The 72,089-nt window shown below is 36.9% G+C and overlaps 1 protein-coding gene across 3 annotated transcripts; it reads right to left on the reverse strand.

The window, feature by feature from the left end:
* Positions 1 to 8,959: 8,959 nt before the first annotated feature.
* Positions 8,960 to 28,780, reverse strand: PTGFR (prostaglandin F receptor). 3 transcript variants are annotated; one of them, XM_042819666.1, is made up of 3 exons: positions 28,721 to 28,780; positions 27,143 to 27,669; positions 8,960 to 11,099 (listed from the first exon to the last, which is right to left on the reverse strand). In XM_042819666.1, exons 2-3 carry the CDS (start codon positions 27,608 to 27,610, stop codon positions 10,794 to 10,796), a joined length of 774 nt encoding a protein of 257 aa, XP_042675600.1. In that variant the 5' UTR covers positions 27,611 to 27,669; positions 28,721 to 28,780; the 3' UTR covers positions 8,960 to 10,793. The 3 variants fall into 3 exon arrangements, with proteins under 3 accessions (XP_042675600.1, XP_042675597.1, XP_042675599.1); XM_042819663.1 differs by having other exon boundaries at positions 26,822 to 27,669; XM_042819665.1 differs by lacking the exon at positions 28,721 to 28,780 and adding an exon at positions 28,038 to 28,416 and having other exon boundaries at positions 26,822 to 27,669.
* Between the last annotated feature and the right edge of the window lie 43,309 nt (positions 28,781 to 72,089).

Raw genomic sequence — 72,089 nt, forward strand, 5'->3', positions numbered from 1 at the left:
AGTTGGTAACTGTAGTCTGTGCTTAACACATTAAAAGTAATCAACACTAATTTGGTCTCAGTTAATTAATCTTAGTTATTTTGATAATAAGCTATTTCCAGAACCATCAAAAAAGAGTTTGGATTAAAGTATAATTAAACAAGCTAATTTTTAATTATTTATTTAAGTTCATGATCAAGTAGTGACATCCACTTAATTATAAATACTTTTCAGACATGACTTAGAGACCTACTGACATGAAGACTGTCCAAGCACAACTAATGCTCTTTCCAATTGATTATGCTCTGCTCAAAGCTTGAGATAACTCAGTTTTCCTCCTGGTACAAATAGACTTTGGATGGTAGACAGACTACAGGGATAGGGCTGTGAAAAGCTAGTGTACAACCCAAATGGCACAAAAAAAAAAGAAAACAGAAAATTGCCTGTGCATTCTGAAAACATTTCTTCTTGCAACCCTCGTGTAGCCCATATTGTTTTGGTAAACAGCAGCATGTTGCCCTGCACATGTTGCATCCCCCACAGATTTGCTAGTTCACAGTGAGCAAGTTTTGCATAATCTCAAAGGACTGAGAGTACTCACTCACCTTCCCAAGATAACTAGGAATTTTCTGCATAATCATAGCAGGAATAGAGTCACATCTAGTAAGAATGACCTTTGTTCATCCATGCTGAGCAATTCATGTTAACCTTCTTTTCCACATGATAGCAGAACCTTACCATAATATCTTCAGCACTAAACTAACTTAACTGAGCACCACTGTTTCAACCCTACTCACATCTATTTTTATCTTAGGCTGACTGTTGTGTCCACTGGGGGAACTGGAGCTGGACTATCAGACATTTCTAATAGTCACATTGCACTCCAGAACAATTGCAAAGTGAGCCATTACTTCTAGGTAACAGAAGAATCATTTATTGCAGTAGCACCTAGGTACAGAATCATAGAATCATTAAGTTGGAAAAGACCACTAAGATCATCAAGACCAACTATAACTCCCTACATCAGAACAAGGTATTCTGAACCTTCAGAAGAGTTTATGGTAGTTTGAATGTATTAAGATATTAGAGAATTAGCTTTTAAAGGGTGACCATTATTATTTCTCATTTTTTATGCAAGCAGTACAGAATGCTTGTTAATACTGTAAAGGGTGAAAAACAAAACAAAAAACAAAAACAAAAAAACAAAAATGCAAGCTTAGAATGTAAAAGACAATAAATCAATAGCACAATCTTAGGTTTCTCAGATGTTTTTACTGTTCATTGTGGAGAATGCAGGTAAGAGGCAGCAAAGCTGATCTCATTCTCTTGGCCAAAGAAAAAGAAAGCCTTCCCTGTGAGGCAAGTGATGGAGCAGTTGTTACTCATGTCTCGCCAGCAGAGAGCTAATTCTGTTCAGTATAGCCTTCCAATTGGTGGATGCACCATCTTTAGAGACACTCAAGGTCAGGCTGGACCTAGCTCCAAGCACCTGTTCAAGCTGTTCCTGTTCATTGCAGGGGAATAGGACTAGTTGGCCTTTAAAAGTCCTTTCCAACTCAATGATTCTACGATACCTCAGTTTCTTCAAACACTTTTACCTTTCAACAGCAAATGATGAAGGTCTGGAGGTGAAACAACTGATGAGACTGGGTACTGCTATATTCAAAACTGCTGACCAAACTGCAGTTTTACTGTCCTAAAGTAGCCCAGGGCAAGAAATACCAGCATCTCAAGTAAATGAAGAACTCCTGATCTTTTGAGAGCTTGTTTGAGAGATTTGCCTGTTCTAACTGCTCAGTCAATAGTGCCTGAGCTAAGGGGAAAAATTAGTTATTCCTCTCAGGTGGCCCTAATCTCATTTAGTAATAAGGGTCACAAGAAGCATACCCTATTCTAATTGCCCTCTGGGTAGCATATTCTCATAGAGTTGTGTTTCAGATGAAAAGATTCATTATTAAAATAAAAATTACTACATCACAGAATTTTGTATCCTTCTTTACAATCAGAAGAATTCATATAAAATGCACCACCTCCACTTCAGAGCCACCTTTCAGAGTATAAACAAAAGATTTTGCCTACCTCAGAAATTGTGTAGTTGATCTACTGATGCTGGAGGCTTGCAGGGTTTTCATTTGCTCCATCCAGCCCAGTAGCTCTTCTCCCACTGGGGACAAAGCACTTCATGCATTGGATGGCTGATTAGCTTGACAGTGTCATCCTCTATAGAGCTTCCATAGTCCAGCCACTGGCACTCCCAAAGCATCACATCCTGGCCACAGCAGTGTCCACTAGAGGAATATGAGGAGTGCTGACAAGCAGAACTTGTCTGCGGTCTTTCCAGAGCAATCTGCAGTGTAAAGAAGATGGGGAAGAATTGCTATATTGCCCTGTGTCCTTGTGAGAGCACAATCATGACTGGTGACTCTTGCGGCGGTTGGGATTCTGCTGGCATGTGGATGACAGCTATCATTTAACATACTTCATACATTTTATCTCTAGCCAAGTTTTCTCCTTGTTTGGAGATTTGGATTAAGATATGAGGATAAGCACCAGGCTCATCCATTCAGGCTGTGGTTCTGGACTTTCCCAAAAGCCATTTTGAAATCCAAGAAGACCACAACTGTAACATTATCCATCTGTTCTTTGCATTATTTCCCCAGAGTTAAGTGTACTAGATGACATCACACTCAAGGTTTTTACCTTTTATGAAGTAATGTTGGCTTGGTTTTATCATCCAATATTATTCCATATGGTTCATGACCTCACTTCTTGTTAACTTACCCAGAATCTGAGCTTAGCACTAGCGCTGAGATAATTCAGACACGTACTTACAACAACCTAAGATCACTCTTGATTTTATTTTTGTCTTCCAAGCCTCTCCTATGGAAGGAAATAAAAAATGCATGCAAATAATAATTTTTAATATCATCAGCTGTACCAGCTGATCTCACTGAAATGACTGCTTTATTGTATTTCACTGTTCAACGTAACAGCAAGATGGCTGTAATTCTATATTTCTATGAAATATATGAGTTGCACTGACCCATGTATATTAGTTCTAGTCCCTGCTACTGATTCTATAATTCCAAAGTTAGTTATTTTTCTCATTTTCACAGCTGAGAAAGTGAAAAGATCTAAGCCAGCTGTGGCAGTACATATGACTGCGCAACACTAATTACTGTACTGACAGGAACCACTGCCCCTTCTGCCACAGTTCAGTTACCTTTAACATTTCCACAGCATTACACATAGTCTCTGGAGAATAAAACAAACAAAAAATATAAACAAAAACCAAACCACAAAACAGTCATAACTTATATTTCTGTGTCATAACTTATATTTCTGTGTAATCTTAAAAATACTTTGTCTCAAAACATTATTTTTCTGCAACACCTGAAAATCAGTTCCTTCTGATGAATCACTGATATTTTACCACTACCAGAACTAAGTACAGCACAAGCTGTATAGAGCAAATAGTATATAGATGTAGTAAGTGACTTTTTCATCGTTGTGATGTCAGTCTCACAATATTTGGTGTTCTTGTTTGTTTGTTTCATCAAAATGGCATCCTTCTAAATTAGTTACAGTGACAAGAATAATTCTTAATAAAGAAAAAGTATGCAAGGTAGAAGAATAATTACTGCTTAAAGTGGTAATACAGTAAAAATCTGCTTAAACTTAGTAAAAAATCTGGTTTCTGCTTGATGATCTGAAGTGTCTTAAAAAGGAAAGCAACATTTTTATATATGAATAATGCTAACTTTCACTTGACAGTTGCCTTTTCTTACTTAGAAAACACAAATACTTCAAGATTATGAAAGTTCCTGTGAGAAATCCATTTCTCTTGCGTTGACTGGCAAATCATCACTTGCATTAATTTCAGATCACTGAATGCATATCAACTTTTCTTGGAAAATCAGCTATTTCCCAAGATATTCATGTGAGCAGAAACATTCCAGCCAAACATGGAAATGAGATGAAGCAGTGAGAGATATTTTTGTACATCTACCTGTGACAAGTTGCAAGTTACTTAGTAGAAGGAAGTCATTTAAGAACATATTAATGGTTTTTTAAACACAGAATGATTTACCATAGCTCTGTTGAACTTTCTGGTACTGAAAACTTCCATCAAAAATATTATGAACTCAGCCACTGGACTTGAGAGGAACAAGATTGCAGTTAGCACTCCAAATAAAATGTGTGATTAAACATTACAAACACTTTAAAAATCACTTCACTGTTCCTGTTAAAACAAGCCAATAAAACACTACAGCCTAAAAATGTCAGTGTCTCACTGAAGTGGCTTAATGGTTTCTTGGAAGAGAAGATTACTGAAAGGATATACACAAAGACTAATATTTCTGTTAAAAAAAAAAAAAAGAAAGTATTTCGTGCATGAAATACATACATGAGAATAGTTCACTCAGCTTTGAAGACTAAATAATCTAAACCACTATGCTTTATTCTGGTCATTGCTTCTTACTTATACACAATAGGAAGCTTACCCAAAAAACAGGTGCACAGGCAATGTTGATATGACACAAAAAGCATATCCCTGCAACTATAATTCTTTGATCTTGCAGACTTCAAACAGCAGAAAATAATGAAAAGAGGCCATTTCTTTTAGTTTATTTTAAAATTTCTATTTTAATCTAAATAGTTTTACTTTAACGGTTATTGCATTTTTTTTTCTTGTAGATTTTTGTACAGTGCCCAAGATCTCTTTCCATTTGCACAGTGTGAGGCCTTGCATGATGTTTCTGCAAAAAGTGGAGGCAGAGGATCACTGCAATAGTAAGGTGCTATTTCACAGAATCACAGAATCACAGAATTGTATGGGTTGGAAGGGACCTCCAGAGATCATCGAGTCCAACCCCCCTGCCAAAGCAGGTTTAGACACCTCCAATTTTTTAAATAAAATGCTAGAGGACTATTTTATAAAGATCTCAGTGAGAAGGCAAGTTGCAGTTTTTACCATTGCCTTTCCAAGCACTCCTAGTCTGCTGGTTTATGATTCTATTGACCATAACATAACAGTAGGAATTAAACACATTCACAGAGAAACACATAAAATGTGGGCACATTTGGAAGAGATAAATCTGAAGAAAGTTATTGTACTTTATAACACATAAAATTGCCATCATGTTCTCTTAAAAAATATCCCTCATTTTCTGGAAGATCATAAATGAATTATTCTAGTGGGCTCTGTTATGTTTTAAGAACCTGGATGTGCAATCAAAAAATATATTGGCTTTGAATAATTTAAAACTGATAATAAAAAGGATACCTGCTGGTCTTCCACAGTAGATTATAGGCTGAAAGAATAAGACATCAGATCTTTATGGAGTACACCAACCTTTTTGTCAGAAGTAACAAATCTGTTGACAGAGTAAAACCAGCAACTCCAAATCCTCTTTCATCAGATATATACACAGATGAAAGGACAAGCTGTACTGATGATGGACCTGACATACAGCTGTGAATATGTGCAAAAAACATGAAATAGTATAATTTAGAAGTGAGCCTGGTGGTCAACATGTCCACCTCTCAAATCAGAGCAAGCTTTTAAGCACTTTGTGCTTTTGAAACTTCATGGTACAGCATCCTAGAATTAAACACCATGGCAAAAGAATTCTTGCCCTCCACTGGTAAGAGCTAAGATAGAACAAGCAAGGGTGTCTGGTGTAGAGGAAGAATATTAGAGAGCAAAAGGAGCAAATAAGAAGGTCAAAGCACATGAATGCATAAAGACCTCACGTTCACTAATGGATTTGGTCAACATGAGTTAAGTAACAAATGGATCCTCGGGCTGCACAATTTTCTGTTGAGGGGTGAGCACTCCAGCCATGCATTGCAGAGCCATGGTCCTTCCTTGCTCTGGGCTCAGTCACACTGGTTTTGGCAGATCAGAACATCTTCAATGCAGATATTGGATTGTCATTTTAGGAAGTGGGTGTTGAATCAGTTCAGATCATGGATTAAAGTTCTGCCTTTCTCGTTTTCGCCTCACTGTAGACATGAATGTTTATAATTTCAGGCACTTGGGGAACTTAATGGTTGAAAATTAAGGCACCTTAGAAATTACAAGTCATTGATGTTAGGTACTATAGAAAAGAAAAGAAAATGTACCTTGATATGAAATTTAGACTTTATCACTTGTATAGGTGATTTTACAAAAAAATTACTATAAAATACTGGCTGTTTTGGCATGACAGTTTTCCTGTTGGAGCCATCACTTCTACACAGCTGTCATCAGTGCATCTGAAGGAAAAATACTACTGCAACATGTAATGCAAGGATTTTTTTTCAGATTACAATTATATTAATTTATAGCTGACGACAATGGACCTTAAAAGTATTTTTCTTATGCTGGTTTCAGAAGAAAGTAAAACCACAAATATTTGCTGGGAATTATAGCTATTTGGTAAGGATGCTTTTCTGATAACAAATTTTAGCTTCAAGTATTTTAACTTGTCAAACTACTACTGGCAGTAGATTAGAAAAAAAAAAAAAAGGAAGAAAAAAATAAAGAAAGAAATGGAATTTGCAAACTTCTGTAGCTAGTATTTATTTTGCAACCATGGTGCTGAAATAGCTAGAGAGATACATGTTTATGTTCCTGAGATCACAAGACATTTTTCTTAAAAAAAAAAAAAAAGAAAAAAAAAAAAAAAAAAGACTCCATTGCAGTTTTACTAAGAAGGAAAACCCTGTTTGTATTTGTAACACTCTAGAACTTACCCTAACTACATACATTTTAAAAAAATGCATCTGAAGTTTATTTTTCATATTTAACCATTGTTCCATCACTTCAGACATCACACTGTTTACAGTAGACATTGGAAAAAAAGGAAGAAGCGACGTACATAGATACGTTCTCAAAGTCTCACCATCTGCAGTTGGTGAAACGTCCACCAGGAGTCTTCTTCCCCACAGGAAGGTCACATTTATTCTGACATGCTTGCAAAGCAATTGTAATTGACTAGATGCTTGGTATTTGTGTGTTTTTAATGCTTGTTTGTTTTCTCATTTCTTCTGAACAGACTGTAGTGTGAAAGACTTCATGTTTTAAGCTCTTCAAAATATTCAGGCTCTAAAATCAGGTCCCTGGGTTTCCATCAGGCATATACGGGTATATTCTTCAACTGCACCACCTGTCCCTTCTAAATAGAAATCAGCTCTAAAAAAATTTCAGACTCTGAGTTCAGTAGCTCATATCTCAGAAAGGGAATCCTGCAAGTAAGAGTTTGTATTCATCCATAACATTTAAGTTACTTAAATACAAAAGTGTGGGCCATGAATGTATGTTTATGCTCTGTATAAAAATGGAGCAAAACCTGTACTAGGGATCAGATCAGAAATCTTTTCAATTCAGTAGACACTATTAAAGAGAAAAAAAAATACAGGTTACTACTTACCAAGAAAATGTGGTGCTAGATGGCTCTGCTCTAACATTGCTCTCTCTTGCTCCTCTAAAGGCCAGGGTGAATAAAATATGGTGAAAAAATCTAACAAGTTCATACAAGGACACAGAAATAATGCACCAACTACTGTCATGGCCAAAACTCTCAGCATAAGGGGGATTAATGTGACTTATTATCAGATAACTGTCCAGAGCAGTGAGAAACTAAAATCAAACTGAAATCATCTTTTGGACAATGAGTATTGGAACTCATAATTACCTTTATTCCTTGTAGTCATTCCATATCACAAAGTGGTGGGTTCACAGTTATCTCAAGAAAACAGGATGCAACTACTTACAAAATAGCCCCTCCTTCCTCCATCTTTGTAACAGCAATACATTGTCAGCATTTAGGAGTTCTTAGCAAGTATTAAAATTAACTTATTTCTAACAAGTCAGACTAAAGTAAATATATATTTTTTTAATCTACAAGTGCCTAAAAAAAAAAACAAAACAAAAAACAAAAAACAAAACAAACAAAAAAAAACAACAAACAAACAAACAGAAAAAACAGAAAAAAACCCACACAATAACAGAAAGATGGATCCTTTGTCTCAAGAATTGGATTTTCAAAAAACAATGTTGAGCCTTGTTTTCTTTCTTTGTATAGAGGTAACAAACCAGAGATCATTGCCTAATCCCAGTGATGTGCAACTTGTTACTGAGGCCTTCCTTGCTTCAGCAGGCAGTATCAGACTAGGCTGGGACCTTGTTTTAGGATAATCTGCTTTATTATACAGCCTGTCCTTTCTTAAGCTCCCTATTAGATTATAATATTCTCCCATTCTCCCACCCTGAAGATTTCCTCAGTCATTAATCAGAAACAAGATTCACTTTCAACTCACCAGACTGCCCCTGCCTACTCTGCAGGCACTAATTGCTGCCCAGCAGTGAGCAGGCAGCCAGCCCCTGCAGAGCTCAGAGGCATAGCACAAGGCAGCCTGCCCTGTTCTTCCTGCCTGAGCATGCTTGGATCCTACTGGGAAGGTGTCCTGGTTTTTGTTGTTGTTTTTTTTTTCTATAATCTTATATTCTATGAAACATATAATTTGCAAGTCATACAACACAGCACATCTTCTCTGAGACCAAACACAATGGTAATCAAATCACTTTCAAAGGTAACAGACTCATGGGTGGCTGCATCCTGAGCTGCCAATGGACAAAACAAAATAGTAATAGCAAAATGAACGTATTTTTTTTTCAGGACTTGCAGTGCATGTGAAACTAATCAGTATTTGTGTAACATGTTGGCAGCTATTTGAATACAAACACTTCCACTTGCATTTTCTAAGCATGGATCATCAGAACTTGACCTTGTCTGCCTTAGACCGCTGATTACATAGGGCTCTGAACATTCAGACCTATTATTTGTATCCTCATTGTCCTCCTTACTACCTTCACACTGCTGTCATGGTTCTAAATGGCACTGATCAGTTTGAATTCATTGAGGTTGTAATAAGGCTTACTTTAGCAACTTAGGTTCCCTTCTGTCATACAAAAATATCATAACTCTCAAGACATGGTTTGATAACTTTAATGAAGTTCTGCAATTTACAATAGTTGCAATAGTTCACAAAATATTAGAGATCACATATACATATAAACTTCTCCTGTTTTACAAGTCGACCAGTATGAACTACACAAGCTACATTTACTCACATAACAAAATGAAACATTGATGAGCTTCATTCACTGATCAAACACCTCAACAATTTACAGACCAACATTTTTCTGCAGCTGCTAAAACGAGAACAAATAAGTTATGTCAACAGATACACTGGCACCACATTCTACAAAATGAAAAGGCCAAACTGAGTACTGACTAAATGTTCCCAGATTTCTGTGGAAGTCAGAAGTAGTTACAGTGCTGAGCTTATACCAGCATCAAATATGTACACATTTTGTAGTTTCTGTGATTGGCAGAAAAAATCCTCAGGGTAAATGAAAGCATTTCATTTCATTATAAGCTTATTTAACCCATTAATTTTCTAGCCATTTTAAAACAAAAAATTGAAATATTTAAACTTCTTGAGTTCTTTTATTTTTCAACTCAAACTGTGAGAACATTTTAACATGAATTGGTACTTTGAGAAAAGTTTTGGTTTCTCAGACTGCCTTCCCAGTGAATCAATTTTCAACTATTTAGTCCAAATGTACTAACCTTTCACTCATAATTTGAAGTTAAATAGGTAAAAATAAAATAATTATATTTTAAAATAATCCTTCTGTTACGAAGTCTGATACTCTCATTTTTGCTTCTAAACAAAGTACATTCACAAAAGCCAATGCTTCTTTTAGCAGCAATAGAGGTGAAGGGCCTCCTGTATAAAGTCCTTGAAATTTTCAGACACCTTCAGATATACTGCATGTACTCAGCACTTCAGACATGGATGCTGCCAACATCAAGTATGCAGTTTGTTTTCACAAATAAAAACCACACACACAGTGCATCTCCCTACCCAACTGTTATACGTGAGACCTGTGCAACCTTTTACAAGTTGAGCACAGGTACCTTATGACTGTTTCTGTTTATTAACTAGAAAAACCCTTCAAGGAATTTTCTTCAGTGTGGAAATAAAAAATAAAATAAGCCGTACTCTTTATACAGACTAACCACAACTTTATGTCTGTTCATTTCAATAAAACTTACTGAAAAGACTAACAACTCACCAATAGGTCTAGAATGTAACTGTAAGCAAGCTGAGCTCATTTGCTTCTAACTGCGTTCCCATAGGGAACCTATTTTATCAGAGATTGGAAGGGACATATATGCTGATGAAGTTTGCAGCTCTCCCAAAAATTCATGCAGTAATTAACTGAGAATTCAAGTCAATGAACCAAACAAACTAGATTATTTAGTAAGTTAGCCACAGACAAAACATCTTTTATACATCCAATGGGAAAATGAATTGCCTAGAAGCAAAGAACACCCTCAGGGAAAGGATGGTGGATTTTATCATAGGAAGCAATGACTTTGGAAAAGGCTTTGTAAGTATCATTGATAGATGCAGCTACCCCTTTTAAAGAAACTAGAGATCATTTTCCCACCTGTATGGTTTTTTTTAAGAATCCTGCTTAGGTAAAGGATTTGGAACCCTGTTCTCTTTAGTATTTAGGAGAAATCTACAAAGATTAATCATTCTACAGCCATATTTGGCAGGGATATACACTAAAGTGAATTAAAACATTCAAATGCATCTTCTGGAGTAGCAGTATCAAACTGATAAGCAACAGGAGAAAATCATTCACAATTTAAAACAAATGCCAAGCCACTGAGCCTTAGAATTCATTGTGAAGTATTGCCCGTCTATGAGCATTGCTTCCATCATCTCTTCATACGCTGTGTCTGATTTTATTGCCCTGTTGAGCTGAGCGGCTGTAGATTTATTTGTTTGGAACTTACTGGTGACTCAGATATTGCTGCAACCTTTAAAGAATTCTTGATGGAGCTGAGTTCCCACATGTGTAAGTTTATGATGTGCATGCCACAACATCCCCTTGTGATCTTGTACAGGTTTTTAAGTACGGCTTTCCGGAGAAGAATATACACCCAGGGATCTAAAATCTGATTCCATGTTGCCATTCTGAGAGCGAAAAGTATTGTTTCACAGTTCTCCTTTGAATGACTTGCATTTATCCCAATTCTGGCCATTGACACCTGAAAATTGAACATTTTAAAATTATGCATCAAAAAATACAGCAAGTGAGGATATACATGAGTGAAATTTTCAACAGTATCATTAAGCATTACGTCTTCAAAGCATCAGTGTATCTCCATTACAAAGTTAATATTTTCGTGCATGTAACAGTTATTGTTCTATAAATTCTTTCATGTCTTAAATAGGATGAATACGCATTTCTGCTGAACTACTGCTGAAACTTAAATGGATGACAGTGACCAGACAGAGAAGAGCCTCCAAAAACAGAAATTGACTTGAGCAAGGAGTAAAAAATTAACCAGAACCTAAGCCAACAAGGCATGACAAGACTATTCCAGAGCTGCACTTTTTAAAGGATAGAGGGCATCATTAGAACAAAACACTTTTACAAAGAGTATTTACTTTTTCATACCTTCAAAGTGAAAGTCTGCATAAAGAACACAGCACATTGATTTCATCGCAATGAATGCAACAGAATATGATTTATTTACCCTAGAGATATAAGATAATTAGAGGTTAAGTTTCTAGGAAAATTTAAACCATAGTGACACAGGCCACCAATATCCTTCCTCTTGCCAGCACAGCTGCTGAGGGTCTTCTTTACCTGCAAGGACGAAGGAAATGCTGCACATGGACAGCCACCCACTACCATTTAGTTTCTCAGTCCAGCACAGCAGGATTACTTCTGGCAGAGGACGCTCAATGGGCACACAAGCCCAACACAGCTCAATAAGATGTGGCTGGCCTCCAGCCTTGCAGGGCTGCAGCCTAAGCGTTGAATCACCAGCCCAGCTGAAACATACAGTGTTGGAGTTCCTGCCCTGTAGAGACCTCTGTAGGCTTTCCGCCACTGAGGTTTTGTAACCTGAGTTCCTGTGTGAAGAAAGCCCAACTGTGTAAAGCCAGGAATGTGACAGAGGATAGTAAATTATCTCTCTCTATTATTAATGTTAAAAGCACATGAAGACTTTTTTGGTAGTGGGATGAAACACTGTTCAGCTTTCAGTTCCAAAGCATTTAAAGTGATACAGTTAAGTAACTAAGAAACAAGATATTTTGCAACTGATGCTATGAGTACACTGATTTATTGAGCGATGAGAGGTAGGGTCAGTCTGTACAAGCGCAGAGTCCTATTTTCACAAAGATACATCGTAAACAAACAAAACTTAAAAAAAAAAAAAAAAAAAAGAGAAAAAAGCTACTGGTCAAGATTCTAGCACAGCCATTTTACTTCTTCAAGATAATTCCAAGTACTGCTAGGCCCGGTCTCCATCTTGCAGGTCACCACACCTGGGGATAAATTTCCATGCAAAACAGAGTGAATGCATAAAAGGAGACTGTACTTGATTGAGGCATTTGGTTAAGAGTTTCTGCATGGACAACTGTGGGAGCAGAGAGGAGAGCCCACAGGAACATTCCTAGGGAAGCTGGTAAGACTGGCAGAAGCACAGCTGGGAACCAGTGAGTGGAGGGGGAGGAATGTCTGAGCACCATGCCAACACAAATAACTACAAGTCAGTTTACTGAATCTGCCTTTCACCCCACAACTGTTGGGTGCATTCCTTTCTGACATCAGCAGCCCACCCAAACTTAGACAAGTCCTTTGACTTTTGCACTGGACGTTTTCTCAAGACAGTCCAACATTTTATTTATTAGAGGTCCAGTACAAGCCAAATTCAGATGGAGTACTCCTTATTCATGTAAGTAGAACAGGCAGCAAAGGACAACACAACATAGTTCAGACTAACATTCTTATCTGATATATAGCATGTTTGGCTTAATACAGATATACAGCTTCCTAATTTGCTTCTTGATGTTTCTGTGTGTACTTCACAATTCCATTTGTTCTTCTCTCTTATTCTGCAAAGTTAATAAATGCCAAATCCAAATGAATTCTATCCCCAGAGTAAAAGGCAGCAGAGGTTGTTACTTAAGAAGAGTAGCTGTATCTGCATTTTGAAAAAATATCATTTTCTTACATGTCTAGCAAACCTGAGATTCCTTTCTATTTAGTATTAATAACTTCTAAGTGAATAAACTTATTTGTTGTTCAACTTGCTACCTGAACACTAAGTAATTCTGTCTGGACAATGGCTGTCCTTAAAACACTATCTAACGATCAGGAAACCTGATACATAATTTTACAGATTTTGATATTTGCATAATCTTCATTTGGGACATTTAAGTTATGTCTTATGAACACTGGATGTACATAGAATAATGCATTTGAATACAAGTAGCAAATAGAAGGTACAGCTTGTGCATGTAGACAAATGCTTAAGCAAGTCAGCTGTGAATCCCACTATTGGAAGTATTGAGATAAAATGTTATCTACAGATTGTGTTTCACAAAATAAGAATTTTCTTAAATTATTTAGGAGTATTATTCAAAAATAAGAAACTAATAAGAAACTATCTGGGGGGGGGGGGAAGGGGGGAGAGGAGGGATAACTAACGCCATCATAAAGCGATATACCAATTTTTTGAAGATCTGTGAGGCTGAGAATTCTATATAGGCCTAGAGCAAGATTCCCAGTCCAGCTGAGCATTTTTATCCTAAAACACAGAATAGCAGCAGTGACAGAGATGGCTCCACCATTTCATCTCTGGATATAAACTGAAATAAATCCACTTCTCTAAACAGTCTGCACTGCTCAGGGAGCTCTTTTGTACATAAGACAACAAGTAAGAAGGCTTCAGGCATATGAAACCAATAGCACACCAACAGAGGACAAAGAGAAGAACATAGACTGAGTTCATTATAAATCATTACTACCACACTTTAATATTCATCCTTATTCAATTTTAAATTCAAATCATTTTGAAATCATAAACAGTTAGAAGGCCTCATGCACTACCATCCCTTAAAGTTCTCAGATGAATCAAAACCTCAGTCTGTTTTTGCTACATAGGTATGAGAAAGTCATGTCACAACTGGCAGAAGTCTCCAGAGATTGCTACAGTGATTACTTAGGGGAGCAAGACCTTCTCTGAAGGCACAGAAGTGTCAGTTTTTTTCTTGTTTGGCTAATACTGCTCAATAATTAGGTCCAAGCTGAGAAACCAATTTAAAGAACAATGTGCTTTTTTCTTTTCCTGCAGGACTATCAGGTTAATATGATTAAGGAAGGAATTCTCTTGCCTGTAGCCAGGAAGGAAGAGGGAAATGCAACATGATTGGACTGGATGATCTTGTAGCTCTTTTCCAAACCTTGATGATTCTATGACTGTATCCTATCTGGTTTGACCTATACAACTTATTTTAACAGCCATTCAAATTCAGCAGCATGACTCAAAAAATGAATCCCCAGCTGGTAAATAAGAAATGTAACTCATGACATTTTCTAACATATTTAGTAGTATGAAAATCCAGAAAGTATTTTGCTGAGTTACACAATGCTTATATGGATACAGCTGTAATATGTCTCCCTGGCTTTTGAAAAAATGGAAGTCTTACTTGATATAACCAATACAATTCAAATGTTCTTTAGGAAAATAACTCTAAAAGCATTAGTTAAAAACACTGACTTTTTAAACAAAGTTTCTCTGACTCATGTACTGGTTTGAATTACGACCAAAGAGCTCCCTGTACCCCCAAAATAAATACACACAAGTCCAAACTTGTGTCAAGCACAAACTTGACACAATGCATTAAACTTCTCCATTATTTTTTCCAATTTTAGGTTTCACTACAAACAAAGCTTACTTTTCAAAATCCAAAATGTCACATGAAAAAGTTTTAAAACATTTTCAAATTGTTGACTTCTGCAACTGCATCTTTCATTTAGCATTAGAGAATTGTCATTTTCCTTAGCACAGAGTTCAGTGCAAGAAAATGGAAAGAAAAAAAACAAAACAAAACAAAACAAAAAAAGCAGCTAGCTCCAGAGCTTCACACCACTCTCCAAATATAAACAGCATGTCTTTAATTTCCCTTCCAATTGGATCTCAATTAGATGAGAATAACTAACAAGCTAAATGGCAGTGCTGATCAGTTGCATTCCTGTTAAGCCTGAAGGACAGTCAGTCAAAACAAGAAGCAGACTCTAAAGCTAGTTAGGAAATAAGGCAAACTTTAGTATTACTTTGATGCATTTCAGCTTGTAAACTCTAAAAACAAGTTCTATCCTTATCCTTCAGGAAACCAGATAAAAAGCCCATCACCAAAAGATTGGTATGGAAAGAGCAGACAGGCAAATTCTGTTGTTTGCAAACAAATATCAGAAATTCTCTCCCGCTGCAGGTCAACCTTTAGTCTCCATTTCTTTGTAGGAGCCTCACAGACCTTCTCAAACTTCTTTTTTAGGATTCCATTGAAAGAATTTATGAGAATTTCCATCAAGGTAAGTCCATGCTTTTTCCAGTACTTGCAGAGTTGTTATATTTTGTCACTGTCATGGATGCCTATGTTGAATCCAACATGCAAATCCCCTCCTTCTAAACCACACTGGACACAGGGTAGCATTCCATGCTCTCTATGGATACAAAAAATACATATCTATTTCATTTTTTAAAAACTTCTGGAAGTTTTTGAAACTGCCATTGTTCAAGTGCACTTCAAAGAAGTTGCAGTTTGCTGTAGGTAAGATCTGATTAGAAGACAATAATTTATAATATTCTCTATAATATTCTCTAAAGACAAACTAAGAAAATAAACGCAAAGGAGAGGAAGAGAGAGAGTTGGAAATCAAAATTCCATGTACATTTGATGTACAACTTTGTATCACCTAAAAACAGGAAGAAACATTGACAGCAGATTGCATACACAGTTTCATAAATACTGCAGTATATCAACTGAGTATTTGTTGCAACAAAGCTGTGTATGCTTCATTTTATTTTTGCCTCCATGTGTAAAGTTTTGCAGACTCAGCTCTTCACAAGCAGAAGTTAAATAAGGGATTCTCCTTTTCTGCCATTTATTCTGTAAAAAAAAAATTTGCCATTTTCAATTAATAATGGATCCACTGGCTCACTATTCAGCTCAGGGAAAATCTGTGTCTGCTTCTTGAAATCAAGTTCCAATCTATCACACATAAATCAAGAAAGGTGACAACTACCTGCCATGTTATACATCCTTAACAATTCCTATTTATTTAGTATTCCGTTAAACTCAGTCCAAGACATCTTCCCTGCTAGTGTCACAATCCTCTGTGGGAAAGACAGGACACAACCTGAAAAGATTTGGACCAGAGGTAGCTAAAGTTGCAAAACCATCTGTGGCTGCTTATTTAGCCTCCATGTGCTCCATATATTTACCATCTCCAGCACAGAGCTATGTAAGCCTTTTAGGTATTGTAAAGGAAAATACACTCAGAGCTCAGAACCTGCTTCAGCAGTGGGGGATGGATTAGGTTATCTTCAGAGATCCCTTCCAATCCCTACGATTCTGTCATTCTGCAAAACATAATGCAACATTTTGTATGAAGCCTGTGAACATAATTTCAAATCTTTCTTTCTCAAACTCAGTTGATCCTATATAATCAGGTAATTCTTCAAAAGCCAATGACACTGCCTCATGAATGTGAGCATCTCTTCTTCTCGCAAGATCAAAACCACCCTTGAAAATTGGTAGGTCTGACCTCACCGCAACTAAACACCAAAGGACCGCAGCCTGGCAGCATACAGGCACCACCTGACCTTGCCTGATAACTACTCCTCACTGAGGCCAATCAGCTGTTCTTGGCTTTCTGCTCTCCTCAAGCAGGCTCAGGTCTGCAGAGGACTTACAGTCTATTGCGCTCTATTACTGTGCCACAAGAGCTAGGGGGATATTTTCACCATCTGTGTTTTTACAGCTCCAGGCAAAATATTTATGCATGGCAATATACTTTCTGAACAAACATTTAGAAGCATCATTTGAAATGACATTTTTATGTATGCAAGAATTTATCAAAATTACTGAATAAAATGTAGAGTACCATAACTTTATACTCACCATTTATATCTTTACTGCCTCTGGCATTATCATGCTCTCTGTAAGGCAGAAATGCAATGTTTTTGGTGTGCACATACTAGCAAACACTAGCTAAAACTAAAACCAGAGATTTTATTTTCTGTCAGCTTTCCACTTGAAGAGTACCTACAATAACCTATATTCATCTTGGCCTTGAACAAAACATTCCAGGTTGTTTCTCTTTGTTTCTTCAAAAGAATCCAGATTTTTTCAATTTTAGACTGATGGTCTTTTTTCCCTTCTCTTCTCTCCCTCAAAATTACCCATACTTTTGTTCAGCTAACTGACAATATAATTACTCTAGCAGCTTAATTGATTAACTTACTTGAACTGAAAGAACAATGGATACAGATAGAGAAGAGTTTAGCATTGAAAACAGTAGATGACTCACTTCATACTGAAAATGCATAGACTGTGTTGCTGCCTAACAAGGCATACAGCAAAAATCTTTTGCATGGAAAATTAATTTTAGAGATAAAATGAAAATATTTTTTACCCAATGCTGAAACTTTAAGAACATCTGTGAGATCTCTCAGGACCAGAAAACAATAGAGTATTTATAAGGATCATCCTGAGAAACACAATATAGCAAAGTAAATGTTTAAAGATGTATGAGCTATACATATTCAGGATCCATCCCCTCTTCCAAGAGAGACAGCTGGGAAAACCTTCATAGCCAGGAACTAGTATATCACTTCTTTTGTATTGGATTTGCTTGCATACTTTCACAGTCACTTGGAAAATAATCACATCTTTAATTGATTAAATAAATACTCTCACTGATTTACACAGAAGCAATATAACTTCACTGACTAATACAAATGCCCAAATAAAGAATCACAAGAAACACACAATACTGGGAGGAGTGAAACAACTATGAGAATGAAGAAAAAACAGACTATATACAGACAATCTGGAAGAGGACAAAGGAGCTGCAAAGGTCCATAACTATACAACAAACTCAGCATTTACTGTTATGCAAGAGATCAAATGAATGCCTTAGAAATAGACTGCCTTTCCAATTACCATCACATTCATGCTGCTTCATTACTAAAGTTATCCTTGACTGGATTTACACATATGAGGAAAGATGCAATATAGATTCAGCACCTACTACCAACCAGAGGCAAACCTCTCACTTCTTGAAGAGCAGAAAAATGTGATCCTATAAAAGCTGCAGGAATTGCTTGTCAGGTTGTCATGTTTGTCATTCTCTCAGATTTGATAAATCTAGGCTGAATTCTCCAAGGATTTCTTGCAGTTATCACTCCTTAACTTCAGAGGAATGGCACATATATGCAGGCTTTCAAGGCAGATACAGCTGAAGTAACAGATACCCATACAGAGTAGAAGCAGGAAAAAAAGGGAGAAGAATTCCACTCTGAGTATGTCATGCCACATAGTAGCCTCTTCATCTCTTCTAGAATGCAGATGGCATTGATGTGCAACAGGCCCACAAGGCCTAAAGTAATGACAGATCTAAAAAAAGTGATGAACCTATTATCTATCGAAGGGGTCAGACCTCCTATTTAATGTTCTGAGAAACCATAGCCCTGATTACTTGAGCATAGGAAAAAAAAAAGTTAATTTGTAGTCATATTTTACGTGTGTTTATGTTCATCATACATACAATTATATAGTAAAGAAAAATGAGAACATTTTTAAATATGGAAAATATGGACAGAAATACCAGTTACTTCATGTTATCTGATTTGCTGTATTTACAGATCTGGCTGGAGGAAAAGGAAGGTGTGAAGCATTCCCTTACTAAAGTAACTTATTCTATATATCACGTGGGAGAAGTGTACTCAGAAGCTACGAACTGAACTACCAGAGTTAATAAATTTAAATTACATTTACAAAATTGGAATATTTAATTTAAAATATTTTTATTTCTGAGGTTAGCAAATAAATTAGAGGGGACTGCTATGCAGTTGGATGACCTTTTAGGTAGAGAAGAAACTAAAAATCAGATCTCCACTTAAGACTGATTTATTTCTTAGTGCTTCTGCAAACCCACACTTCTGGTAAACTTAAGTGACTATTACATAGATTCGCTTTTATTTCTAATACACTACCACACTAACACACTGTAGATCATACAACAAATTGCTATCACCTGTATGGACTGTTTTAACACAATTTCATGCAGTCAGGAAGATGGGAGTGCTGGCAGCACACAGGTCTGAGATGGCAAGTTGAAGATCACACATTAACTTCTTGTTCTCCAATGAGAATGTAATTCTTGGTTTCTGGCAGTTTAGTATTGAGGCACTATTCAGCTTCCTATAGGCAATCATGCAGAAACAGTTCCGATGCTGAAACCTGCAGTTTGACACACACAGGTCTTCACACAGCTCATTAAGAGGAGCTCCTAAGAAAAAGCTTATTCTCCACCTCTCTCCTGCTCTGTCTGTAGCAGGTAAGAAGTATCCTTCAGCAAGAGGGGGTGTGCCTACAGCACAACTCAGGTTCTCCTCAGCTATTTAATCTCATCCAATACGAGAATGAATCTGAAAAAAATAAACTGCATTTACCAAAAATTCACCATAACTGTTGTGTAATGTCATTTTGGCAATGTTCTGCTACCTGATCATTATGATTTCTAAGAGCAACATTCACAGATGCCAGTATGGTGATGTGCTCCTGTTCTGCTCCACACTGCACACGCACACAATAAGCAGAACCTCTCCTTCCTGCAGGAGTTTATAACCCAAGCAAACAGCTGTAATTCCTCAATTCCTGATTATTTAAATGTAAAGTTTAAGTCTTAAAAGCAGATGAAACAAGAATGAAAAGAACTGAATTAGAATTGCTCTACTTTAAACAGACTATTTCCCAGAGGTGAAACCAAAGTATTCTCTCAGACACTAACAGATTCTGCACTACTGAGATAAGTAACTTCTGCTAAAAAGTAGTATTTTTCATAGAGATCATAAATAAGAATTAACACCATAATAGCACAGTGATTATCTTACAAAATATATGAACGTGTATTCCACACAGAAGTCTGTCCTGTAAAACCTGGTAAGTTTCTGGAGTTACTCCATGTGGGTGTATTTGTCCGTGAGACTTTTCCATGAGAAGTTTACCATTTAAAGGCTTCTGATAGACAGAAAAAAGATCTTTCCTAAAATAACAATCCAAAAATGGTTATGCAGTGTATGACATTTTCCAAAAACGGTTATGCACTGCACGATATTTTCAAGCAAAAAAGGCCCGAATAAGTGTCATACCTAAGAAACAGGGAGAGTCCACTCCTATCAAGCAAAATTGGAAAGCACCTCTATATCTTTCTGTATCTATCACAGCATGCCAATTGAACAAAGGAGAGGAGGTTAAAGAGTGTAACTTAGTTTAGGTTTTCAGAATACAAATGGTAACTTCAAAACTGAAAAAAAAAATAATCAAAATTTTCTGTGATAGCCACTGACATCTATCTGGAATTAAATATTGTTTCAATTTATAGACTATCATGGCTTAATTTAATAGTTAAAATTCAAATTTAAAAATCAAGTGGCAAGCAATTTTGAAAGAAAAGTGAAGTAGCACATTATTTTGAAAATGCAGTGTTTTCACATGGTTGAAATTCTGCCTCTTAATCTACCCAAAGCAAAGTAAAGTCAATGCATCCTGATGGCACTGCGTTTTCAGAAAAAGGCTTTACATAAGTTTTTCTAAACAGCACACGTAAACATAAATAACTGTAATTATGCTTCTTCCAGTCTTTACTGATAGAGGACAACCTGTCAGCCTCAGATCTTCTTTCCTTCCTGGTTCCCATCCCTACCGCAGGACAACATGTTGACTACTGTTCATTTCTTCTTTACTGTGAAGAACTGCTCAACTGCCTGCCTTCTGTGAGAGGGAGGCAAACATTTACATTTGCATTACAAACAGCCACATTTAATAGAGACTTTCTAAGTAGTCTATGATAAACTAAGTCCTGGCCCACAGTAAAAAACATTTTTAAAAAATGAATCATATTTCTCAGAAAGGCAAAGACATTAAGAGCTCTACAAACTGCAAAAGGTGAAAACATGAACAGAATGATTTTGAACACTAAGAGTGTCTTTGAAATTCAATATTATTTTAGGTGGACTTACTCGTTGGAGCATCAGTGTTCTTTTCAATCTCATTAATCTCTAAAGTCTGCAATTTATTTCAGCCTACAGTGAACGTTAGGAATGGTATAGCAACACTTCAGCAATGCAACCCTGAGTGTCAATTTTGGGTTCCCCATCCCTGGAGGTGCCCAAGACCAGGCTGGATAGGGTACTGGGCAGCCTGATCTTGTGGGGGGCACCCAGCCCACGGCAGGGGGTTGGAGTAGGTCTTTAAGATCCCTTCCAACCTAAGTAATTCCACGATTCTAACATGTCTGTGAAGCAAGCAAGATCATGCAGGCTGCAGCTTTGACGGGCAGTGGCATTAGCAGTGGCTGTGGCCAAGGAGTCACCCAGGAGAGCCCAGAGGCTGCCCTGCATTCAACTACAAGGGCCCCACTGGTGAGATGTGGACTAGCATCCTGGGACTTATGCCAGCTGCATTTTTCAACTATGAAAATCACCAGCCAGAGAGCACAAGAGAAACTTTTAAGTAACTTAAGTTCTTTAGTAGCCAACAAAACTTGAAGGCAAACAAACAGTGCTAAAAAAGCAATGAGCCCATATAAATGATCCCCCTTGCTCCTATAAGCATACATTAGAACAAAGGAAAATCAGACAGCTTATAAAAGAATATGTTGAGACTCTTCAAGTGCAACTTGGGTATAAACTCCTGGCAAAGTGTTGTTGTTCATGTATACATGTGAGTACACATACAGAAACATGAAAATGACATTCACAGAGGATTGCCTGCTACAGAAAAGTGCCTTCTATTATATGCAACAACATGGCCTAGAATTTAGTTACTGTAAACCTGCAATCCACCAACTTCCTTAATCACATACCAACCGTGAGCTTGCCTCAGTACCTGAAATATCCAGTGGAACAACTGGGTCAGAGGCCAGGGTAAGGATATTGCACTAAGAGCCACCCTTCAACACAGCACTTTCCTTTCTCACCTCCTCCAGTAGTGTTTCCACTGGAGGACCATTAAGACTGGAACTCTGATTGGACTGATTCAACAATCTGGAAGCTAAGTGCAGCCCAAGATGCACAAAAAGCAACCACTGAGCCTCTCTGCATTCAGAGGACACCAAGTCAGAGTTCAGGCACAATTAGAATAACAAATTGGAAAGGCAAGGGATGACATGAGAAGTGACTGCTAGAAATTAACTTAGGTAATAAAAATAACAGCTGAACAAAAGTGGATTTAATTATATGAAATAAACAACTCAAATTTTTCCAAAAAAAAAGAAAAAGAGAGAAAGAGAGTGAGAGAGAGTGAGAGAAAGAGAGTGAGAGAAAGAGAGAGAAAGAGAGAGAAAGAGAGAGAAAGAGAGAGAAAGAGAGACAGGATTCGGATAACTGTATGGAAAAAAGATCTTGAGAAGAATAATTTAAACGTAACAGTATTTTTTGCATGCTAAGACGTGTTTCACATATGAAAAGGGTTAGACTTTTCTCCATATCATAATTTGTTCCTGTAGACAAATTCTCTGTGAAATAAACCCCTCCTGTCCATAATTACAGGAAGTTCACTTTGCTTTCACAGAAATAGAATTTAAAATGTGTCTATCCCTTGAGCCACAGAGAACCTGATGTACTGAAGTGAGGATCTGCTCAAATGAACATAGCTCCAAAGCCAAGCTGTTTCACGGCAGGCCAACTTTATAAAACAATTTATGTCATCAGCAGTGCTTGTCACAAAATGCTCCAGCTCAGCTATTTGCTTTGAGAATCCAAGCCCTTGGGACCAAATTTATCCAACAAAATTCACATATCCTAAGACAAGCAAGGATAAAAAACGATGAGTTATTATACATAGAAGTCAATGTTACTATCTTCAGAACATATATTCCTGGAATTACCCATCACAAAACGATTTGGATTGTAAGAATAAATGTGCTTCCGTGAATCACTGACCACACAGATTATTGGAAAACTCATGAATTTCACTTGCTCTTTTTTGTCAGTTTCCTCACCCTTCCAGCTCCTCAAAAGAATATAAATGTTTCCCTACAAAGGAATAAGCAGGTTGTAAACTCCCAGCCAACATAACCCTTGCTGTCTATAATTAACAATTACGGAGAAATTTAATGAATAACAATCCTTAAATGAGAAATTTCTCCTTCCCCTCACTCTCTTATGGAAGGATTCCTACAGAGTTGCAGAGAACTTGAGAGTTGCCCATTTTTGAGAAGCAAACAAGATAAAAGAGAGCTTCACAAAAGAACTCAGAAGAAAGTCCCTGTCCAACAGTCCCAGCCAAACTACAGGCTCTGTTTCTGCAAAATGCTACAGATCTCCAGGAGTCTTAAAAGAGAGGTGGTGACAGATTATAATATTATGTATTTTTTGTATACACACCTGTTTTTTGCAAGCTCATTTCCACACTGGGCACTGAGAAGGGTGATGGGTCTAATGCCATTTAAAGGAGATTTTAAGAAAGTACAGTGACATAACTCCACTTAAAAAACAAACAAACAAACATATACGTGTGTGTGTGTGTATATATATATATATATATGAAAATGCAGCAAAAAGTAAATCTGTTCCAGACTACAATATTGGATAGACTCTTGCAATCCACACATATATGACGACTGACGTAACACCAGACTAGATTGAAAATAGAAGAAAAATAAACAAAATAAACCCCTGTCAGATGGTGAATCACTTTGAATAAATCCCAACCCCAGTATTTGCAAACCACATGTGGCATAAACTATCTCACCTTCCTCTGCCTTCTCTTCAAAATGTTTGTTTGGTTTCTAATTCCTTTGGTTTAGACAGGGGTGAGTCACTCTCAAATAACATTTTATCATATACACCCCGTAGGTCAGAGGGCATAGGCAAAATTCTCAGTTTCAAAGACTAACACTTCTAGATTTCATCTTAAGAAAAAATTAAACAAGCAAATGAATGCAAAACAAACATAATTAGATATTTTGTCAAATAATTTCATTTATGGATGCCTGAATATATTTATTTCAAAATAAACTTTTGTAGGTATACGCTGCTCAAACTGTGGAATCTAAACCATTAATTTAACAAATTAAAGGCCCTGAGAGGTTTCAGATTTGAAGCAACAATTCACCATAAATCATACACCTCAATAAACTCTGGATCTCTTCGTTGCAGCGCTTTAACAGTACATTCTTAGCAAAACTTTACTGCACTCAATCTGCATGCTTCACTGCTGTTCAGTGAAGCTTGCTACATTAACACAGTGCTTACAATTCTCTTGGCGATTTCTGAGCAGAATGCTTTCAAAGCTAAGAGAAAGTTGGTAATTTAGATAATTAATTCTGATGTAGTTTCTGCAATCCCAACAGCTCAGTCTACACCAAGGTCTTGCTGCACTTCCCAAACTCTCTGCCTAACCATTAATTGTTCGCTTCCTTGAAACTTACTTCCAGGAACTAAATCCTCTCTTACACAGAATTTTTAAACTTCTCATTTCTCACATTTATTTGCTCATAGTGCAAAATTCTTTTCCATACTGATGGGCTGACTTTGGTGATAGTTTGGTGCATCTCAGTTCAAGCAATGTAGGAGCAAAACACTGAGAGCTCGCAATGCACAGAAAGCATAAGAGATTTGCACCATGAAAGTTATACAGCACCTGATGAATAGACCAGAATTGCTTGTGCATTACCCTCCTATGCAACACATTCTCAAAAACTACCAAGTAATACCAAATTTAAGGAAGAAATCAGTCACTGTCTATCTCACCAGCTGATGAGACCACCATGCTCTAAAAAGACTATGAAAAAAAATTCCTTCTGGAATAATAATTCACTGTAAACTACAGCCTAGATGACGGTCAATATTTATAAGAAAAGTAGCTCTGTGATTTTATTAAAGATTGTCAACATTTTAAAAAATAGTTTCATAAATGAAAATTGAAAAGCATAAGAAATCACCCAAGCTACCAAGAGCAAGCAGAATAGTTGCAACTCAGTGTTCCTTCAAATGCTGGATAAATGAAACACCTCCTCTTTAAATGAAAAATCCATGGCTCTTTTGACAAGCAAAGTAACTGCAGCCTTTAAGGAAAGTTACTTTGTACAAAAATAAATGTCAGAGAAGGATAAATTATTGTTTACCCATGAAAATTAAAGCCACCCTTTCTGTTGTTTTTCTTGATAACCATTCTTTGTCTTGTCCCAAATGAATTTTTTAAGTGTTGGAAATTACTGGAAGTAAGGTCACTACATGAGCTTGCTGGACTGCTCTGATGACTATTTACGCTGCATATTCAGCAATCAGGACACTGACAAAAGCTAACATGAATTTCAACTATGTTGTAGAGCAAGTCTAGAAAAATCAGTAGAGAAGCAGGGGAAATTCTGTCGTGGTTGAACACAAGTGGCAGTTTTTGTGCTTTTCAGCAAAGCATAGGCATATCCCTGCATTCTCCCTCATGTCTGTGGCAGCAGGTTAATTGGCTGTTATCTGCCAGATATACCTAGCTGCTGCAGCTGTTGGAATCCTATTTAGAAGCAGTTCAGGTACCTCCACACTATACCAAAGCTGGTGAGAACATGAGAGAGATATGGCTGGATCTCAGATTTAGATTTCTATTTTTGTAAACTCTAACCAAATTCACTCCTTGTTCACGTCAGAGAAAAACTATCAGACACTGTATCTGGGATACAAATTAAGCTTCAATATTAATTGTGGTTAACCTTTCTCACCCTAGCTAAAAATTAAAACAGCTTCAGTTGGGTTTACATCATTAAACACCTTCAAAAAGCCATCATAACACAGGAGCCGTCAAATTATTTGCCATATCATAATCCCATTTCCATTGACACCATTCACTGACAGCACACAGTACCCTGAGCACCACCGACTGCTTTGGAAGAGTCACAGCACTTACTAGCACGGAGCCCTGAGTTACAGCCCGCACAGCTAAGAAAGCCCTGAGCACACAGAGCAGCTTTGCTAGAGATCTGTCTGGATTACAAACACAGCTTGATCAGGTCTGAACCAAATTTTTACATTAACCTACTGCCAACTGTTTTTTTTTTTTTTTTTTTTTTTTTTTTAATAAAAAAAAAAACTTAATCATATATAAACTAAATTTTTAAATTAACCAATTCTTTTTTTTTTTTTTTTTTTTTTTTTTTTTTTTTTACATAACTCTAAAGCAAAGCCCTTAATACCCTGCTAATGGAATGGAGAATTTTTATGTTCTTAACTGTTATCTTCTGTAGCATAGTTCACAAGTAGCAGTAAACTGTAATAATAACAAAGAACAGGCTAGCATAAATAAAAACTGACAGGAACCACAGTACAGACTAAATAGAATTGCCACTCCAAGATTTCAGTGAATTTTTGAACGAGGTCAATATTTGTTTTAAATTATTCCATTACCCATCTGCTACCACTGTCTGCTTCACGGCACCGGTATTCACATTCCCTATACATCTTATTTGCTCAGTGTACTTCACTTATGACTAGAGGTAAAGAATAATTAGTAATTTTGATATAGCAGCAAATGTACACACATCACAGGCAACATGCTGTAAAATAAATATATTCAAATATGACTGGAGCTATTGTCGCAGCTAAATCACCTTTAAACCTGGAGATAAAAAATATAAGTTTTATACAGTGACGTGCATTAAAAATTGGCAAACACATTAGGCTCTTACCAGGAATGGACTCCAGCAAATGCAAGAAACACACATTATAGCCAAGAGCTGAATGATCATTTCAAAATGATGCGATCTGCCTTGTCTTTGTTGACTTTTAAATTTGACCCTTAAGAGGGTAATTCCTGTGACAGCATTGCACAAGAATGAAATAGCAAGGGCCAGTAACCCAAGGCAAGAAAAAAGTAAGAGATAAAATCTGTCTTCCCAGTCCTCAACATGTTCTGTTTTATAGAAGCACCAGGTCCTCGATGCTTGAATTTGATAGGCTCTAAACCTAAGAATAGGCAGCAAAGCTATAAGAACAGCAAACAGACATACCATAGTCAACATCATTTTCACATGTTTAGAAGTCATTTTTGTGGAGTGAAATATTGGCTTGGTGACTCCAATGCAACGTTCAACAGCCATCACACTGCCCAGGAAAAGTGGGCACAAACCAAAGAAAACCATGCAGATGCCAAAAACACTGCAAAGAATGTTGGACTGGTTAAACCGAATCCAGTCTTTGTCCGATGCATACACAAACACTGCGATGGCTCCGTTGATGAGGTGGCCAAAGAGATCGGTGATGACCAAGCCACTAGCAAGAAGTAAAAAAGAGGCTTTGGACTTCTGTCTAAATCTCTGATACGCTTTCATGAGAATTGCTATTGCGAGACTGTTGGACAAAATTCCCACTGTCATGAAAATTATTGAAAAGAAAACGGAAATCTTCTTCTCTGTGTGGCAGGTTGTGTTTTTTAAGATTCCAAATGCAGCCAGCCCTGGTGATTTTGAACTGTTCATGGTTGGGGGATGAGAGGCAGTGCTCAACACATTTCAGCAGCCTTGCAAGCAGAAGGCATCTGTAATTTAAAAATAATAAGACATACAGTGTAAAAACAGTGCAAAAAGCATACTATTGTTCAAAAGACATTTGAAGCAGAAATCCCATAATGTTTGTCTGTGGTACAAATCTAATTTTCCTATTCTCTGAGTGCTATGATATGGCATCATATTATAGAGCAGCAGCCACAGGATAAAGTAATTATCTGCATGCATTATTTAATACAGGTATTTTACAGTACCTTGATACTTTCTGCAAGTATAATATATAATATACGTAATGTACACATACATCTGATCAGAGAAATAAGTATATTCTTGCGGTTCAACTACATATTATAAACAAATGTTTTTGTAACATACTCTTAGAATGAAAGTATTCACCAACCTGAACGAAGTCAAAAATGAAATACTGGATTGGGAATGCTCTGAGATGATAATCACACTGTTTTTCTTCCCTCACTTTAAGCACTTATTTTCAAAACAATGTCCCAGCATCTTCCAAGTCATTCTCCTCTCACAAGCCGATATTTTAAAGCTTTAACGCAACCGGCAGTGAAGCCTCCAGAGAATTTGTACCCTTTCTGAACTTGGACTTGAAGCGATCACTTATAGAATAGCCAATTCTGCAAGTTACTCTACACTTTATCTCTCATCTGAGGACATTCCTGATGGCAAAAACTCCTCATGCAGAAAGAACCAGTAGGCTTTAACAGCGCATAACACAAAGAGTGAAGTGGCTCGGTTACTGAAACATCCGATGAAAGCAGCTGAGCCCACGCCAGCGGTACTACAAGCGTTAAGGACCGCCGACGGGGAGTGCAGCCGGCACGAACCCGAACCGAGCACCGTCGTCCGTCCCCCCCACTCCCCACCTCCCTGCCCAGGGCTGCCAGCGCGGCAGCTCCGGCACCGCGCGGCTCCGAGCGCCCGGCACGTGGAGGGCAGCAGTGCCGCGGGGAAGCGCAACCGAGCAGCGCCCTTAAGAGCGCGGCGCCGACGGGGGCGGAGCGCCCCACCACGCCGGGCACAAGTGCCACCGCCGCTCCGCCACCGCCGCCCCCCGCTCACCTCCGTTCCGCCGCGCCGGGAGAGGCGCGGCGGAGCAGCGCGGTCCCCCGCCGGCCTCCGCCACCCGGTCCGCAGCCACCGCCTCCCCCCGGCGACCGCCCGGCGCCGCCCGCCTCCCGTCCGCCTCCGCCTTCTCTCCCGGCCTCCCTCTCCGCCCGTCGCTGCCGGCCCCGGAGAGAACGGTATCGGTGGTGCCGCCGACCGGGCGTGCAGCACCTGCCCCAACCCAGCGTCGCCTTTTCCCAGCCCTCTTCAGCAATTCGGGCCTCGAAGACGCTGAGCATAGGCCCTACCTCCATGGCTCGAGACCGAACCCCCCGACCGGAACAGGGAGAGATGCAGGAGAGCATCCCTCGCACACCAGCCCAGAGCAGGTGCTGCCTTGCTGTGCCTGAGTGCAGATGGTGATCTCTGGTAATGGAAGAGCCACATTGCCTCTTCGCACTACAGCATCAGGCAGCAATATCACTTGGTAGGATGAGCTGCTGCCCACGGCATTGCATCTGCAACTGCACAGCTCTTGTGGCAACTGAGAACCTGCATCTTTTAACTGCCAGATGCCACTTTACTGTTAATCACTTCTGCCCAACCACCCCTTCACAGTGGAGAGGGGGCTCAGGAATGGACAGCCCAGGGAATGCTGCATGGGATGCAGATGTGCACATCGCTAGATGCACCCCTTGCACCTAACAGATCATTCAGTGCTAACAGTGTTGTGTAGGACATTTCCCCACTGGAGCAACAAGACAACAATGTGGCCAGATGAGGGGCTAGTTCTGTGACAAATAAGGCAGAAAGATCAAAATGTTCCTGGCATCCCAACAAATATTCAGGTTGAAGTTACAGATAATTTCTTAGTTCACTTTCATCCACCAGTGTGCAAGACTGAGTGGGAATTTTTATTAAAAAAACTCTTACTACAGAAATATGCCTAAATATAAAATGAAATTGAAATGAAATGTAAAATATTACAGAATTTGTCATAAGGATGATGGAAAACTTGCATTTGCTTACATTGAGAGACAGCATTCATTTATACTACTTGTAGCACTACTTAAAAAGAAAATTTAAAAATTAAAATTCACTAACGTTACAGTTCTGCTTACCTTCATGTTTTGAGTATTGTAGATACAATTCACCTCTCCCTAATTCACCAGTGAGGTAATACGGGCCAGCTAAATCCCTTCATTCAAACAGTACCTGAAGTCATATACTAAAAGAATTGGAAGTTCTCTGCACTGACCTTCTTCTGCTTGTCAGATTTAGGCGTCTTATCGCACAACAAAAAAAAATGACCATTTTTTTCCTGATTGATATCTATAATTTCCCAAAAAGTCTTTTTTTAAAGAACACAGTAAAATATAAAAACATCTCAAAACATATTATTGTCATTAAAGTTCAGAGAAAATTGATTTATGTTTCCTCCTCCAGAAATAAAAGGAGACAGATTTTAACTATAAGCAGCTTGTGCCATGCCTTTCTTTTTTAGCTGGATCTCTTCACCCATCTCCCTCCTGAAATGAGGAGCAGTTCTGCTGGAAACAATGAATTCAAGGCCCTGATCCTGGCAGGCAGGAGTTACTGGGCAGCTCAAGCCAAAGAGAAAAGTCAGAAGAAGTGTCTCAGCATGTGGGTTAGAGTATAGAGGAAAAATGCAGGCTTGTAGAATGCATCCTAAGAAAAGCATCGGTCTGCCAAAAGGAGGCAGCATGAAATTTCAGCATGAAATGGTGGAAAAGGATAAGAATTAGTGTTGGGAAAGTAAGTACATAAAGAACCAAGTCTATTTTTTCAGACAGCAGGCATTGAAGATAGCCCCTGCTTCTGCACACCGTGAGGAGGAGAAACTGCCACAGCACAGATTTGAGCATTTTTGTACTGATGGGGATAAGCTTTCCTCGTTCCTATTACTAATACAACCGAAACAGTGATCCAAAACTGCTCCATCTCAGCCCCTGCCATTGGTCCTGGGGGAGCTCCTGCATCCCTAGGGAGCAGTCCCTGCCCAAGCTGTATTACAGAGCCAAGTTGTAAGGATGGAGAGGAAGGGTCACTGTATTCATAGAATCATACAGGTTGGAAAAGACCACTAGGATCATCCAGTAGAAGCTGTGATATACCTCTTTAAAAATGTGGTCTCGGAATGGTGGGGTTGCTCTGTTTTTGAAGGAAGCAGATAAAATACATGCACTCAGTATCCTAGCACGTTCAAAATACTCGTTCTAAAATATGTTAAAACACTCCATTAAAAAAAAAGAAAAAAGTGTGGCTCATCAGAATGTACTGATCAGCTAAGACATGGCTTTGTCATTCAGTTAAATGCCACTCAGCCTTTTTTTTTTGTTTCACCATTAAGAAGTTGATAACGCAGTCACAAATTATGGCTGAAGTGTTGCCTGAATTGAGACATTGTCCAGTGCAGTTAAAGGAGGAAATTCTTAGGTAGCTAAATATAAATCAACAGTGTTTTGTAACAAGCCCTGTATCGGCCCAGGAGGTTAGAAACAGCAACATCCCAGCAGACAGTCACTATCAGAGTGGAATAAAAACAGAAGGGTCATCAGGAATCATAACAACTGTGCATCCTTCTGCTGAGATTTCCACCCGCTGACATCTAAAAAAGGACTGTTTGCTCTTACTGGAAGTACAACTGTGGATAATGATATTTTCTAAACATTCCTATCAGCAAGGAAGTTCAATTATTTTCTTCTTGATAACAAGACGTGTCTTGTCAACTGCTGAATGAGGTGAGTGTTGCTTTGGACAGAACAAAGAGGAAAATTCTGTTTCTCTTGTAAAGTTTCAAGGGGGTGGCGTGGGGGATAGAGGTTTGCTACAATTTGGAACACTCATATTTGTATTGTGGATCTTTTCACCATGAGCAAAGACAGATTTTCTATCTTCATGTAGATCTTGATCCTGTCACAAGAAGTAGCCAAGAAGTCCATTCAGAGGCACTCCCTTCGCCAAAGAAATTTGGCCTTCAAATGGATGATGAGCCTATTGATAGCAAATAAACAGATTGTTACTGAGATACCAGCAGGCCTGCAAAGCAATTACTTAATGAGGAGACATTACACATGAGCTGACTTTCTGAAAGAGATGAATTCAACCTTACTGTCGCAGCCAGATTGCGTTGACACAGAAGGACAGAGCTCAAGCATCTATCATCCTGCAGTCTAACATGCAGACAAAACTTCAAGTGGAAAAAAATATCTAAACCCTGAAGTTTTCAGCCCAAGCCAGATTATGGAACACAAAATGAATAAATAAATAATTGATTATTTCCAGTCTTACTCACATTTGTTCTTAGTAACAATTGCATAAACATAGAAATGAAGATGTTAGTTACTGATCAAATGATTCACTAACAGATCATGTCAGCCAATGCAAAATACTATGCAATTTAAATACAATGCAAAATTGGCTACTGAAATTCATTTCACCAATTTATTGATCTACATTCTTTCCTACTTAGAGACGGATTTTCATCTTAATCACATACTGACAGCCTAAAATTATTTGATTACTACAGACAGGACCTAACTTGCTTATAACTGGACGAACCAAGGGATATAATTCTCTTTCATTTGCACAGCTTGTGTATCTGGTACTTTCTTGACACCTTTTCTATTATATCATTGCATACATGCATCCTACTGTATATAGTTCTTCCATATAGGTTTATGTATTATTTTATATAAGGCTTGCCCTTAGAAATGAGGCAAGAAGAACAAAATAACAGCAAGGTGATAATAGAGCATGTGTGCCACTGAAACATCTTTTAACTACTTTTTAAAAATTGGCTACAGAAATAATCTGAGAGTGTTGTTCCTAAAAGTCAATGAATTTTATATCATTCCATTCAAGAATATCTTGGAAGCTGGTGTGCATTTGGCTTGCTTTAATCAATAGTAAATTTAACAATAGGAAAAATATTTTTTTGAGGTCCAGCACGAGAATTCAGTCATAATAGAGGGATGTCTTCTTTATGATTGTATGAATTATTAACTTTCCTGTGGTTCCACAGATCCATAACCTTCCACAGCCAGGGGAGACACACATCACCACTACCAAAATGACTTTACTCTTGAGGCTGGGGTAATTTGTAATGAGTGAGCTTAATCAAGTCTGGAACTACTGTTCCACTCATAACAACAGCATCATTTTCTTTTGTCCATCTTAACAAAATGTTAAGGGGGACAAAATGTTCTCTCTTATGAGTCACCTCTTTAATATTCTGACACATAAGAATAAAGAGTCTACAAAGTGATACAAAATACTGAACCATATTAATTCATTTTCTCTTGTTCTTTTCTCCAGAATGGAGACAATGCAAAACCAAGCCTGAAGCAATCTTTCGTCAAGTATTCTTTTCAGTCATTCTGCTCAGGTCAAATTAAATAAAGAAATCATTTCCTTCAAATTGTCCTAACCTATTTTATTTATGCCATGTGACTTAATGGTCAAAGTAAGTCCATTACATAAATAAATCTCATTAGGGATATGCCAGCTGCATGCCTTCAAGATATGTGGTACTATTTATTTAGTTTCTTTGCTTGTTCAAGAACATAATAGGTGATGTTTTGACAGGTTAATTATTTCTAAGAATATTCTGAAATGAAAGATTCACATTTTTTATGTCAGTTTCAAAAAAAAATTTCCACTATGACTTAGAAGAAATAAAATACTGGAAATCAAAGACCCATAGTCATGAAGAGTTCCTTGAGAGATCCAGTAGTCATGCTGCTTATCCACCATTTAGTTTCTGGTCTAGTCAACAGATAGAGAACTATCTCTTCAGACATTATCAGGTTCACAAACAAGTTTTAAAAATTCACATTCTCTCAAAACTTCAATAAATAGTTGCAGTATGCTACACACTGCGTGCACAGTTATGACCAGCTGTTTTAAAGAGGTATTCCTCTTTCTAAAACTGTGATTCTGGATGCCTTTGGGAAATGTGGTCTATGTATCACTTTTGTCTCAAAAAAAGTGAAATTATATTTAAATGGAGCAAGTTTTCATCTAAGGCTTATGGTAAAGAGTAATATTATTGATAAAGGTAATTTAACAGAATAGCTACTAATCCAGGAGAATTCAGATTAAGTTAATCAAGAAGAGAAGCACATTGTATTTAAAACACTGTACTGTAGTTTCATTTTTTTTAAAAGGAGTAATTCCTTTAAAACCACTTTTTTTTGTAATTTTTCTCCACTAACCAGCTATAATGGGAACCTGACATATCACTAAAAGTGAAACTTCACTACCTAAAGAACTGGATTCATTTTTCCTCTTCTGCAGGAGTCAATTCCACCCCAACAGGGGTGATTTACCCAAGGTTTATGAAAATTAATGAGAGGAATGCTTCTATTTTCCTTCAGAACTAATTAGCTTTATGTCATCAGTGACATATCTCCCTCATCCAACACAGAGAAAGACTCTTCCATCCTGTTTTTCTTACTATTTATGATAAATGTGGCCCATTGATTTTGTTAAAAGGGTGGAAACAAAATCTCAGCACTTACTGCTGGGCAGGTTCAGTGGTGTGTAGCACTTTTACAAGGGTCTCAGCAGCCTCTGCCCTAAGAAGGTACAGCTGAAGGTCCATACAGCTCCAAAATATCCCTAATCCTGTTCCATGACAATTTGCACATGAAACAGTTTATATACTGTAGGCAGTGTATTACCCCATATAAAACTTGCTGCTTCTTACTAGCTGATAAAAGCTGAAGAGTTTGGAGAAGATATTGGAGGAATACAGAGAACAAGAGAAAGCTTGTCAGCTTACTTCACAGCAGTGCATGATCAGGATGGTAAGAACACTAGAACTGGCCTCACTCCTGAAGAGTTCACAATCTACATGAATAAATTGACAGAAGAGGCTGAAGTGATCTTCTTGGAAACATAAAAGCAGTCCTTGCACTTGACTTACTATCAAGTGTCATCATCCACTATGCCATGCTGAGCCCTGACAAGCTGAGCATCTCTCAGGCAATTAGGATGAAATATGATGCTCTCAGTTTCAGATACATCTATTCCAATTCATGCAAGAATAAAAAGATATTTGAAACTTATAACTCACAAAGAAATGAAAAATGTTATCTCTCATTTCATGTGAGCAGATATTCATAGGGCATTCAAAGCCATGACTGAGTTAAATCCTTCCTTTCTGGTTAATTACATGTAATTAATGCTGCTGTTTGTAAACTACACATGATTTTCTAATTTCCAATTCTGTTACAAAGTCACAAACAGCACAGCTGCATTTAATTAAAAAATCAAAAGCATCTTTTTAACATATAATTCTTTTGCATATGCAAATGTGAAAGGAGATAAACTGAAGGAGTTCTGCGGTTAATAATATAAATCATTTAATAGGTTCCCAATTGTATTTTTTTTCATCTATGAAGATTTTCCAGCTTTTACATCTGCTGTCTTTGATCGTGGAATCCTGCAACTTCTATTTCCAACTTTGAGTTAGTGCTCTAGAAATATGTAATCATTTCTCCTACATCAAAAACAGAGAAGTCAAATTTTGGCAGAAATAGAACCTAACACATTAAGTGTAGAGAGAAGTTAAAGAATTCTAGTGATCATTAATCCACAAAATGATATTTTTTCATCTTAGAGACATAATGGAAAGCTGATAGTTACAAAATTAATACTGCCAATTAAATAATCCTTCCTTAATAATAATTTGTGTAACATAATGAGTAATATAATGGTTAAAAATAAAGCAGTAAGAAACAAGCATTTCTGAAGATGGCTGTCTACTTGTAAAGTTACTTTCCAGATAGAAAAAAATAAAATTGAGATCACAACAGGAAAATTCCTATGAAAGTCAGTAAATATGATGGAAGAGAGTTACTTGGAATCAATCACCATTGTAACATTTACATTTTTATACCATTAGATTTTTTTAATTCTCTTTCTTCCAAAATTAAATTTTAACAAATGTTTGGAGTGGTAGAGAAGTTATTTATGTTTTAATTAGGTGGGGGAAAAAAGGATCTATAAAGGTGATTATTACCCATCTGTTTTACATCGCACAGTATTGAGCTTCCTGGCAGTACATGCTTGGCAAAAGTCTGCAGTGTCTACAAGCTGTAGTCAAAGAAAATTAGACAACATTACTTTCCTCAAGAAAACAGAAAGATGTTAACAAATCAAAAATAGAACTGAAGAACTTACTGATGTAAGTTCTTACCAAGACAATTCTCATCAAAGTATGCAGTAGTATTTTTGTGTATTTTTATTAAAGATGTTAATATAATTATTTCAATTACAAAATAAACTCAGCATTCAGGGTGCTGTCATTTAATGTTTGCCATGTAGAGAAATACTCAAACATTCTGTTGTAACACATTGTAAAGCATGCATTTCACTACAAATTACAGAATATTTTGAAGGAACAGTTATCAATGAAATTTCCCCAAACCAGAACATATAATTACAAGTAGGCAGCTTATTTCTACTTTTGGACTCACTTTTTTTTTCAACCAGATTTTCCTCTAAGCATTTTTCATATTTCAAAGAAAAAATACTTCTGTACTATTTTTATCAGAAAATAAAAATTCAAAATTCATTAAAAAGTGATGGGAAAATTTCCATTAACTTCAGGGAGCTTTGGGTGGCAAGCAATACAAATGCAATCAGATTAGCACAAAACACAATCTCACAGTGGATAAACATTACATTTGAGAGATGCATTTCTCTCCAAGCCATGCTATCACAGCTGCACTTCAACAGAAATGCAGGAATACATGATTGCTACAGACAAATGATAAAAATTTATTCCCACACTTTATCATCAAGAAATGTTGAGAAATATTTTTTTGTTTGCATATACCAAAGTAAACAGAAAGAAATTAAAGTAAAGCAATAACGTAGACATGCAGGTTTAATTTTGGTAAGGGCTTTATATTTCCACAACTTTTTTTTCCTAAAATTACTGATATCTTAAAGCAAAGTGCGATTTTTAAACTTTAGACTCAACAACAAACCACAGTCCTATGCAGGAACTCAGCCTCAAGGTTTCCAACTAAATGAAAGCGGTTGGGTTTCCTGGCAGAATGTAATGTTGGATGGAAAAATAGATTCCTCTTAATGAAAGTGAAAAACACTCAGTTATGATGTGGAGAAATCTCTCTGTAGAGATATTTAATTAAGAATTATCTAATTTTATTATGAGCAATTCTCACAGTGTTGGCTTACCTCAAGAAATATCTGCGCTGAAGGATGGTGGCAAACAAGTTTATATCTTTAATTAGAAGAAATTTCATTTTCACTGTGATAGACAGCCATGTAACCATAAGTTCTTACTGAATTAATAGAATCTGTACAGATATAGCCATAAGCCAGCACATAATTTATCTCTGAAAACTCAATAAACCAGTCACTCCTGATACCTAGTAGGGTTTGATAAAGAGTGAGCCAATGAGAGATCATATTTCCATAAATCCATTGCTGGAGTTCCACTGGAGAAAAGAGATAAGAATGCATTTGGAGAGGGACTAGACTACCAAAGTTCTGAGAGAATGTTATGAAAGAAGTCATTAAGGAGAAATTACATCTACTACAAGTCCTTGCACTGATTTTCTGCAGCTTACTTTGCTGAGAAGTAGAGGAGAAATAGAGGGTTGGATGTGTTAGACAGACAAGGAAAGCATTCAAGTTTATTAACAGACCTCTGCAAGACTGCATTGTCCAAAACAGTCTCAAATGCAAGGATAATTAACAATTAGATGGGCACCTGTGCCTCGTAGGACACAGTAGTAGAGAAAAAACATCTGTTAATTACAGTTTTGCAACCACACTTTCCATGTACTTATGCTTGATGACAAAGTTTAGCTTAATGTATTCAGAATAGAAGCACGTCCAGACATGTCATAAAGGACCTTAAAGGCTAACCACATTCATTTGTATATAGATATGTGACCCAATAGATCCCATAGCTACGTATCCTTCTGTGCGAGCATGGAAAGAGCAAGTCTGACTTCTGGTTTTTAAAGACTGAAAAACTGGGCTTTCTCCATCAGCTTGTGACTCCATTAGTAATGCTACAAGTTGTTTAAAAAAAAAATAATAATCCAGGCTCACCTTGTCACTGCTTATGATTGAATTTTACCAGCTTTTACCTCAGGATGGAGTACTTCTGAAAAGAATTTCTACGTATAAGAAACAGCAATTGACTTTAAAATAGCTTGAACTGGACTCATAGTAGCACATAAAGAAGAAAACATCTGGCATACAACTGGTGGAAGAAAAGTTGAGTGTTCTTAGAAATGTGAAATGAACCCAAATTAAAACATATTATGGATTTTTTCAATTCGTTACACTAATCAGTAACAAAAGCATTAGTAGCATTTAAACATTCTGATTGCCTGAAGTCATAGCTAGTTAATGATAAACCCAGGAAAGTGTATGAGACTTCTATTTTCTAGCCTGGTAAATAGCAGCAGGAATAGAGCTGTTTACTGAGTAGAAGTAAAAACTGGTGAGAAATTAAATAAATAGAAAAATGGGTACAAAATAAACACTAGCACTATGTAATACAGCATTAAAAACAAGACAGACCTTAAGTAACCTGATTTCAGACAGAAAAGTGCTGAACAAGAATGGGTCTGTACTACACAGTTACTGTAAAACTTTGAATAACCCTGATCAAATATCAGGACTTCTATGTGACACTACTTCTTCTCATACAGAATAATGGCTTTGATCCCTTTATTTTCATTTTGAACATTAAGTATTTGGGCAGTGTGATGTGTGGTGTATTCTCTTATGGGAAATACTTAGCCCTTAGGATGAAGGCCAAACTTCTAGCTTTCATCACGTCAGGCCTTAGTGCATTTGATCTGTACTTAAGTAGTAAAATCTGCCAGCGAGTTCCCATTCTGAATGGCTTATAGCCCTTCCATTTCTTTTTCAAGAGGATCTGCCTTTGCAACTATTTTTTGTTAGTTTTCATAGTTAACTATCCACTCTCTTCTGACATCCTCTAAAGAGCTTATAAAAGCTGACTGGCAGAGGAATTACCTAGGAAAATATGTTACAATTTCCTCACTTATGGCACTGTGGCTGGAAAAATACTGATTGCTATACCTTACTACAAACAAAAAAATCCAAGAGTTTTGAATGAAGTAAATGAAATGATTATGGGAATGGAGTAACAAATATACAGTTTGAAGAAATGCTATAATGCATAAATTAATTGGCTAGCAAAAATAAAGTGGGATTATCTTCTGCAGAATTGTAAGTACCAAAAAAAGAGGAAAAAGAACAGTTTAGGGTGAAGCCCAAGGAGACATAACTGACATGCTGGAGTAAATTGAGCAATGGAAAGTTTCGGAAGAATGCACTAAAGGTGAGAGGTGAATGTTTGTGAAGTGTTCTCGTAAAGGCACTGATGCAACCATGCACAGGAATGCCAAGTCTGACAGCCTGGGTCAGTGAGGTTTATTCAGTAGATTTCTTTTTCTTTTTTTTTTTTTTTTTCTTTTTAAACAATGTTTGAAGAGGTTTTTTGGGTTTTGTTTCATTTTTCTTTGCCATTATGTCATTGTTTTCATTTAAATGCCAGATCTTCAGCTCAAGTGTCCATCAAAGTCTAGAATGAGATCTAAACTTTGATCGTGAACTGATATTCAGTAGATTAGATTAGGCATAGTCTACAAAAGTAGACTTTTGGAATCCCCAAAATATCTTGTAGTGAAATAAAAAATGAATAGTGAGTGCAGGCAAGATTTGCATGAGTGGATTTTTCTGTGTATGAGAATAGCAGGTAACATTTGTAGAAATACAGTCAGATTCATGAATATAACACAGACAAATGTGGTTTTTTGAAAGATACTAGCAAGCTATAAAAGACAAGACAAGAAACTTTAGCTCTTGAACACAGAAGAAAAAGTGGCAGATTTTTCCTTCACATTTCCCTCTTTCTAATGCTAAGCTATCCATTTTTTAGAGATTTGCATGTTAAGCAGTAACATCTACAACCTAAATATAAAGAGCAGTGCATATACGAGCATAAATAGAACTCTATTTGGAACGTAAAAATCAATAACAGCAGTACAACTCTGTTAAATTGATCACAGAATGGTTATTTTCTTCTGAGAGAGCATAAATATAGAACTATTTATTGTTTATGAAGTGAATTGTGTGTCATATATTTTTCAGCAGCTCTACATTTCAAATGTATTGATTGAAATAAGCTATGTGAGTGGACAGGGGAGGTGTTTCTGAAAATGTGCATCCATACTGATAACATCATAATTTATACAGCTACATGTTCAATAATTGCTTTTAAAAATTCCATGTCCAAATGAAAAAAAAAGAAAAATGAGAAAAAACAGCTGTATTAAATCTCTGCTTCATGACAACTTCAGAGTTGAATGGCCAGGAATAGTTACAGTTTTCCAATCTCATGTTTTCCATGTTTCATTTTGAAAATATTTTTTTCATAGTGTGAATATGAAAACAGCATATCCCAGCAACCCCAGTAACTGCAGTAAATGTCACAGGCAGTGTAGCACATATCATAAGCAATATACAATATTAGAAAAGAATAGGTCAAAGTGACTCAGGATTTTCTAAGAGTCCCAAGCACAGAATCCTTTCTTTGCCAGTGTCTACAGTGTGATCTGAAATTTATCCTTGGTTTTGTACAGCAAGTGGATTTCAAAGTTTTGGTTGAGCACTCTGCCTTACACTGACAACAGAGTAACAAACTGGAGGTGAGTTGCTGAGGACCTATTTAGCTAGACAGTAATTTAGCAATATTCAGGGTTACCTGTGAATGCAGTGTGTGAGTATCTACGAAATGTTAATTTCTTTGTAAGACGCCTGTTAATTTTCTTGGGAATACATAAACAAAAAGTGGAATAAGTTTTTGTAACTGATGAAGTATAAATAAATAAATACATAAATAAATAAATACAATAACGGGTAAAGGGACAACCCTCTTCCTAAAGAATTCAGACAGAAAACAAAGTTAAGAAAATATTAAAGATCCTAATACATATTGCTCATGCTCTTGCTTCATATTTTGCAAACAGCAAATTAATCTGCACGTTCTACAAACAATCATAGAATCATAGGATAGCCTAGGTTGAAAAGGACATCAAAGATCATCTAGTTTCAACACCCTTGCCACGGGCAGGATCACCAGTCACTAGACCAGAGCCACATCCAGATTGAGCAATGCCCTCAGCTGAACAACAGCATTTGTCCTGAGGCCTTTGGGCTATCAAATAGCAACATGCTTGTTCTGTGGATGGCACAGCTCTCTTGTTTGCAAACCAGCAAACCATTGCACTGCTGACTCACGTTTTCAGGCTAATCACTTTGGTTTTAAAAAATGATAAAAGGAAGGAAAGAAAAAAAATATGAAAAATATGAAAATCTGTTAAAGGGTCAATCTCCTCATAATTAGTTGTTCTGATTCAGAGAAAAACAAGTTACAGATCGGAACATGGGAAATAACCATCTTCACCATTGATTTAGGTTTTGTCAACTAAGTCATTACATAATTTATCTTTGCATAATTCAGCCCTCTCCAAAATTATAGCACATTTCACCAGAATGTGTTGGGACAAACTGTACCCAAGAGTTTTGCTGGTGCAGAAAGTAGAAGAATCAGTACTTTAATTTTTTTTCATTGAAACACTTGTGAGGAAGTTAGCCACTACTAAATTTCAGGTGTGCATGCAGACAATGAAACAAAGTCTACAGAAATAATTTTGTTTCACAACACAGGATATCAACAACTGTTTAGCAACACCAGATCATTCACATCAAACAGTAAGTCAGCAAAGAAAAAAAATTAAAGCTTACAGATTATACAGAATTCATCTACCAGACCAGAATTTCTCCATTATTTTTCATTTCTGCAAATAATTGTTTGGCTTAGTAAATTGCTTGGAATTTAATTGGCTGCCCACTACATAATCCTGCCCTAAGCTAATTTAATTTGCCTTGTCTAATTAAAATGATTCAGAAGCAAAGCAAATACTTTCTCACAATTTTTCACTTTTGTGCATAACCACAATGAGGTCTACCTTACAGTGCCCTGATAAAACACAGAATCACAGAAAATGGTGTTGGTTTTTTTTTTTTTTTTGCTAAAGTTTGGACGAGTGCTTCCCCAGAAACAATGTCCCAGCACTGCAGCTCAAATGACCCTTCTCTCAGCTTACTCAGAGGCCTCAACCAATGCTTTTTCTTGCATCAGATAGGTTTCACCCTACCACCAGTTCCAAAACTTGTTCCATCTCTCATTTATTGATAAGAGTATTTTTTAATCATGTCCTTTTATGGCTAGAAAAAGAAAACTCGTCTACCTGCTATGCAGCATAAGAATACTTAGAAATATTTCCTAGGGCAGGAAACTTCAGGAACAGAAAATCACGAGTGATATGAGCAAATACTCCTGTTTGCTTTGACTGCCTACAGTGAAACACAGTCCTGTGCAGGCATTGTCTAGAACGCCTCTGTCACACTTAGCTATAAACTCACGTGTGTTCCTATAGGTCATAAATTCATGCAATCTGAAATGTTTCTTCTGTTGTAGTTCACATTCTCCCAGGTGACCTAATTAAAGCAGAAGTGCAAGCTACAAAGCCTGGGCAATTATAACACTGACAAACAATTTGTTCTTAGTTAAGCATGAGAGTTCAAGCTAAAAAATCAGAAGAAAAAAATATTTAAATCACTTAAAAGATTAAACATATCAAAAATCCTCCTAAAATCTATCGAAAATTATAGGAAAAACTGTATACAATATTACCTGCTTTAGTAAACTATAAATGCCCACTATTCATGAAAGATTATACCAAAATCATCAAATAATGTTTGCAATTATGCTGAAATGTAGTTAAGCTCAGATTCATACTACTACATACTTGTCCCATGTGTATGATTTTGACAGGAGTATATCTGCACCAGAAATTGAATTTCTGTCTTTTTTTTTCCAAGTGGGCCTGCATTTGAATGAGTAATTCAGTCAGGAAGGAAGAAATTAGAATTCCGACACAATTTTGCTGCAACCAGTCACTGTTACTAATTTATATTTCATACTCCATTTTGCCTTCATGAAATTTATTTCTCTTACACTTCTACATTAAACTAAATCTACAGACTGCAAAGAATATAAACACTTGAATCACATTCAGTATACTGTGAATTAGGTGCTCAGCAACACGCCGTTAATGAATTTGACCAAGTGTAGTTCCAGCAGCTTTCAACAGCGATATTTTACATCTAACCCTATTACACTAAATTTTGATTAAATGTGAAAAAGTACATGATCTTGGTTGTTCTGAGCTGATTATAAAATGGGGGGGGGGGGGGGTTTTACAAGTTAGCAGGCTGTAGCTTTTGCAATCAGAACCACTACATTGTAATACGCCAAACAGTGCTTTTATTAAAACTCAAGGTCTGCCAGTTTTAATCGAGCTCAGTTAGAACATGTATTTGTCACCAAAGTGTGAAAGAAGTTCCCATAAGTACAGAAATTAAAGCTCTGAAAGGTCTTGCCTTTGTTCTTCTTTAAATCTGGACTCAGTACATATAACCATCTGTAAACATAAACAGTTCTTTTGAATCCCAGACATAAAGAACAGCAGGCTCCCAGATCAAATAAGATTGTCTGTTTCTGTCCCTTCTGCAGAGAAAGAACTTATGTCCAATGCTCTACCTCAGCTGCAGACTAACAAATTGCAGTTTCTATGGACATCTGACTCATGTTAGATTGTTTTTGTGTTTAAATCTCTATATTGCCTACTTGCGATCCAATTTCTTTTATATTGGGAAATCTCTTAGATTTATACCGTGCCCCCCACTTACAAATTTCCTTTATTTTTTTGTTACAGCCTAGTACTAGGCACAGAATCCATTTTTACCAAATGTAATTATTTTCTTTAGAAATTTGTCCATTTGGTAGCAGTTATGATCAAATGGTGAGGCATGAAGCAACTCCTGATTTCACCTGAATCACTATTTGAGTGAATGTTAAATGATTCACAAGATTGCACTGCTACTGAAGTCCCTATCACCACAGGATCGAGTGTGGTCAGTTGAATCCTATGGAAGTTAAAATACTACTTTAAAATACTGGATGTCTCTTGTGGATTTCCCCACCAGATCTCAAAATGTTCTTCTTTTTAACCACACCTATATTGTCTCTTGATGATCAAGAGAATTCGTACTATGTCAGAGCTACTGTTGCATTTCTTAGAATTTAGCTCATTCTGCCATTAAGTTTTCTGTGTCCATACATGACAACTTAATTCTACTAAGAGTTAATGAGAAGAGTGTGTCCTGCGAAATTATTTCTGATAGGGAACAGTTGACAAGAAAAGAGAAGATAATAAAATCTGTATTAACAGTCTCAGTAGAACCTCTTTTCCCATGAAATTTCTTTGAAGTCTGAAAAAGAAAATTCACCTACTGAGAGATCGCCCTCAAATTGCCTGTCTTGTGTGGCTTTCTTGTGAGCTTTTTTGGCAATTGCTGCTGTATTCTTGAGGTGTTAAATTTGTTCTTCCAAGAGGAGATAATCCAAAGTGACTATTCACCACTTAGCTGAAGCCTGTGTTCTGGGAGATCCTGAATGATTAGCTACAAAGGCAATATAATTTCTATCATACCTGAGCAGAATCTCCATTTCTGCATCCACATTACACCATGCACCAAGAAAAACACACAAAATCTCCATACCAGTCTTACAAAAAAAAATGAAAAGCTCATTTTCAAAACTACTTGAGTAGACTGAGGACCTTACTTTTATCATAATAGCAATAAAGCAGCAAACTCATTTAAACACTTGAAAAATCCCACCATTTTTCCAGTCCCGCTCCAAGAGGTCAACCATATCTACTTATCAAAATGGAGTTTCAATGTGTGCCTACATTCATCCTATCTCCCTTCTAAGAAGCAAAATGGCAATGCATTGCATGGGAATCCACAGAAATAAAAAGTACCAGGTGGCACACTCTGCTCCCCAACAAAAATTGCAGGTGTTCAGTTCTTACCCAACTTGTTTGCAATCAGTGTTGTTACACAGCTTTCCTTGCCACAGAGCACAATCTTTGTATGACTTGAAATATCCTACCACAACTGAAAAAAAATTCTGCATTGCAACATCAACACCATAGTTGATAATTAATCTTTGCAATAAGCACTATTTTTGACCTTAACAATCAAAGATATGATATAAGAAAAAGGATTGAGACTTGATGCATTTTTTTGTTACTTTTTTTCCCCACTGATGAGGAAACATCATTTCAGAAAACTCAGAAAATAAAATTATCACCTCTAAACAGCAGAATGCTCATGTTGGAAGACACAGCAGATCTATAAACTGAGATTTGTACAAAACCAAGATTGATATAAAGCAAGATGTTGGATAAAACTGAAAAATTACATTCTTGTATTGGAGCCTATTTTACTCTTGGAGATTGATGATGCATGTCCAGAACTTTCCTCTTTTTTAAAGGGCTGAGAGAGAGAAATAGTTCAAGTACTAAAACTATACATAAGAAAACAAGGAAAAATAGCTGGACTAGAATAATCACCACCTACCTGCTAAAAAAACAAAATAGTGTCCACATTGGTCTGATGCATCATCCTGCCTTCCTCAAAGTAGCTGTGAGAACAGCTTTAGGATACTATTCCCCTGCAATACACTCTATCAGGACACATTAAAAAAACTGATTATGGAGTCAAAAGCCTGGCAAAGACAAGAAAATTATTACCAGACAAAACAGAAAAGGATGTTAAGCGAAGAGCAAGTGGATGCACTAATATGGTGGGAAGAACCATATTGCCTTTGGTATTTAATTGAAGAGTAACAGGAACAAGGAAGCACACAGAAATATGTTGGAATGTAAAGGCAGTAAATTAGCAGCACAGTCAAAACACCTTATGCTGTGGGTGAAAAGTTAGTGCAATTAGGAAAAAAAAACGTTAAAATATGTGAAAAAGTAGGAAATATTTTAAAAGAGTGGAAATAGAAGATGATACCTGGAGTGTATTTGTACCTAGAAAATATGAGAAGATAGCTTGCAAGTATCTATGCAGTTACCATATGTAACTCCTAACTCATGTTCCAGGACAGCTAAAAGACACAAATAGAAGAGTCATTTGTCCTGGAGCTGATGTACAGAATGCACTGTCACTCTGAAAATGAAAATCATCACTAAAGAGTTCAGAAGTTGGTAAAAAATACATAGAATCTAATATGGATCCATAAGACACTGCATAAAGTTTTCTTTTCCTTGTTTTAAAGGTACAGTTCTTTACCACCGATGACTTGAGCAACATCATTTTCAGAGGATAGGTTTTAGAAAGAACTGAGAAATGAAGGAAATGAGTAAAAATTTTAACACTGGCAGATTGTTTGCCTTTATGTAAACAGCCCCAGGGACTTGATGAGACACAGTATTCAAACAGCAGATTTTATTTCATAATAAATGAACTTTAAAACTATTCTGGCATATTCAACCTAACAAACAAGTTTTTTACAAATACAGAAAAACTTCTCAGAGTTTTATCAATTATTTTTTCTCGCAACATAATTTAACCTCATTTATCTCCTCAGATAACTCATATTTGCCTCTTTCCTTAATCTTGAAATCTCATTTTCATCTTCAGCCAATTCTGTCATTAGGATTTAGAGATTTATTAAACATTTCACAGTAATCTTGGTGATGTATTTGTGATGTATTGAATTTGGCCTGTTTTGTTTTGAAGAAATATAAACGAAAGGGACTAGTTCTCTCATCTAATGCAATTTGGCAGTAGAAACTCCCGCAGAGGGGAAATGAGTTCCATTTCCCCATTTCCCCATCCATATGCCATACGGATGGCATATTGGTCTGGAACCCAAAAATTCTTTGTTTAGTTCCCTGTTCTGCTGCAGACTTCCTGGGTGTCCTTAAGTGGATTTCTCTGTGCTTCTGATCTCCATACATAAAGTGAAAAAATACCTGTTCCCTGATAACAGTTGAAGAAAAATGAAACTAAACTGTAACAAGATCAATCCCTGTTAGCTCAGTTGACCCACTCTTATTCAGATTTTGTGTATGCTCGCACTGTCACCTCATCTCTGCAGCTTTCTTGTATGTACAAGCCCTTAACCGTCTGCCTTTTTTTTTTCCCCCTCAGTAGCCTTTTTGTCTCTTCCATCTGTACTCTGTACACCAACACCTTTTCTGTAAAAGTCAAATAGAAATCCAGACACAAGAGATGCATTTTTTTTCTACAGCAGACTTTGATCCATGTCCATGTATGACTGGATCTGGGTCTATTCTTTCACATTCTTAATCCCAACTTCAAAGCTGCTGTATCTGTCAGAACTGTTGGCCAAGTATGCAAGGGCTCCAGGTATGCTTGCTGCCAATGGAGGTAATTCAGAATTATAGTGGAAAATGATGACTCAAACCCACAGTTAACATTTCTAACAATTCTATCAGATTAGATTAACATATTCTTACTTTATTTCAGAATGATCAGATTATTTTTACAATATATTCTTGATTATAAAAATCCAGAAAGATTTTAAGAATAATGCCTTCCAGAGTCTCAACTAGTACATTTTGAGGTGTGAACAAAAGTATCTTACCAAGAGTGTGGTTGAATACTATGACTATTATTTGCCTGTAGTGTATGTAAGGACACTGAGCTTTCATGTTCCATAAATAGTTGCATAGTATTAATTCTGCATTTCTATTTTCAAGGCATAAGTAAGTATTAATTCATTGTACGTCACCATTCACCCTCTTTTTGGTGATGTGACTCAGTGTGCAAAAAAAACCAACAAGCCAAAGGTTACTAAATTAAGATGATCATTAAATATCAGAAAGAATAACTCCAACTTCTTTATTTGCTATGATTAAACACACACAAAAACACCCTGATTATTCCTTCTGCAAAGAGACATCAGTCCTGTTATTATTCTCTCATTTTTTTGACAAAAAACCCAAAATGTATACATTGTGCAAGGATCACTATATTATGCACAATTGTTTCACTCAAAGAAAAAAATTATGCTTAGTTTATTTTTTAGTGTAAATTAAAATTTTGCTGCAAGAGATAAAGATTTTAGGGGAAAATATTCAAGTTAAATTAAAAGTACTAGACAATTCTTTATATTGAATTGTCTTTTAAAATATTTGTCTTGTCTTTTAAAATATTACCAGTCTCCTGCTTAGAGAAACTATGAAGTCTGAGTATTACTCTGTTTTCTACACACTGAGAATAAAATCCACTTACAAAACGGACAAATTATGCTTGAATTGTCAAATTCTTTTCTTTATTTATCGTGGAAAATACTAGAGCACTTAAAGAAAAGATATTGTGTCATTCCTTCAGCCTATCACTTCCTACGCATTATATTTTACTGCACTTTATAACTATGGCTGTAGCTGATCTGGAAATCCCATTTGAAGTCATCAAAGTTCGTACTGACTTGGAAGTTGTAACTGATTCTGACTGAAAATATGAACCCCTAATTCAAACAGCTATGCTGATATTTCAGAAGTTTAAAATTTGCCACAAAGTTTAAATCTAAACCTGCTGCTCACATTTTTTAATTCTGAGCCAGAGTAAGTGCATCACCTAAAAACAGACTAGTTTTAAAATCAAGAATGGATGTTGTAGTACTGTATCTATGTAAGATTAAAAGAAACTCTGACTCTCAAGTAATATTGACTTTTAAAGCACTCTGATATGAATCCAAGTTGATTTCAAGTGTATCAGAAAAAAAACACAACTAAATAAGCAAACTACCCTCACTTCTCTCCTCTGGGGTCTTATTTGAGCTTGCTTTGGTTTTGATCTCTGGTTTCACATTTCACACTGGATTTCAGGTGCACACAAAGGCTTCTGCTATCCAGTTCTTCTATAGCTCATGTTAAAACTGAAGCTATTTAAACAACTGATTTTTTTGGTTCAGTAGCCAACAGGAAAAAAGAGTTAGTGGTTATTGTTTTGGATCCATCCCAAACTGAAATGTTTCCACATACTCAGCCAATTAAAACAGATCATTTGAAATTGAACAAAACATTTAATTCGAGTAAGAACAAATCAAACATACTTAATAATGTCAACAAGCTAGAGTCAAAAAGCAATCATGAAAATAAAAAAGCTTTATGCCCCTGACCCTGTACTAGAGGTGGTGGTCCTATTGCAGTTGGCTTAGAACCAATTTGTAGACAGTCCAAGGGCCATTCTGTGCCAGCCCATGGTACGTGAGGCTGGCTTTGAAGGAACTGGCTGCATGCACTGGACTCTTCTCTAGTAGAAGTAAGCAGCCAACATGGCCAACCTTGCTTGCCTGGATCAGTGACAAGTGACATGTTCAGCCTCAGGGAACTGTTGTCAGATTCTGCCTATGAAGTTCTTTCAGTTTCCTCACCTCAAATTTTGAGTTACAACATTTTGATCTCTGATTGTGTGAAATATGTGGCTTAGCTCACAACAGCAGCGAGTTTTGCCACTCCAATTATTGGGAAAATCATCCAAAATATGGGTGAGCTGAGAGTTAATACTGCCCAATTCATCCCAAGAAGGAATTTCAGCCTTGGTCGTCATTCTATGGGTAAACCAGAATACCACAAGAACAAACCCTGTACACCAGACCTCATACTCAAAGTTATTGTTAAACAAGTTTAGAAATTAAATTTACATTTTGCATGTATCATAACACTTTCCTGGAACATACTTTTCTTCATCCTGGGTTGTCTGAAATAATATGTTTTGAGAAGTAAACCCGAAAAACAAAACAAAACAAACAAACAAAAAAAACCCACAGTCAAGGATATTAAAAAAAAAAAAAAAATCACAAAAATCTTTCATTTTTTTTGTGGCTTGAAGTTAACTAAAATGCAATAGCCCAGGTTTGCACAAATACTTCTCAGATGCTATTTAAATTTACTAATATTTTCATAATGTTTAGTTCATAAAAATTTAGTTCTAGGGTTTTTCAAAAAGTTTGGGTGATTTTGCTGAAACTCCCTCCTCCTCCTTCCCCCCCCCCCCCCAAAAAAAAAAAAAGCTACGAAGAAGGAGAAAGGTTAGTACATCTATCTTCTCAGTAAAAGACACTCTCAATAAAAGACACCACTCTTTATTGGTCACTCCTTTTAGAAGTATTTTTGACAGCCAAGTTTTGTCAACTGTTGAGTTCAATACAACTGGGGGAAAATTTTCAAAGTTTGCTTATTTCTCAAAAAGAAACACAGATGTTCAACTCACCACAAATATCAACATTTTGTTTATTTTACAAAGAGCTTGAGGAATTCGTGTCTCTTTTCTGGAGCCACGCTACACTCTCCTTTTGAGACAACACCCACTGATGTCAAACTCTCCTGGCTTCTGAGCTTGGCTTGCCGCTAACTGCACTGCACTAACTCAGAGAAGGGTTGTGCGGTTGCGGTGCTGTGAATAAGACAAGATACATCTTCACGTCCACAGATAGCACTTTCCTAAAAAAGTAACGGCAGGGAAAGAAAAGAAAGAATTAGGAGCTCACCAGGAGATTAATTTTTTTTGATGGCATAAGAAAAAAGATTATTTTTCTGGCTTCCAAAATAAATTTTAGAAGCAATTCAGATTTTTTATTAGAATTACCCATTATTATTTTAGGTCAAAAGGCCCAAAAAAGGTGAGAGCTGTAAAAAAAAGGCATGCAAATCTGCCATGGCATTTCACCTATCAGAGAATTTTTGTCTCTTTTCTTCTATAGCTTTCCTCTCAAAGCTCTGGCCCAAATCATTGTAGGTAAAAGCAGATCCTAGTCCTTCCTTTGGACTAACATAATCTTCTGAGGCCAGAAATATATCAAAGGAGTATTGAAGTTATTTTATTTATTCCCATTGTCTATCATTCAGCCCAAAACCTTGAGCAATAAAATGTAAATTCTAATTCAAACGAAAATGTGAATGGAATTTTCATTATTAAGAATAAATGAATGAACTAGTCCATGGTCAGGAAAGCCTTCAGCTATCTCAAGTACTTCTGCACTGGTTGAATATTGGGTGTCGGTCCTGCTGAGTTGTACAAGCTATGTTATTAAAGTAAGAGCACCACTACACTACTGGGAAGATCAGTTTCCAGAATTAGGTTCCTAAATCACATTCACTTTATAAAGGAGCTGAGAATGAAACAGTCTAAGAACAGACATGTAGTTACAGGCAGCAAGTAAATGCATGCTGTAACATCACCAGATTTTGATTTTGCTTCCCACATAATGGAAATATTGCTTAAGAGTTGTTGAGCAATCTCCTGTAAGGAAATTCCCAATTATGAGAAACCTTTTCCTAAGGGATTGTCTGTTTTGGAAGATGTTATACACTGATTTGTGAGGTGTTTGAACTTGACATGTTTGGGGGTCGGAGTTAAGGTTCTTGGTTTCAGTGCTTGTTTTTTTTATACTTCTGTTGTTTGGGAGATTTCCTGCATCATAAGCACAATAAATGGTCATTTTCCTAATTTTTTTCCCCAAAGAAAGGTACTTCTGTTTTCTTATTGCCACCTTGGTTGCATTGACAATTCAAAACTCGACACTAGGTGCATATCTGTACATTGCACAATTTCAGGCACTCTTGGGATGCCACCACACTGCAGCCAATTCAGAAGCAAATGAAATCAAATGCCTGTATGGGGCTTTGGAAAAGCCCGCAAGAATCATTTTATTAACCTAGTAAATTCCCCTGGGAAAACTGAAAGAACAGGAAATTGAAGCACACAGGTATTAAGATTGCACATTTCATTTCATAAGGATACTAGAAATAATGACATGTTCCCTATTAAAACAACTTACAAGGTAAAGGGTAAGGAAACATACCTTAGTCATTCTTCCTGGTCCTCTTCCAGTTGCTCACCTCTGGGGAATTTTATTTATTTATTTATTTATTTGTAATGTTATTTTAAGGCTAATCTCCATCTGGGAATTGTCTTACATAAAGGTATTTAAAAATACACAGCTCTGCTTTTTCTGACAGGTGTCTTCTTTCAGCGTGGTTTGCTCTTCGCTTACCACATCTTAGTGTCCAATTAAGGGCAGTCCAACTAAGGCATTGAAATAGCAGCCAAATTTATACAATAGTGAAGTATATTCAACCTCTCACAACCGTTTTCATTACTTCTTTTCCTCTAGCATTTTTCCTTTTCTATAACACAGCATAGCTGATAAAACAGTAAATAAAAAATGCTCACTAACCACTTAGAAGAAAAAATCATTGAAGTGCCACAAATTTTGGTTCCAATCTACTATAACTGCAATCAATTAGAGGTTGTCTTCTAAAACAAAGACAGGACTAAAGTATTCTCAAGATATTCAGGAGTTTGATGTCATAAAAGGAATTACCTAAATGAATACAAGTTCATAAACATTTTCTCTTAGTTATTAAAAGTTCAGGAGCAAGTTCAGTGTATTTGTATAAAGAAGTATAGAAAGGAATGGAGTAGAAAACATCTCAGGACCTTGAAATCAAACAACAGATTTTCATTTTTTTTAATTGAAAACTCATCACTAGATTATTTGCGATTCTTGTTTTTGCATTCCATTCTTCACCTTAGAAAATTTTTGTACTTTAACATTCCCATAAATACAATTGTATTTTATGAAACATTCAACAACCTATCTTTAAACTGTTTGGGACTAAGCATTCACTCACAGGCCTGATTTACTGAAAGCTTTAAATGCTGAGCACACTGATCCATTCAAGTGAAATGGCAACATGTGGGTGGGGTTAGAGACGAAAGAGAGAATAAGCACATGCTTCCCATGGGCTTTGCTCTACGTCAGCTAAAGAGTAATTACTAAAACCTCAATCTTCCATCAATGCTCCAGCTTTCTCAGACTGTAAATACATCCACAGCTGTTTCATTTGGGAGACGATAACACAATCTATACAAAAAATACTGTTTACAAACAATCTAACAGCTGAACAAGTTAATCTCCCAAATTATCATGCCAGCTGGGATGTTTCAGGAAGCGTTCAGGAAGACGTACACAACACTACTTTTTTTTCCTAATTTCAGTGAGAAATCAAAATAGAACCTCCTATTTTTTGGCAATCCTTTGATAAGCAGCAGCGGAGATAAAAAAAAAAAAACAGAAATTATTGCAAAAAAGATGTGGTCCTGTGGGATTCTGTGATCATTCCCCTAGTTCACGATATCTACACTAGAATTTCAAAATACAAGTACAAGTTCTTTCCTGCTAAAGATGCAGAATATTTTCACTTAGAATTTACCCATATTGACCCTCCAGCTACCCATCAAGTAGCTTTGATTCATCTAGAAAAGACTTGTCTATGTAGTACATGCATCCTAGCTACTTAGTTAAGAAAATATTGATATCAGTTGCAAATATAGTCACTTCATACATCCTTTACAGCCAAAACTAGCAGAGGAAAAGCAAATTAATATCATTCAGATCAGAAATGTGTACCTCTCACCCACTTATTTCCTTACTGGAAGAAACAACAGTCAAATTATGTTGATAAAAGCATCTGTAAAGGGAAGGATGTAGGGAAGAGAGGGAGAAAACATAAATCATTCTATAATTGTTAGTAGTATAAAAAAAAAAATCAGTCTTGTGTCTTACTGAAATATATCTAGTCTCAGCTAATAGAAAATTGGCAAGAATCAGAACTTGGGAGGACTACAGGCTGTCACCTAGAACTTAACCCTGTGCACTGGTTCCATGGTGAATAAAAGTACTGTGTCTCATCTAGCAGCACTTCCTTATCATGTCCTGGAATGAATAGTTGCTTCCTAAAGATAGCCTTGTTGTGAACTAATTAGTTCTGACATTCTTGTTTTAAAATATTTTCAGCTGAAGTATTGTTCTTTAAAGAGCAGAATTTCAGCCATGAATCGAATTATACCTACCACTTTCAGCTTCTACATCTTTTAAAAGATGAGGGCCTGCCAATGCCTAGAAATCAGTTATGTCAGAAAAAAAAAAAAAAAAAGAAGAAACCAGAAATGAAACTCTGAGAACGCTAGTATGAACAGCATGTAATCCTTCCACAGAGACAAAGTTGTTTCTTGTGTCAGCTTCATAGCATGGGAGGGTTTTTATATAATGCTGTAAGCAAACTATGGTGACAAATTCAAAATCACAGTGAACTCTGTATCTAAGGGATGCCATTAATATGGGACTATGAGAGAAAATGGAAAGAAATGAAATGACAAAACAGAAACAAACCTTGCAAAACAAAGAAGGGAATATGGAAAACATTGTCTGTATGGGAAGTATTTCGTATTAGGATATCATGTTTGTTCCCACTTGCTTCTGAGAAAAGCAAGATCATCTGTACTCTTTGGCAACAATGCTGCAGAACTGCAGTGCTGCTGTCAGAACTGGGCTCCTTGGGGCTGTTCAGTGTTTTGGGTGTAGAAGAGAAAGAAAGGTTGTGCATGAACATCCTGCACTACAACAATCCAAAGTCTGTGAGCAACCCCAAGCTGCCTAAGATTTGGCTGCTTCATGTTCTTAATCTAACTGAGACTAAAGATTGCAGAAGCCTCTGGAGCACAGTACTAACAGTCATAAACACAAAGATTTTACTATTACAACATGGGATTATCCCTTGGCTTCCAAAAGCATATTTGGGGCTACTACTCTCGTGTGTACTCTCAACATTGTGTAGCAGGCTTCACTGGCAATACACTGGGAGAGGAAAATCTCCTAGCGTGGAGTATTGCTCAACAGAATTCCACTTCTGTGGTAGTGATCAGATGCCAGTTATGTATCGTTGACTATTGTGTTTGGATAGTAAATCGGTCAGGCTCAGCTAAAATAACACAGCTTGTTTTACTAAGTCTTTATGTAAATAAAACCATTGTACGGTTCTCATTCCATACTCATTGCTTCTCCCTATGGGCCAGATTCTGCTTTTCTTCTATTGGTAAAAACCAATTTCACAAGTTTTTCATTAGTTTCAAAATATACATTTCACAATATACAATACTCACAAATCTGACCTTTCTCCAGGCATTTTCTGCAAAACTTCACTCATTTCCTCTGAGATACAGCCATTTCTTCATCACTTTCCCTAAAGGTAGAATAAAAAAGACATCCATCCTTTGTCATTCATTTTCAAATATACACAATATTTTCCTAACTAAATACAGTGTCATGATACATCAAGTTGGTGTTGTGGACTATCAAAGTGCAAATGGAGTTCAAAGCCAGCACGAACTATGCAGACATGGTGCACCAAGCAACTCTGTAAATGAACAAGTGCAGATCAACAGAAAATGAAATACAAATTAATTCACATTAAGAAGTCACACACTAGGAACTATTACCAAGCCAAGAAGATTCCCATGCATTCCCAAAAATTAACAGTTGTATATCTAATTCATTGCTAACCTCCTTCTCTAAATCTGAAAAAGCTGGAAAACCAACAAAGCTGGGATTTTGTTGTTGTTTGCTTGTTTGCTTTGTTTTCTTTTTTTTTGTGTTTTTGTTGTTGTTGTTGTTGTTGCTTTTTGTTTTGTTTTGTTTTTGAAAGGTCTGCCTTTATTTACAGAGATCACTGGGCAGGATCAAGTCTAAGTATACAGACTATACCTTTTGACCAGAAGATTTTCCTGTCAGATTTCAGTATTTACAGCAAGCAATCAGTTAAGAGAGCGTACAATATCTCGAAGACTTATGAATGTCTTCAACACTGCATAATGAAATCTAATGTTGAAAACAGCATGACTTGAATCACAAAGTTCGCACACCTAATAATCATAAATTAGATGCAAGAAAAAATATGTATCTCAAAAATGTTTGTTGAAAAGACGCACAGAAGCTTACTGAACACGTAGCTATATTGCAATTTTGATAACTGTAAATTTGTGTACACTTCTGTGGCACTAGATCTCACTATATAGGCACAAATTCCCCAAGTAGAACTTTGCTCTGAGGAGTTCATCAGTAGAGGTGCAGGAGACTGATCACAGAACACACAATAAAATCCTGTATCACAACAGTAAGCTCAAAATCGCAAATGAAGTCATCGTTCTAGGAAATGAATGGCACTTGGCAAGAGTGGTATTTGTAGCTGTGAAGCAGAAGACCTCAGTCAGTCTCTGCTTTATATCAAGAACCCCTTGCCCTATTTGTCTGATGACAAAAATCAAATATCAACATTGCATTAGGCTCCCTCAATCTACTCAATCTACAGAAGCCACCACATTTAATTAAAATATTTACCAATTGAAGGGGCTGTTGGGATAACTACAGTAGACACTTGGATGTATTTTTCAAGCAGTAATGTGGACATACTATACAAATATCATTAGTTAACAGTAGCGGAAAAAAAACCCTAAATTTTCAATAAGCAGAGTCAGTCAGTTTCATCACAAATGCAAGCAGAAAAGAATTAATGACAAAAGTAAACGTCCATATGCTTTAAAATCTCTATTCCAAAGTCATCATGTGTTAATTCAGATTAACCATTACCCAGATGACTTGTAAAGTGACTTCAATTCCTATTTCTGTCTGTTTAAATACTTTCCCTTTTCCTGACAATTAAATCTCCAGTAATTTTACTTTCAAGATCTTTCATATAATTTATTTCCCATATAATTCATTTTTAACTTCTACTTACCACTTATAAGTCTTTGATTTCCTCTGTCAGTGCTTCTCCTGTGTTTTGCCTTAGGTAACAAAAAATTGCTGTACTATGCCCCTTGCAGAACAGTAAATTCCTCGTCTAAATGCAATTTGAGAAAAACAAAAAATTATCAGCACCTTTTAGAAATAACCTTTCTGACACAACTTTCTTTGTTAAGAGTACTTCTCATTATGAGTCAGGTCTTTAGCTCTCAGTCAAGTTATTTAGATTTGTGGCTCTCTTCAAATTTATATCATGTGCATCCTATCTGGGTTCATTTTTGCTTCAATTTTTGTGTAATCATTAATGCAGATATATGAAGTTTAATGATTCTCAAATTTATTTATGTTGTGTTAGGTAGAGAATCTTCTGGATACCTGCTCACAGCAATTACAGTGGGTTATACAGAGCAATGCGTGAAGTAACAGAAAATATTGTTAATGTTATTAAGCAGTTTGGAAATATTAAATATATTTTAATATTGGAATATATAATATATATATATTATATAAAATATATTTTAATATTGGAAATATTAAATACATATTTCCAGATTATTCTGGAGATTTCACGTTGAGTAATTTAATCCTAATTTCTTCTTGAAACTTTTGATTCTCTCATGCTTATATTTGGTTTTTCTAGCTGCTTAGATAAAAACATTTCACTTTAAAATATGATATTTCTGAGTTCTTGATATTACATGACAATCTGAAAGAAGATTATGTAAAAGTAGAATATATGTTTTTGACAGAATTTGGCTGACGTCTTGAGAAGAGTAAATCTTTTGAAATCTTTTTCATTGGCAAAAAAGAAAATGGTTATTCCAAACTGCAGCATGAAAAAGAAGAAAAAATAAGACAAAGGTCAGATTTAAATGAATTTAAACAACTCAAAATAAATCTTAGCAATCATTTGAGTTTTGTGGATATAAGTAACAAAGACAGCAAAGTGCAGGATATGTTGGTAGACATAACTGAATATTCTTTCTCTGAAAATACTCACCTGTAGGGGCAGGAATTGCACGATTTCCTAACACAACATGTGGGCAGCTGCTGTATTTCCATGGACCTCAGTGGCATAGTTTCTTGTAGAGAAGCTGGCTGTTGCTGATCACATTTCTTACAAACATTTTGGCCAACGCACTCTGGAAGTGGAGGTTGAATGCATGATGTTGGTAACTTTGCCAAGCCAGTGTGCTGGATCTGAGGTAAACATTTATACTCCCTATGAAGGATACTGTGAAGATGTTTTAGCTGATGGTGGTAAAGCAGTTGAACTGGAAGGCAGTAAAAAGTGCAAAGCATTATTATATTGCCCAAATTCCAGGGAGATTTACTGAGCTTCTAAACTGACATTGGTGAAAATCTCCTGTGGTAAACCTAGGTAAAAATCCCATTAGTATTTGAAAAGAATATCTGTTTTCATTTTGTTTAACAAATGTAATCCTCCTGCACTGTTTTGTTATAATGTGCAAATGAAGCCTGTGAAGCAGAAGGAGGCCCTCTTCATTAGGAAATATGGAAAACATCCATCTGAAAAGAAGTCATTCAGCCAGCATAATCAAAACTCCAAGAAACAGAAAAGAAATTAAAAGACTAACAAGAATATCTAGCATCTTCACATTTAGAGTATCTATTAAATATATATAACATTAAAATGCATGTGATATTAAAATATATTAGTAGTGATTTATTAACTGCATTTGGAAAAAAATTTTTTTTGGGGGGGGGGTCAAAGCATTTGTATACCAAATCCCAGACGCAGCAAAAACATCCATCTGGATCCCACATTGCACAAGGCTGAAGCTGGAAGTTCATCATTGTGTAGGTTTCTGCAGAACAGACAATAGTACCAGGCAGAAACTGTATCCCTGAATTGGCCCTTTTAAATTAGACATTTGCTTCTAATTACAGTTGTCAAGTTGCAATAAAAGAAGAAAAATATGAGACTTTAAACAATGCAACGTGGCTGTGTAAAAGTTTTCTTATACTTCATAGAACCTTACCCTCTATTCCTCTCCGATAAGGAAAAGGCAGAACAACCAGTTGTGTTTTTTTTACTATACAAGTCATTTTTCAATCTCTACCTCTGGCCCCCAAACTGTAACATTTTCACATAATATCTATGACAGATCTGAAGAATTTCATTAACTTTGTATTCTTGTGGAATAAAATTGAACAAGAAAAAAAAAAAAGGGAGCAACTGAGCAACTTAAGAGCATCAAGCACTACCCATACCCAGAAAGAAGAGCATGCAAAAGTAAATGAAGCTCTTTCTACATATGGCCGTGAGGAAGTATAATAGAATTGCAGAGTCACAGAATCATTAAGGTCGGAAAAGTCGAAAAATCCTCTAGGATCATCAAGTCCAACCATTAACCCATTCCCAACATGCCGCTAAACAATGTCCCCAGACCAACTAAAAGGAAATGAAAACTTTAGACTGTGCTACTCCTTTTTTTTTTTTTTTTTTCTCTTTTCTTACAACAAAAGTAGTTTTGGACCCTGCAAGGGGGGGAAAAAAAAAAAGAAATTGTATGTGTAATCCAACATTATCTAAAGGTAACTCAAGCGTGAGATGCAAAACTAGGAAAGACCACGATTATATTTGTTCAGAAAATCAACTATAGCAGAGAAGAAGAGAAGAAATCAGATGACAGCTCATTTGCTTCGCCTTGTGTTGCTTACTTCTGCTATCTCGTGAAGTGATAGAAGAATTCATTCCTCCAGCACACATCCTAGTGCACACAGCTTCTCACAGTATCCTCACTGCAACCACCGGGGGAATAAGTATCAACTGACATGAACACAGAACAATTCTAAATTAACATAGAGTGGACAAGCACAGCACTAACATGCTAATCACTGTCTGTTCCCCTGCCCCAGTTACTGAATTCCTGAGGGCAAGCAAAATAGCTTACAGCTGATGAGGTCTGAAGGCCACATATGAATCATTTCTTGTCTCTTGAGCATCCTGAGTCATTGTCATTGTGAACAAAACAATGTTATTTATTTATCACCCATCACTGTTAGCATCTGGGTGCCAAGCAGAGTTTAAAATCTTTATGTTGGCAGGCAGAGCAGTACAGCCCAAGCTCTAGATCATGTCATATGGTTATTAGATGTCATTGTTGTTAACAGCAGCTTTTTCCTTTACTTTGTCTTCTTCTGCTGCTGTCACTCTGGCCCTCGGAGAAAATTGCCTGTCTTCTACCATTGCATGAGACGTTGGAAGAAGGCAGTGACTGTGCAGAGCTGAGAGCTGAGCCTAGGAGATAAGCAGAAAGCAAGAGCTGAGGGATTTGCTGTTAATGTAGCTCCAGGTGCTGCCATGTTATCAGCATTTTCGTACTGTCAAAGTCAGTTGCCACTGTCTATTGCTTTTATACGTATCATTCACATGCGTTTTAAATAAAGCTGAGTTTTTGGTCATGATTCCCAGTCCATTTACCTTTCACCTCATTTACACACTTAGTCATTCATAAAATTAGTTGGAGAGCTGTTTTTTTTTTTTTCTAAACAAGTTCTCCCATTTCCTTTGGCAATGATTCCTCCTACATTATGAAAACCATGTAGAGAGCATTTTATTTGCTTAAAAAAAAAAAAAAAAAACAGAGCATATCAACAAATACCTATTTCACGAGATTTTCTAAATTTGTTATTTTATTAATCTGTATTTGTTGGATTTAAGCTTCTCAGCTTTCAGGTCAGTTAAGATGTTTGCCTCAAAGATGCTTTTAAAAGATGTGTTAAGTATCTGCAAAAAAAAACAGACCCAAAGAACAAAAGGACAGGCAATATTTCTGCTTCTAGGGAGTCTAAAACATGATAATCTCACCAGCCTTCAGTAGCTCACTCACTTGGGGGTATACGAATTTTGGAGTGCTCTACTTGGATATTTATGGTTGGTTGTTGTTTTTTTCCCCAGAACTGTTCAGTCCTGCTGAGTTTAATGGAAATCTATGAGTAGGTGTTATGTTCTTATATGTCAACAGATTACCCACTAAAAAAAAAAACAACAAAAAAAACCTCATAAACATTAAAATGTTTGGAAGACAGTCAAAAAAATTGGACCTAAGTCATACAGTCCTCAGAAAAGACACTGACAATCCACAAATATGAGGCCTTTGGAAGTGCTTTATATGCAAATGATTCCTCACACAGAAAATACAAGACAAATTAGTAAGTATCCACTCAGATTTTTAAGCCGTGAAGTCAAAAAACCATTTGGTAAAACCAAAATTTCAACAACAAAAGAAGGAATCCTGGGAGGTTTTTCCTTACTTTACTTGCATGTAGAATGGTTCTCATTCTCACATGCTTTAATTACAGATACCTAAAATTCAGAGGTTAAGAGCTTTAAAAGGGCACCCAGAAAACTCACAGCTGGAGGAGCACTGAGATGCCTGTGGAGCAATGACAGTAATTTGTAACAGCACTGCACTGGCAGAGTTGCAATCACATCTCTGATTTCCATTCCCACATGCATGTATCATTGTTCAATTTCTCTCACAGAGAGGAGCACAGGGCCCTGGTTGTAGGATTTATTTGTTTTTAACAACTGCTTCTGTCTGTATTTAATTACATTGGCACAAAAATTGTGCTGTCACCTGGAGCTACTGTCACACCATCTATTGGTCCTAAAGGCAACGCAGGGATAACTGGCTATGAACAATGCTTCTGTAACAAGCTATTAGGCAAGGACATGAGAAATAGAGATTTCTCAAGACTGCAGTTACATTACACAGTTTCTTCCATCCACTGATCAATGTGAATATAGTAACTTCATCACAAAACACAGTAGAAAATTGTATATGATCTCTTTACTTAAGATCTCTTTACTTAAGATGCAATCATCTCCATGTTATTCCAAAGGGTATCCAGGAATTAGGGAAAATGCAACAAGTTAGTATGGTGATAGGAAATATGTGTCAATGAGGACTAGGCTGCATATTCTCCAATGATTCCAACTAAATCCGTTATTACCTTCTTTCCCTATCGCTAGTAGACAACAAATCCTCTGCAAATCTCCATCCATCCAAAATAAATGAATGAATAAACAAACAAATAATTTTAAAATTATTTAAAAATAGAAAAAACAATTTTAAAAATTACCTGATTAATGCATAAAAAAGGGGAAAAATTCTGCTGCAGGTATAAACGAACTCAACCAAAGGCAGAGACAGGGAAAACTAATGCAATAAGATATTGGTTAAAAATCCAGATAATCCTGTAGTTTTTATTGACTGTCAGCACATCTTACTGATAAGAGATGAATTTTCTAGTGAAGATTTATTGTGAAGGTCACCCATGAAAATTTTCTCAGGGCAAGGAAAGACAAGGTATTAATGTTAACTTGTGATAAATATACCCATGTTTGACAGGAAAGGTAAATTTCCAGCCACGTGAAACACCTGAAGTATCTTGAGAGACTACAATGTTTTAATGGTTTACGTTGATCTAAAATTTTATTTTGATCTATATTTTGTAATATAGATCTTCTTTGACAACAACAAAATCTAGAACTTCAAAAATGTTGAAAACACAAGTGATTTGTATGCAGCCTCGTTTCATGTTGGCTGCCACTGGATTATTAATTGCACGTAAGTATGTGCAAAAATGCCTCATTATTAACATCTCTGTAGGAAATACATGGTTTCTCAGATGGTGCATGTATGACAACTGTGCATGGAAATGATCAGAGAGCTAAACAGCTCTGCAGTAGGGTGCTCAGTTACTCACCAGGAAAGCGTGATATAAATTGGGCTGCATGAGCCACGTGTACCAAGAGCTTGGCTCAGACCACAGCTCCCATTCAGGCACTGTTTGTACAGAAACATAATTAGTTTGTTATATTACTGGTCTTCTAAACACTGTGTCCATTACAGAGTTATACCCTCTACACTCAATGTTCTCTTATCTCTTGTTCCTTATTACCAAGTCCTGAGTACTCTATTCCGTCTGTCAACATTGAATATTGTTTGCATTATTTAAACCATAAAAGCAGATTCAGCCCTTTCTGCATTCACCCCGTAATCTACAAGATTCACTCAGAAATAAATTACCACTGATTGTTTAAAAGGTTGTTGGTATAGCACCTGTGATGCCTTTCAGGGTCTCAGTGGATATCAGATATATAAAATGCAAACATGCACACTAAGGTACACCATGTAAGTAATGAAGAAAAAAAAGGAATTTAGTGGAAATATATTCTAATATCAAAAAAAAAAAAAAAGAAGAAGAAGAAGAAGAAGAAGAAGAATATAAACAGGCTATTTACATTTTAGCAATTAGTGGACACAACAAAAAAAATTAAACATATGTTGCTGGAAGTTTATCATACAAGGAATTTTATTACTTTATGTATAATATTATCAATTTATGTACGTATGTCTGCCACTTCAAATTGTTTAGGAAGTTTAAAATATATATTTTTTTATTACTGAGTAATTCAAACTTATTTTCCTTTGCTTCGCTTTCATTTGAAAAGGACAATTTTGACAACACATTAAAAGTTGGGTGGAGACCTCAATAATGGGAAGGGTAGAATGCTTAGGAGTTTGTAATTCTTCTTTAACAGTACAGAGCTGAAAGCAAAACAGATTACCTTCAGCAAAAACTCAGAAAACAAAATAGGCTAACAGGTATAGAAAAAAGGTAATACAAGGTCACATTTCCCCTTGATGTATTCAGACTCTCTTTAGAGTCACTTGACCTGGAATTAACAAGGTAACTTATGGTCAACTTGATATCACAGAAACTAAGTAGGTTAGCATTGGAAAGAAGTTGTAAAATACTGTCAGCCTTTGTTATGTGTTCTTAAAGGAGAATTATAGAAAACCACGTAGGTCAGAAAAAGAGCCAACCCTGCCTGTTAGAATCCAATAGAAATGTCTATAATGCTCCATCAGCCTCAATCACACGAGGATTGTGCTACCAGAGAAGAGCAGTCAGTATTGATAAATAAATAAATAAATAAATAAATGTATCCCTGTGTAAGACTGGTCTACAACATCTATTTAGACATCTGCTGATAAAAGACAAGCAATCATGAGAAGATACTGCAAGGATATTTACAAAGTTTGCTTGAAGCTGGTTCCTCAATAACTGAGGTGACAAAGGCACTTGAGAAAGCAGTGGAAAAGGCAGTGAATAAGTTTAGAAAGTGTACTGAAATTAAAATGGTTAATTAAAATTCTGGGTCTTCTCTCGGTTTCCTAATTCAGCCATATGAACTTGTAACAAAGCACACTCTTCTGTATTACTGTTTCTTGGCACCAAAAAGTTTTAAATAACACTGTGATACTTTTGTATGCCCTCTGCTTCATCCTTCATTAGCATTTCACTTTAAACAGCCAAGTCATTACTATGTACTATGTGCAGTAGTAATAAAAAGATGTCTCTAAAGTTCCCCTTTAAAAGAAAGAAAATACCAGCAGATTGCATTGCCAGCCAGCTGTCCTGCAGCACCTCTCCAGGAATTCAGCACAATTTGATCCTACTTATGTTGGGTGATTACTGATTAACTCATTTTCTGCTGATAAAAATGGCTCAGCAGGCACCATCCCAAAAATGCTTGTATCGGGAGAAAGGGAACAAGGTCTCATTTTTGTGCTAACATTCTTCCATTGCCATGTCACAGTGTCCATGTTATCTGAAGTTCAATATACACCCATTCCCACACTGCTGGAAGCTGCAACATCCGTTCACCAAGTCCTTCCTCAGGCCCCGTTCCCCACATTCTGGCACTACCTTGACACCAGACGGACTTGATTAGCCAAATCCACTTGTGATCTAAGTTTTCTGTGCTTTGGGCTCACTTCACTGTGAGGGTGGTGAGGTGCTGGAACAAGTTGCCCAGAGAGGCTGTAGATGCTCAGCCTCTGGAGGTGTTCAAGACTAGATTGGATGGAGCCCAGGTCAGCCTGGTCTAGTACTTTAGCAGTTGGCAAACATGCCTGTGGCAGGGGAATTGGAACCTGTCGACCCCTGAGGTCTTTTCCAACCCACGCCATTCTATGATTCTACGGTTTCTTTGGTTCAAGGCTTTGTAAAAGAATTCAAGCTAGTGAAAGTGAAACATTTGTCTCTGTTTTGTTACTGCCAACCTGGTGTAAGCAGCAATAAGAAAAATGCAAAGGTCTTTCAGACCAGCCTTTCTGTGGAAGCACAGCAGCTGTGTGCAGAGCAGCCAGAGATGACTGTTATGATGGCCAGATAATTAGACACAGCTGAGATGAATATGCCCAAGACGCCTGTGAAGATAGCTGCATGCACAGAAGAATGAACCTACAGCTGAGAATCCAGTGCAGGACTTTTAACAGCACCCATTGACTCCCAGTTCCCACTGCTATTAGGACCATCATGGTGTATCTGACAGGATGCCTATAGCATTATACAGCTGTACTGGCTACTCTCTTTCTGTGCGGACTTTTCCCTCACAAGTACCAACCCACAGCCAAACATTTCAATTTGGAAAGCCCTTTTAAAGTATTCTAACAACAGAGGAGGAATAATTACAGACTTCTTGGCCATTCATATTATTCTGCATCCAGGAATTCTCTGCAGGAATAGATGGTTTCAGACAGTGTTTTCATAAATAAGACTGAATACAACAAGAAAATAAAAACTAACCCATGAACTAGAGGGAAATCCTTTTCTAGCTTAAAAATTGTCTCGAATTGGTTGGTTAAAGCTTCTTTTCAGAAGTTCTAGTATATTTTTCAAAGAAAACAGTTATCTTGTCCTATAAGCGAAAGAAAAAAGCAACCTCTGAATTAGTTTTGAGCAGAGTACATTTATTTAGCTTGTTCTAACATCTTTGAAAAGAGCTGAGTGAATGCCAACATGCTTGCTAACAAAAGGTAATTTTGTGCTGTATTCTGTACATAAAGTTTCATTTTAATTGGAGTAAATATTTCCAATGAAGATATTAACTTTTACAGAATCTTTTCAAACAGTTTCGGTGATTGCATGTCAGTGGTCTGTTATAGGCTTGAATTTTTCTTTCTTTACTTGAGGAGATATGATCTCTCCCCAGCTTTCAGAGCTGGTTTATGGAACTTGCAATATATCCCAAGAGTGCTCACACCATTTTTTTTTTTCCAGAAAGGCATAGCTTCACGCAAAATCAAAAACAGAGTCATTGAGAGACTAAGCCAACTTTGAACAGAAATTTCTCCACTGGCACCAATTTATATAGCACCTGCTCCTAATCATGTCAGAAGGGAAAAGCTGCATAAATGCAGAGAGATAGGCAGCATAATTGGTGCCGCACCAAGTCACAGCAACAGCCCAGTGAAGAAGCTCAAGATGGACTTTTACTTTCTCTCAAATTCATCTGGCCCATAATAAGAGAAAACCACCTCAGCTGTGCAGCATAGTGTTGGAGCAAGAGGTCTGCTCCAACAGAAGAGGGGCAGAAACTTCACTCTGGGTACTTCATATTTAGTTTCAAGGAAAATTTTCAGTTGTAAGAGTTACCTGGGCAGGTTTGCTTCAGTAATATAAGACAGCAGTCACATTACCTGATCCGATGGCAGAGAATTCAAAGCAAGAATGAAGAGGTAGGGGCTGGAGAGTTCTTTTACTATAACAGTCAGACCAAAAAAAGAAGACTGTCTTCTGTACTAGAGGTGCCTTTGATCCCTTCAGCATATATTCCTGTTTCGTTAGATAACAAATCAAATCTAAGTTAATTTTTGTTAGAATTGCTTAATCTAAGTGCCACATTTCTGAAGATATAGCCACAAAGAGACATCAAAATGTGCTGTCCACCCTGAGATAATATAAGCTCTTTGAGAGTATTGAATACATGACCCTGGTACTGCTGTGTGACAAAGGACAGGTTACCACATCTCTGTTATTATTTTGTAATTTCTGTTAATTAGATGTAGCCACTTTGTGTACACAATGCCTTTTTACCTCACACCATTGTTTTACTGGGTACACATTCCCTCAAATCTGCAGTCACACTGTCTGAAGCAGTCACAGAGTCTTGTAGTCTTTCCCTGTTGCATGTTACAGCTCCTAGATACACCCCTAGTGTTATTAAATTGCCTCTGCTAACAAGCAGAAAGAAGGAAAGCATTTGCAGGATGAGTAAGACCAGCACAAAATGACAAAGCTGTTTACTGTTGTTGGCTGTATTTGCTTGTACAAAAAGATAATTGCCTGATCTAATCACGGGATGCCACTGACTTATTTTATCCACAAGCTGTGGATGTCAGAACACTGAAGAGTCTAGCAAACCACAACCAGAGCTACTGCCTGATTAGAGCAGCTTAGTCCCTCAGGACGACTTACTTCACACTTGGAAAAAAAGAGATAAAAAAAAAAAAGGGTAAGGATTTTACCAATCCCATTTTGATTCAATTAACAAGACTTTTAAGTAATAAATTCAGCTTCCACCTGCAAATAGTATTTCGAAAATGGAACAGGTGTTGTTTTATCTCTATATAATGGATTTGGGAGGACAGTAGCAGAGATTATTTGAACAGATGCTGCCTTCCATAACAGAAGGGCAATGATGGGATTTCAATCACTAGGCTAGTATATATTCCATGAAGTTTATTAGCAGTATAGAAATCTGTAGGAGCACTGCACTGATTTCTGGAATGGGATGTTACATCCCATCCTTTATTAACAATAATAGAGCTACACATAAACTGTAGAGAGAATTCAGCATCAGAGAAACATGAAATGTTCTATTTCATCTTTCTAGCATTTCTCATTCTTTCCTCACTTTTCCAGTTGATTATTTTCATCTTCTGGCAAACTGACTGTCTAGGTACAAACCAGGCTATATTGTCTTCCATATTAGGTTCTGGTACCCTGTCAGAAGGAGAGTATTTTCCTCTAAAATGCTCTCAAGAGGGTCTACTTTGAAAAGACAAATATTTCAGCATATTAGAGAAACGTCTCCTTTTGAAGCCTGAAAATTCATGTCATATGATTCAGAGCCCAGCTTTGCCCAACAAATCTTTGTTCTGAAGTCTTACAAAACTGACACTGAGAAAATGCCAAATATTATTTCTACAGCTATTGGGTCAATGAGTTGCAGAAAATATAATGTTCTCATAAGGTCATGAACTTCAGCATGCTACCAGTAAGCTCCCCATAAGGCAGTGTGACTCAGAGGTGCACCTGTGACACATAATTAGTATCATCTCCTTTCATTTCTTTCATACAGGCATATGGCAACTTTCAGCCCATCATGATCATCTTGCATTTTTCTCTACTCTTCGGGAAGTAAATTGAAGGACAGAAGGCAAAACTAAAAATGCTCTCATTAACCATGCCATCAGCCAAATGACTGGACATTTAACTGTATAGCATGCATGACATGTAAGAAGTAAAAATTTTATTGTTCCTTCTTGCACTTAAATATGCAAACAGCTATTGGACAACTGTTCCCAAGTTCCTTTTTCTAACAAAATATCTGACAGAATAAATTATTCCTCTGATCTTCACACCTGCTTTTGGGCATACAGCCTATTAATTACTTTAATCCTTCAGTACTGAGTTTGGCAGTTTAGAACCAGTCCCTGTTTATTTCCTCCACTCCGTTCAATATTGTATGTCCTCTATCATATCCACTGAGCATATGCGTCATACAAGTCAAAGTCCAGCCCTTTACAAGAAAATGCGTTTTATAATTAACACCAGCCCTGGAAGCTCACATCCCTCAAAGACAGCTGTGTTCTTTAGACCATACATCACCATATTGAAGTGTTAATAGAACAAATACTAAGCATTTTCAAGAGAGCACAGAATTTAGCAGGATTGTGTCCATTGGTTTTACTGGATTTTGGGTGCAATCTGTGAAACAAATACAGTAACTTGGTGCTACGTATGGTAGAATATAAAGCCAGTGCAATTACACTGGGGTCCACAAATCAGTGAATAAATCTTCTCAGAAGTGTACAGTGCTATGGGAGCCGTTCCACAACCCAGAATGGGATTTGTTCTGTAAGGCTGATAGTGCTTAAACACACTAAAACAAGCATCTCTACCAGGGAATACCCACAGCAAGTTGAAGCATTTGGGATTCATTTCAACCAAGTACTCTTCAGTGATGTAAATGTGTGGAGCCCATGCTCTAATTCTATTCTTATACACCTGTACTCTACAGTATTTTCACATTTCTGGGAAAACAGAGGTGTCTGACTTCTTGTGACTCTTTCTAGACTCATAGATTTTCTTTCTTTAATCTCTGAGAAAAGGTTTTTTGGCCAAACACAACTAATGACTGAAATGGTGCCTTCTAGTTGATTTGAATCATAGAATCATTTGAGCTGGAAGAGACCTTTAAAAGCCAGATAGTCCAAAGTTCCCTGCAATGAACACAGACACCTACTGCTCAATCAGGTTGCTCAAGGTCCAGCCTGACCTTAAACATTTCCAAGGATGGAGCATTGACCACCTCCCTGGGCAACCTGTCCCAGTGCCTCCCCATCTTACTGTAAAAAACTTCTTCCTTATACCCAACCTAAATCTCTCCCCTTTAAGTTTGAAATCATTTCCCCTGTCCTATCACAACAGACCCTGCTAAAGTGTACGTTCCCTTGTTTCTTTCAACACCTTTTGGATACTGAAAGGCTGTTTGCTACCATTTCAACTTCTTTCCTTATATGAGTGTGTGCAAAAATGATGGTTTTCCTCTTCAGAGGTTCATACAGTTATTATACATTCTGAGTAAATAAGGCAATATTACATGTTCAGAGTAAATTAGGCAAATTCAGGGTTCAAAAGTGCGATTTCCAATACGTTAAGAGATAGAATCATGGAATCATAGAATTGTTCAGGTTGGAAAAGACCTTCAAGATCATCAAGACCAATCACAACCTAGCCAAACTACCCTCCGCTAAATGATGTCCCTGAGCACCACATCCAAACAGGGATGATGAGTCAACCACCTCCCTGGGGAGCCTACTCCAGTCCTTAACAACCCTTGCTGCAAAGAATTTTTTCTTGATATCCAACCTACCTTAACGTGGTGCAACTTAAGGCAATTTCCCCTCACCCTGTCACCTGTCACCAGTGAGATCAACCCTACTCTCACTGTAAGCACCTTTCAAATATTGGAAGAGAGCAATAAGGTCTCCCATCAGCCTCCTTTTCCCCAGACTAAACAGCACCAGTTCCTTCAGTCGCTTCTCGTTGGACATATTCTCCAAGCCCTTCACAAGCCTTGTTGCCCTTCTTTGGACCTGCTCCAGCACCTCAATATCCTTTCTATACAAAGGTGCCCAAAACTGAACACAATACTCAAGGTGAGGCCTCACCAATGCCGAGTACAGAGGCAGGATTTCTTCCCTAGTCCTGCTCACCTCACCATTCCTGATACAAGCCAGGATGCCATTGGCCTTCTTGGCCACCTGGGCACACTTCTGGCTCACATTCAGCTTCCTGTCCATCAGCACATCAAGGTTCCCTTCCATCAGGCAGCTTTCCAGCTACTCCTCCCCAAGCCTGTAGGGTTGCCTGGGGTTGTTGAGACCAAAATGCAGGACCGGACACTTTGCCCTATTGAAACTCATACAGTTTACCTTGCCCATCGATCCAGCCTATCCAGGTCCCTCTGCAATACCTTTCTCTCCTCTGGAAGATGAGCATTCCCTCCTAACTTGGTGTTTTCTGCAAACTTACTGAGGGCGCTCTCAATCACTGAGGATGCACTCAGTCCCCTCATCAAGATCATTAATAAAGATGTCAAATAGAAATGGCCCCAGTACCAAGCCCCGGGAAACACCACTCTCTTTTCTTCTTCAAAATGTCTTACTCTAGGTAAATTTTAGAGACTCTACATTTCTTCTCTCCCCGACACTTTTGAAGCTGCTGGCTCTGGAAAAATACACTATGGAAAGTTCACCATCACTTATTTTTATAGCCTGGTCTTCTTCTGTGTCTGCTTTTTCTTTTGTTCTACCAATGCTTCTTTTCATATATCTTTCTTGTTTCAACCTTTCTGGCTTGAGATCTTAGCATATCTTGCATACTACATGCTGGAATCTTTTTCTTCCACACTCCTATCCCCTTCCAGCCTCATTCCCACTTCGATTCAGTGTTAAGAGTGGAACAAAGCAACTGGGTAACACGTGAAAGTTAAGCGTATGATTAAAAGCCATTAAGAGATTTCAGTTGGCTTTCTTCCCAGTTTTTAAACAGTAAATCATTACATTTTAATTATGAAAATAATATATTGCCATTTTATAAGACAAATGCTTAGCTTTTAAAAGAGAAATGCTTTTTATAACAGAATATCATAGCCACAAGGATATTAAATACACCTACCTGTTTGACTTCGTACATCATATTTTTAATTCATAAAAACTGTCATACCATGAAAAGGGCAGTAGTCCAATAATGCAAGAAATCCTAATAAGGTCTTCTGTTTTGAAGCTCAGATACTAAGATTTGTTTGATCATTATGTATAACAAAAAATGTAACATACCGCTTTATTTTTAGATATCTATATTTGTTTAAATATTTTTTTCCTCTGAAACACTGGAAAACTGACAGACTAAAAAGTGAAGACCAACAGTAATGAAAACATTAATTAATACGAAAGGACAGCCTTATTAGTTGTATTAGTACTTAATGTCTTAAGACAGTGCTTTGAAACTTCCATTTTGGCAGTGTTCTCTGGCTACTTCGATAACAATAAATAAAATAAGGATCAGAAAAAAGACATTAAGCCCTAACCCACAAACACATACACTGTTGAATTCTTGGCACACTCCCTGGCAGAGTTTGGACCCTCAAAAATTAAGAACTCAAGTTCCCAGACAGAACATGAGCCCAGTACTTGCCACAGCCCACACTGAGGGCCACTCCCAATACACATTTTAGATGCTGTCTTCCTGTTTCCAAGAACACAATACCATCTGTGCTGCTTCAGGTTGTCTATGAGAATGGCTGAAATTTCCTTCCTGGAAAGACAACCTGTTGTGGTAGGCAACATATACAGACCAAGATTGCCAAGACAGTTTACAACTTAAATACAGACACTTGAGAATCAATTAGGAGGAGAAAAAAAATTAACCTTCCATTTTAATAACCTCCTCATTCCTGGTCCAGTGTTTTAGGCATTGCTACTTTCTTTGATCTGAGCAATACTTTAAATTCCTTGCAACTCTGTCAGCACACAAGATTTTCCAATTCACAGTCAGGCTTTTACATTTTTATGTATATTCATACCTACACGTGCATATAGTTGGATCCAAACAACGTCCTTTATATTTAATTTATATGTACTTGATCTTACCAAGCGCAAATAAAAAAAAAACTTGCTATGAAATCAGGGTCATTGCAAAATATCAACGTCAAATGAAACAACAAAATCTAAGCTTTTTAATTTTCTTCAGTTCTCTACTTAAGCACTCTTTCAGTAGCAGCAGCAGCAGGATGAAGTGTGCAGACTCAGAAGAAGCAAGTCAGTAACTCAAGCAGCATTTGCATATGTATTTAATTGTAATTCTGCACAAATTTTCAAAAAAAATTGACATTTAAAAGAAAACCTGTTTGATTCTGCTAGCTTTTCTCATTTTAGAATGTCACCTATATGGTTAGCTTATCTTTATGATGTAATAATAACATCCTTAAATTAAATCAGAAGCAGGTTAAAGTGAAATATCATGCTGTACATGGAAAACTAACAGAATATACTTATTATCACAGCCTGAAAAGTCTAGACAGATGTAAAGATAGATTAAAATAGTACCTTTCTTAAAGAAAAA

This window comes from Centrocercus urophasianus, unplaced genomic scaffold (assembly GCF_019232065.1).
Source record: "Centrocercus urophasianus isolate 14NV4802_14NV808 unplaced genomic scaffold, USGS_Curo_1.0 seq_18, whole genome shotgun sequence".
NCBI lineage: Eukaryota > Metazoa > Chordata > Aves > Galliformes > Phasianidae > Centrocercus > Centrocercus urophasianus.

Excerpts from the sequence above, each read along its gene's own strand:
- PTGFR (XM_042819663.1), bottom strand. The coding sequence starts at position 27,610 with ATGAACAGTTCAAAATCACCAGGGCTGGCTGCATTTGGAATCTTAAAA. Across the intron at positions 11,100-26,821 it reads TTTGCTGGAGTCCATTCCTG|GTGTCAATGGCCAGAATTGG; the intron begins GTAAGAGCCTAA and ends TTCAATTTTCAG.